Consider the following 72089-nt stretch of genomic DNA (forward strand, 5'->3'; position numbering starts at 1 on the left):
ACTTAAAAATAATACTTCCATAGCATTCCTGAAGTAGAGACAAAGATATCAGAAAATATCACATATATACAGTGGAAGTTTTCTCCAGAGGGGATGTTCCCAATCCTTCTTTATCATAGGAAATATTTCAACTGATCTAGGACACATTCTAAATTACTCCCAAGCTTAGGTAGGATATAAGCCTATATAGGATGTATAGCAATAAGGAAACACTATTGTACAAATTTTTTCCCTTGTGTGTGTGTGTGTGTGTGTACTTAATTCACATTTATTCATTTAGAGATTTTAAACAAAGTATATACTAAATAGATATTCCATTTTAATTAATTAGCATAATGTCTTTTAAACTTATCAATTATTCATTAGAACTTGCCTGCTAATATACATAATAACTGTCTTACAATACATATTTGGATATGATCTCCTGTATACCATTCATGGCAACTATATTACTGATTCATGGAAACCTATGGTCACATTCCTTTCTTTTTCCAACAATAACCATTTAACTTAATCTCTATAAAGATCAAAATGTATTCGTCAGTTGAGAAAGCAATGAGTAAATCTATCTTTATTGCTTCCTGCTATTAAGTTTGAAATGAACACTTTGACCAACAATAACTTCAGTTTCTGTTTCCTTTTGTAATGCTTTAAATACAAAATTGAACACAATATGCTATTTTGATAATACCACTTATGACAGTAAGGTGGCATATTAATAAACAGAAAGCATGGAACTGAAAAGTTTTGTAGGCACGGTCAATATCTTAAAATTCCATCTGATACAGAAGCTCAAGTGCCCCATTTCCGCATGCAGCAATATTATGGCACAAGGAAGCCTTAATGCTGCTTTAACAAGGATTCATTCCAAGATAAGCGACAGGTTACCAAATGCCAATGTAGGCCTGTGGTGATTGAAATTTTGCTTCCTGATTTATTTCTATGTGGCCTTGGGCAGTTATTGGACTATGCTGAGGCTCTTTTCCTTTGAGAAACACAATAGGAGGAAAAAGGAAATCTAAGATGTAAATGCACACAGATTTTATAACAAAGCTAATTTTATATATGGCATACTACTTGTCAGTCACTGTCCTAAGTATTTGACTATATTCATTTATTCAATTCTTACAGCCAACTTTGGAGCATAAAATTAGTCACAAAGGCTTAAGTGACTTGTCCAGTGCCAACAGGTAATAAATGGCAGAGATGATATCCAAAAGTAGGTAGTATAGCTTCAGCAATGTGCAAGTAACTCTACCCTAGAATGTACTTCCTGCCACAGAGCAAAATGCCAGCAAGGATAATGATGACTGAGAATGTAGCAAGAATATCACCAAGAAAAAATAATAATGGCAATGAAAATATATTCTTCCCTTTAAAAACTTTAGAGGAAGATCTTAAGAAATGCCTGATCCTTTCAAAATAAATGGCAACTGAAATGGTTACAGAAAAATAATAGCAAATCTACAATATATGTACAATAGATTATTGTACTTAGAGAACAACAAACAATATTTTCTGCCTAAAGATTCACACTTACTGGTGAGAAGTGGGGGAGGCAGGAAATAATCATGGAATGGGATAGCATAAAAATAACTGTAATGTGGTTGGTTATAACACTCTCCTGAGTGGCTGGACTCTCAACATTGACTCAACAAGCTGCAATCAATACAGAATCTCCCAAGAGTAAGAGATAGTTTCTATTTCCAGTTTTGTTTTTAAAGTAACCACAGCAAAAATTTTAATATGTGGATATTATGGATCTATAGGATCCATAGGAAAGGAAGACTCAACACTCCTAATATTGGTAAACAAAGCCTTATCACATTATAGCATCAACCTTACTGAGTATCTTAAAACGGAGGTTCCAAAACTTGGATGATCAGCACAGTTACATCCGGAACTTTGCAAAACCATGGATTTGCTTGTTTTTTTTATCAAATCGTTTTGTTTAGTAGATCTGGATAGGATCTAAAGAGATCTGTAGCTTTTCAAAATATCCCCAGGTAATTTTGAAAATTGCCCAGGTTTGGTACTTATTATTCACAAAGCTAGTGTGCTCCATGTCTGCATAACAAGTAGAATTAGAGACCAAAACAGTGAGATAAGCTGTCAGCAGCCCACCAATATAAAGGATTTGTTAATAAAAAGATAAAGAGCATCATATTCATACCATCAATGCAACTATAGCTGCTCATTGGAATGACCTGGGAAGTTTCTGAAAATACTGATGCCTCGGTCTGCTTTTAATGATTCTGTTATATTTGGTCTGTGCAACCTAGACATCTGGAGTTTTAAAAGCTCCTGCTGTGATTCTAAATTACAACCAAGGTTGAAAATCACTGTTCTGGAGTAAGTTATTCTCTCCAATATAAAGAAGTCACATACAGAGAAAAAGTCCTTATGCTAAGAAAATACCATTTTGTATCCATAGAAACCTGAAAACAGAAGAACTACTTTTAAATCTGTCTTATCAACCAATGCAATACACTTCAGTGAACACTGAGAGCCTGAAAGCCAACCTATCAATGACAGCCTCATGATTTAAAAGTCAGCCATTTGGAGGAGTCCAGTGCACACATTTTCAAAGCTGCTGCCAGCCTATTCCTACCTGTAACCACACAACCACTAGCCCTCATTCTGTATCTGATCAGCAATTTGCTTTGCTCAGCATAGCTTTCTCTTAAGTAAGCAACATATTCTGCTTCATGGTTTCAATCTATAGCACGGGTTTCATCCTTCAATAGAAGAAAAGGTTGGAAAAAAGAGCATTTCTTTTCTAAGAAATGTTTTTAAGCTTACATGCATTAAATTGGGATTAATCACAGTCTTCCTGGCTCACATGATCACCTTAACTTTTTAATTAATTTTTAAAATAATGAATATCTGTGTATTTGCAAGATGATCCAATGCATATAATGTTAAAAATAGTTTTCATTAATCATATCTTTCCTGAGGTATGATAATTTGAATCCTGAGTTTATCATTTTTTTTGTAACATGTGCTCAATATTTTAAAAATAAATGCTGTTAAATGAATACTTCCAGCTATGAATCTCACAAAACATTTAGAAGTAAACTGAAATTTGCAGCTACTGTGTTGTACAAACAACTCTTAATATTTAGAATGCACAGAAACTTATCTAAATTAGGAAAGAGAACTGGTGGAAGACACTTGTATTTCGGAAATAGCTTCGAAGGTACGCTTCTTGTCATGTGAAATTCGTCAATTGCCTTTCAGTGGTTTATGATTGACATCTTTAGAGATTTTTTGAGTTAACTAAAGAATATTTACTTTGATGATGCATTTATTTACTTTCAAGAGATGGCCAAATACGATTATATATGCCTGCATATTTTAGGCTGATTTACTGTAGAGAAAGAATAAAGTATACTTCAGGCTAGAAAAGAAAATATTGTACCTAACCAGGGCTAAAGATCTAGGACATACCACCCATGTAGTATTGCAATGTATTTTGACAAATTCACCAATGTCACTAGGAAGCTACTTCCAAACATGTTGTGGATCTGGAGGTAAAATGAGTTTGCCTCTCATGCCTTAATTCTGATGTCCACCCTTACCAAACCATCATAAAAAAACAGGGTCCCTCAGGGATTACCTTTGAAGAACCAAAGCAACGTTCTATCTCAATGAAATCTATTTGGATCTGTAACAGCCTTCGCAATGGAGAGCAGAACATTTTCTTCTGCATACCTTGAAGATACTCTGTTATTCTGCCTCCTCACTTACCGTAAGTCTTTGTAGGACTGAGTCTGAGTCTGTCTTTGGCTCTCTACTAATACTTTGGCTTCTCCATGGATTATGTCCAAAATAGTTAATTGAATCACAAGGAAATATTATGTATCAATAACTTAGGGAAAAGCTAGTAAAATATTCATTTATTTATGTTTTATTTTTGCTATCAATCTTCCACTCTCTTTCTAATGGTCTTCTATTTTATTAAAGGCAACAATAACAATAATAATGATAAAAACCTTATTTGCTAATGCACTATAGTATATAAGGATAAAATGGGTTAAATAGTATTTTGGGAAAACATTCTTTATACAGGAGTATAAATACTTATGAATATCATTTAGTAACATTTATATTTTCCTTCTGTAGGTAGCAGTAAAAACAGTGAGCTATGACTAAGGCTAGTAATACTTCTCAAATAATAAAAAGAACCACACATTTTTAATTCCTCCTGGGAAAAGCCGAAGTGTTCTCCTTTTCGTCATTTCAATAAAGGATTTACCATTACTCTTATTCAATCTCCCATCATAATATCATACAGATAGAATGATATTTGCAATATCTTAACAGCCATGGCTTCCAGCAGAACTATGATTCTATTGTCCTAGAGAAAAGAACACTTATTAAGCTATAATTTTAGCATATTCTAAAGAAGGAGATTCCACAAATCCAAATTCATGCCATAAGCCAGTCTGCGTATTGCAATTATCATCACTATACTGTTTTAATGATTCCTGCTATAATCTATGTGGATTTTATTTTAAGCAGAAATGGCAGATGCTTTTACATGATATCAAAACTATCAATTAAAAGAGAGAAGCTCATTCAAATCATGCATTTAAATAAAATAAAAATAAGAGACTTTTGGCAGAGTCCAACTAGGTGTTATGTATGGAGTATGCATATGTGTGTGTATGTATATCTGAATTGATTGTGAATTCAATTCCAACATTGATATAGCTTTTAAAGCGTAGTGAACATCATCATTCCACAAGATTTTGAGTGTTTACTATGAACCAGGTACTCTGCTATCCATACAGACAAAAATTCTGGTCTCATGGAACTTTCACTCTAGTACGGAGAGACCCAACAAATAAACAGTTATAGTATATAAGAAAGTGTTAAGTATTTGGAGAAAAAGAATGTAACAGGACATGGGAATATGGAGGTCTGAGAATGCTAGAGAGCCAGTATTCATTTTCTCTTCTGTGTAATATAATATCACAAACTTAGTGGCTTAAAACTGCATATATTTGTTATCCTCTGGTTTTTGTGAGTGTGGACTCCAAGCATGGCTTAACTGAGTTCTCTGTTTCAGTCTCACAGGGCTGCAATCCATGTTCCACTAAGGCTATGTCTCATCTGGAAGCTCAAATGGGAAAGAATCTGCTTCCAAGAACACTCGCATTATTTGCAGAATTAATTTTATCATGTGTTGTGCAATTCATGACAGCTTTCTTCTTCAAAGTCTGTAATGGAGAGATTCTAGAATTAGTCATCTAACAAGACAGAGTCTCACATAATGTAACATAATCATGACAGTGATATACTGTCATCTTTTCTATAGTCTATTGGTTCAAACAGTCGAAGGAACTATGGGAGGCAGCCATAAGGCTATTTTGGGGAACTTCATCCCGATAAAGGGGAAGCAAGTGCAAACACCCTGAAGTGGGGAATGTGTTAGGCAATTCTGAGAAACAGCAAAGAGAAAGAATGGCTGGAACAGGGCAGTGAGCAAAAGAGAGTCGTAGGAAAAGACAAAAGTCAGAAGATCAGATACTAGGAATGGGATGGGAAGAGAAGAGAGAGTTGGGGAGGATTCCCTTGGGCTTTATAAGCAATTGTAGGAGTTCTACTTTTATTCAAAATTACATGGGAAGCCAATGAAAAGTTTAGAGAAGAGGGGTAAGTTGATCTAACTTATTTAACTACTGGCTGACAATAGGCATGGAGAGACTAGTTAGGAGGCTATTACTATAATCCTAGTACAGAATGCCGTGAAGGTAGTTAAGAATTGGTCAGAATCTGGATAAAATCTAAAGATGGAGCAAACCTTTTCCCTTAAATTTTCTTTCTCCACTCCATAGGCAAAGGAGCCATTTCAGAGTTTGGTACTAACCCTGCACTGTCCTTCTAGTCCCTTCCTCAAGTATTTGGAACTGCATCTAAGACAAGGTTGGTTTATTATCCATGAATAACTGAACTACAGTCTGTAAAACTCAGGAGTTGGTGGTCTCCGTAGTCCACCATGTTGCCTAGAATAAAAGGAAAAAGAACTAAAAAAGAAGGGTGAAGCAGATACATAGAAAAAGTGAACACTGGTTGAGAGTACCCAATGATTATCAGATATTATTTTTGACCCAGTCATGGAAATAAGCACCAATTTACTCACCCAAAAGGAGATAGAAAAATCTATTACTGGGCAAGTTAAGCACAAAGGAAAATTTTTAAAAGATCTTTTCATCTTTTATTCTCAGCAATGTTTTATTTGAAATATTGGCAAGTTTAAGAAAAGGAGTAAAACTTTTGTAAACCAGTAAACATTTTGGTCAAACAGAAGAATTATGACATTTTTATGGTTCTTGTACATTTTTTTAAGCCTTACTAGAAGACTTCAGAATTATGGTAACTCACAGAAAACAACACTTTTATGAAGATCTTTTGTAGGTATATACATTATCTTTTTGTTTTTCAAATCATAGCGGCCAATAAAAAGAGACTAAGTTTTGTTTCCTTCCTGTTATGAAATCCTGAGATGAGGCAATTAAGTTAAGTTCATAACAGTGATTTTATTTCATCTGAATATTTTCACCTGGCTTCTAAATCTCTACAACCTAGAGTCTATTATTTCCAAAGCCTGCTCTACTTTTAAGCAACTGTGATGGTTGTAATTCATTAGGATGGTTTTATTTTAGGTACCTGTTCTCACTGTTAAGCCATTTTCTTAATAGCTAATTGGATGTCATGCAAAACATTAATAAAGGAAAGATTTCATTTCCACAAGGCTATTGCCGTATCAGCTGCTCCTTCTGGGAGTCGTCATGATGTGTATATAAATGTGAAACTGGCTCAAAGAGCACAGTGACTCTTGCCTTGTTATAGTGTGACCATATGGGGCCAATTACACTTCCTCTGTTTATAATAATGTGGTTGTAGATTTACTAGTTTGCATTCTTCTCTCATCATTAATTTTTATAGGCTTCCATCGTTTGAATCATCCTCATGTGCTAGGTTATAGCAGCACTTTCTTGCCACCACATATTTCAAGCTTCTAAACAGAACATAGAATTGTGTTGTTCCCATGGAAACCTTCAAACACTGGAGAACCACAGCTTAGAATCTGCAACTCCTATTGTATGTGAGTTCATGCCCTGCAATAGGATACTGTAATCTCCAATGCCCTAACATGAATATGCAGTTAACCTGGATGCCATTAGAGTTAATTGTTTATTTTATTTTATTTTTTATTTGTTCCTTGCATTCGTTTTGACAATTGTGGTAGAAAAGAACTAGACTAGCTCATCACAGTTAATCAAAACACAGAACCTTTGTGAACCTGAGTATCTGTTATGGAGAAGGAAATAGCAGCTACTGGGACAACTTCTATAATATTCACATATCCATTCATTCATTAGGCTATTATTTGTTGAGTAAATGTGATAAAAGGCACACTATTTTAGGCCTAGGAGTTACAGTCATGAATAAGACAAAGTGACACTAAGATTCTAGTGAGATGAGGTATGGAGTATGAAGATTAGGAAGGAAACAAATATATATACCAAACCAAGCAATGGGATTAAAAGTAGTAGGGATGGTGGTGGTAGGGGTTGTTATTTTAATTAAGGTCATCAAAAGATGCTTCTCTGTGATAGGGACTTTTGAGCAGAGACTTGACTGAAGTAAGTGAATGAGTCAGGTAAATATCTGAGTGAAGTTCTGTCTAGGAAGAGGAAACTGCAAACACAAATACCTGAAAATTGGAATAAGCTTGACATGAAAACACTTGGCATATAGTAAAAGTGCTGGCATCCTTGCACCTAATAACCAAGCAGGGGAGTTAAATAAGTGACATGGAAGTGGAGATAAGAAGATGGATGGGGATTAGAGGAAGAAGTCACGTAATGTTTCATAGGACATTGAATTTTATTTTGAGTATGAAAGGCTTTGAGCAGTCAAGTATTATGATCTAATTTACAGTTTAAAAAAGATCAATCTATCTGTGGTGAGGATAATTAACTGTATCAGTGCAAGAGTAGATGCTGGGATACCAGTTGGGATGCTCTTGCAGTCATTTAGGTGAGAGAAGATAGCATACAAGAAGGCTGAATTTAGGGTATATCTGAAATATGGAGCCAACACAACTTACTGATGTCTTGAGCACAGATTGTCTTGTACAAAGGAATTAAAAGTATAGTATTATCCTGAGTAAATAAGATAGTGATGGTGCCATTTATTGAAATTTGTAAAATTGAGAGAAGACTGGTTTTGTAAGGGTCCAGGGGATAAGAGTTCCAATTTGATCATGTTAAGAGAGCTGTCCAATTAGACATCCAACTGTAGATTTTTGGTGGTTCAATCTCCAAATCTGGACTTCAGAGAGGTTTGTACAGGGGTTATAAGATGTCATTCTGGGAGACATACCTTTAAGGAAATCATGTGTATGAACATATGAATAGCTGAAGCTAGAAATGATGCTGTTGATGATTTGTAAGTATATCACCCTCCTTATACACAAATTGATTTGAGATGTTTTGGTTACAGATTACTACAATAATGCTGCATTAAGAACAACCATAAAATCTCAGTGGCACACAACATTGAACTGATTGCACACATATCTTTGGTGTCTTGGTTGGTTAACTATGGAGTTGGGTTCATTCTCATTTCTGGGGGTTGGCTAAGCTGGAGCAGCCGTGGTGACTCAGCTTTGCTCCACGTGTCTTTCATCCTCCAGCACACTAGCTGGAGCTACTCTCTTGATAGCAGAAGCACAAGAGTAAGCAAGCCCAAATAACAAGCCTGTTATAAGTTCCAGCTTGCATCAGACATATGCTTGAGCATCAAGGAGAAGAGTATGTGACCTTGCCCACAGTGGGAAAACACTGCAAAAAAATATGGAAAAGGGTATAGATATAGGGGGAGGTGAAGAATTTGGGCCATTTCTGCAATTTAGCATGCAGGCTAACTAGACACTCTAATGAACACATGTAGAAAGTGACCTTATAAAAAGTGAAAACATTGTATGAAGAGTCTGTTTCAATTTCAAGAGCACCCTCATCATAGTCTTTTTTTGAAAGTATAAAAAGCACAATTTTGAAAATTACATAGTTCTATGTTCAAATTCCAGCCCCATCTCTTGCATATCCATGATTATTTCAACTAAAAAACAGTGACTGTGATCTCTAATTTGTTAAGGCTGTTATAGGATTAAAAATTATATCTAAAGCTCCTAATGTTTCATAAGCACTTGATAAATGGTAAATGTTATGACTATTATTATTAGAAGAGATATTATTAGTATTAGAAATATAATAGCCAAAGTGGTTTTGTGACCATAAGTATACAATTATGCAATCGTGATAAGATTGAATCTCCAAAATTATTCATGTTTAAAATAAAAAATATTTTCTCTCATGTGTGAAATTACTTGGTAGTCACTAAGGCTTAAACATACCAGTTTATCTTCTCCTTTTTTTTAAAAATTCATCTTTCACATTTATGTCCTCAAGGTTGTGTTAGTGTTTCACTATAAATAGGGATTATACTCTTAGAAACTATCTGGTTTTTTTTCTTTTTTTTTCTTTTTCTTTGGCATTGGGAAGAAAGCATGGAGTGATATTTCTCTTCTAACAGTACACAAAATAGGTCAGGGCTGCTTAGGTTGAGGTAATTAATATCTAAGGTTATTTGCATTAGGTTTTGAGATGCAAGTGATGTGTTGTATTATTTTTCTGATCAATGTGATAACACCAAGTGGCCTGACGTTTGAGAACCCTCAACGAAATAGTTGACATCTGCATGAATCCAAGGGCAGTGTGATCGAACTGATCTACTTTGAAACCAAGTACATGTAAGTCCAGCTACTATACCCAGGTTACCAGTTCTCACCAGATAAGACTGTTCAGCTTGTCAGGTAGCTTTGGTCATGCATACTTGTTAGGAAGAACATGAGGCCATGTGAAATTTCCCCTTGTAGACTGTGTGCTCCAGGGATGCATTAGCTTTGTCTGTTTTATCCTAAGTGCCTGTGCTTTTTATAGACTCAGAATGGTTGGACAGTGATTAATCTGTATTTGTTAACATTTTTTCAAAACGTTTACATGAGTGACTTTTTCCACATGTTTTGTCTAGTTTCTCTAGGGTTAGCCTACATTAAAATAGTTGGGAAATAAACAATACAATTCAAAAATGGAAATTTTTTAAAAGAAATTTATTGCTTAATATGTTTAGTAGTAATTTTACATCCTCTATTGTGTCTGTCAGTAATATATTTTCTCCTGCTGTTATAGTGTTAAGTGCTTTAAGGCTTCCCATTCTTATTAGATAAAGCCCTGCATGATCTGGCTCTTGCCAATCTTTGCCTCTTCATCTTATATCACTTCTCCCTCCTCTCTCTCTCGGTATCCCAGCCACACTGGCCACCTTTCAGTTTTTTGGAGAAACTCCAGTCTCTTCCAGCTCACAGCCTTTCCCCTTTGCCTGGGCTGCTACTGGGACATGCCTGCTCATCCTCTAGATCCTACCTGGGCCTTCCCAGACCAAATCAGTTCTCTAACTCCATGCATTCATAATGTTCAGCATTTCAATTCCTAGCAGTTATCACAGTTTAAGTAATAATATATTTATTTTTGTATGGTTATTTTATTTATGCCCACCTTCCCTTTTACTGTCAGTTCCCATGAGAAAACGTCTGTTTAACTTGCCTCTTTATTTCCAAGGCTTAACACAGTGTCTGGTACAAAACACAAACTCAATAAAATGCCCTTATCCCATACAATAGCTTGCCGTCAGTGTGATTTCTTTAATTTGGAAAATTATTAAGTGATTATAAAACATTCTAGAGGGCTTTTTAGAAAGGAATATATTAGAAGATACTTAGTTGGTTATTTAGAATGCCTTCTTCATACTAGTATATCTATTTTTAGAGTGTCAAAATCATTGTCTCTTTTTTGGATCTTTCCAAAATCATCATTGTATTATATACAGAGATTAAAAAGTGCTACAGAAATATATCACGGGAGTATCTAATTTACTACAGATTATAGAATGAAGTAGCATCTAATCTGAGATATAAAGAATGAGTAGTTAGTTGCATGAGACCAGATGAGAAGTAAATTATTTAAACAGAATGAATATTGACTTCACGTTGAGGTTTTCTCCTCAAATAGACTGGACTAGAAGTCTAATAATTTGTTTCCTACTTGTTATTAGAATCAAACATCTACATATCATCCCAGATGAGATGAGTGAACTAACCAATGGGTTAGAGAGTCTAGAAAGACTGAGTATACTGCTATCAGATACTTTTTAAAAGGTTCTGTATGGCTGGATTATGAAGAGTGAGGCATAGGGTAGTAGAATTTGAAGTTGAATCAGCAGCTATGAGATTAGAGAGGATATTTAGACCTTGCCAAGGAGTCTGACATTATTGTAGAGCATTGAGGAGACAATTGGGGGTTAAAAGCACAAAAGTTAGAGTATTAGAATTGGTCTTTTAGAATTAGCAACATGGCTTTAGTGAGAAGAATAATTGAAAAGAGCAAAAAGAGTAAGCAGAAAGAGGCAGTTATAAACAATGATCTAAGGATGAGATAATGGTGTCCTGGATGGTGTGGATGGAGAGATGTGAACAAATAGATGCATATTTACTTAGGAGAAGGATTTGATATGCATTTAGTTGAATGTGGGGCTGAGAATGAGGGAATAAATGTGGTTTAGGTATTGGGACTTTTGATGCTATTCACTGACACACTCCCATGATATAGATACTCCTTTCTGTATTAGGTCAAAGTAACATAACCCTTATAAGTCAGGCTTCTTAAATTATACAACAGAAGGTCAATTTTGGTTATTGTAAAACACATCAATTCTTCTTTAATCAATTCTTTCTTTATATCTCAGATTTATATCTACTCATTCTTTATATCTCAGATTAGATGCTACTTCATTCTATAATCTGTAGTAAATTAGATACTCCCATGATATATTTCTGTAGCACTTTTTAATCTCTGTATATAATACAAACAGATGAGAAGAATGAATATAGATGAGCTTAGTTTGGTACCCTCTATCTTAGGTTCAAAAGGATATGTATGACAGGGATTTGAATAAACCATGAAAATAAATATGTCAGAGTCATCAGCACAGGGAATAACTGAGATTGTGGAAATCGCTGGGACTATTCTGTAAAAGTATATAGAATGAAAGAAGGAGGGGCTAGAATAAAGTATGAGGCCCACTGATATTTATGGGACATGCAGAGAAATATAGGCTTGCACAGGTGAGTGAGGAAGAGTGGCTAGGCTAGAAAAGAGAAATCAGGAGGATAGGGGTTCAGAAATTCACAGGTAAGAGAGTATTTGAGAAGGAGGGAGTGCCCACAGTATCAAAAAAAGTCTAATTCCTAATTTACGGGGTGGATTGCCATCTGACTAGGTGACAATTGTTCTCTGAAGTGGCCATAATGGTTCTACCCAAATAGATCTATATCCATGAAAATAGAGGAAATAGTTCAAAAAGTAGAGATCAGAATTATTGTAGTAGGAAATTACATGTTAACAGGTCTAGAGTTCTAAAGTAAAACACACTAGTTTGAGGTTTGATAGAAATATTTAAGTGAACATAACCAAATAAGCAAACACACCCATTCAGTGACTGAAGAAAAAATTGCAGCCCTCTTGCAGGTGCTGTCACTTCAATAGAGTTCCATTAAAATGTGTTCTTTTGTAGTGGTCGTTTGTTCGAGTCATTTCTTTTTTTTAGCTTAGCACAGACATCTTTAATTAAAATATTTTGGGTTAAAATTCTCATTCCATTTTATATTTACAGGAATAGGAAGTCTCATATTTATTTAGTGAATATCTCTAAAGAGGTTCTACCGCTCTGTTTATCAGGATGTCACCCTCTATCAAGTTTAATTTTCTAATGATTTCATTCATTCAGATGACAAATATTTACTAAGCAATTATAGGTACTGAACATTGAGTTCAGTGAAACAAAACAGACAGGAATTCTTGTCTTTGAGAGGTTTACATTCTGATCTGGGGAAGTGGGCAATAAACAATAAATATAAAATATAAGTACATTACTTAGTAGGTTAGAAGGTGAAACTGTTATTGGGGGAAAATAGGAGTAAAGAGAATTAAGAGTGCCAAGGCCAATATGTGGGTTGAATATCATCCGTGTTCTAGGCACTTGCGAGAGGCTATTGATTCAGACATTTCTTACCTTCAGGAGTCTGGGAGGAAGATGCATAAGCAAGATCACTGTAATTTGTTGTGACATCCATTCTGTACTACAAAAGCATAAAATAGGAGGGCCTAACCCAAACTAGAGACAAATTTTGACATCTAACCCAAGCTAGGGAGTAAAATTCATCTAGAGAGTACAACTTAGAATTTCAGAAAAAAACGTGGGCCCTCATTTCTGGCACCTCTCCTTTCTATATTAGGTCAAAGTAACATAATCCTTATAAATCAGGCTTCTTAAATTATACAACAGAAGGTCAATTTTGGTTATTGTAAAACACATCAATTCTTCTTTAATCAACAAATGAGATTATCTCCTCTCCTGGCCAAGAATTGATTACAGTGAAGCAGCTGGTAAAAAGTCTCTGAAAACATCAAATTTTGTGCCTAATGAGTATGTCATATATCCATACCTCTGAATTGAATCTGCACAAAGGGAGGTGTCTAGACCATGTTATCATAGCTTCCCTAAGAGATGTGTACTAGTATTAGATTTGGATAGTGTTTTAATATTAGGAAATTTGTTTGAGCAAAATATATTATCTCTTGCAAACCAGTTTCAGACATTGTCTATTTTATTGCTTGATACTTCTTAAACAGGAATGTAACACAATAAATTGTTTCAGCATTCCACTGACAGAAAGGTGAAATATCAAATTAGCCTTTATAATGTATTTGCTTATAAGCACTTAATATCTACTCAATCTTCAATTTCTGACAATTTTACTTTTCCCTCCTCTCCATTCCCACGCTCTCTGGTCTAGATTGAATCTTAATCTTTTTCTCCTAGTCTACTGAAGTAGTCTCTTTACTGGGTTCTCTGCTCCCACTCTAGCTCGTTCACATTAATTTTCCTTTCTGCTACCGCAGGGATATGTTTAAAATCAAATTCAGACTATTCCACTCTGCTTAAAAGCTTGCAGTGGCTCCCCACTGTAGGATAGTTTGAATTCATTGCATGCCAGAGGAGACAGTCTGTGATCTATCATTTTCTGTCTCCCCAGACTCATCTGTACCTCTCAGCTGCCCCAAACTTACCCTCTATTAAGTCTTCCACTAGGGTCTGCAGCAATACCCAATGTGGAATTTAAACACTCACACCCACAAAGACACACACACACACACACACACACACACACACACCTCCACAGAAACATAATCAATGGGATTGGGTCCAGGCACAAGTATTTCTTTAAAATTTCACAATTTCACTGCACTGGTTTCTTAACGATTCTAGAAATAGCATGCTGACTGAAGGCCCTAACACACCCCTGGCTCACTGACACTTCAGAGTTTTTGGTATCTTTCTTTTGGCCTCAAATGCCATTCCTTACACTATTCTCTTTCTATAATGCCCATTCCTCATTCTTTGAGTGTAAGATTAAGCATTATTTTGTAGAATAAACATTTCTTCTCTATCCCCTCTCCTTCATGCTGTCAAGTACCCCTTTTCATGTGCCCTCAAAGCATTCTAATTAGTTCTATGCTATCATTTCTGCCATTCATTGCAGTGATTAAAATGATCAGTCTTATCTATCAGACTATAAATTCTGCTACTTCAGGGATTGAGTGTTGTTTTGTCCTGTTTTCCTATCTTTTTATCTGTTTTGTTTCCTAATCTTTCCTATCTTTTTGAAAGGAAGTGATTGTGCTCAAAGGGAGTAATTGGAAGGGATGGATTTTTCAGATGCATTAACTGGATTTTAGAAAAAAATTGTATGTATTTCTTAATCACTGAGTTTTCATCTTTGCAGATGTATACATCACTGTTTTATATATATATATATGCTTATATGTGTATCTGTTATATATATGCTTATTATATATACTGTTACATGTACACATACACATGTGCACCCATTCAGTTGATAAAATGTTGAGTGCCTTTTATGTATCAGGCATTGCACTAAAAACATTACACTATTATCTCACATGTCTCTTACCAATTCTACTATAGTAATTCGTTCTTGTCTACCATTCATACACAGATGGGATTACTGAAGCTTAGAGGTTGAGAGATTTGCTTAGTACAAAAACTTGACCCATTTTGTCTGACTCCAAAATCACTGTGGAATACAAATGAATAGTTTCCCTGTTTACAGATCAAAAACATTTGCCTGATTATTTTTTGTTAATCATGAACCTTTTTTCACACTCCAGTGTTAAGTCAACCCATGAGAAGAGTGTCTTTTGAGATAAAGTAAATAAAAATCATTACTTCATCTTTACTCAAAATTGTTTCCATATGAATGAGACTTTCCTGAAAATGTTTAAATGTTAAAAATAATGCCATGACAATAGGATAAAAACATGAGTAAATACGTATCAGAAGCTAAATTGTTGTAAAATCAAATTATTTTATTTAACTTATTCAATTTTTCAATTATAGATATTATGCTTTTCATTCTAAGTAAACCAATTTTTAAAAAGATACAATTTAGCCAATAATTAGTGGCAAAAAATGTAGGTCTCATTGGTGAAAACTGGTAAAAAAAATTAGTAAAATTAGCATAATTTGTACTTTATTTAGTGATGTCTGGTGGTAGATATTCAAATTATTTTTTTGATTAAACCAAATTTAGAAACATCTTTTACCACAGTGCACTGAATTGCTGTGATTATATCGTTCCATCCCATTTGACTAGCGGTTCCTTGGAATCATATGTCATAATGTATTTATCTTCATTTCCTTAAAATGAAGCCCAGTGAATAGAAGGTATTTAACATATGCTGATCAATGTAGCAATTCTCAAGTTTTTTGGTTTCAACATTCCATTGCACTCTTAAGAAGTACACTTTGAGTGCCCTAAAAAGCATTTGCTATGTTGGTTATATACCGTATTAGAAATCAAAATTGAGAAAACATTTAATATATTGATCAATGATTTAAAATGCTATTAATAGACTCATTACATGCTACCATAAATTGCATAGTATTATGAAAAATAACTCTACTTTCTAAAACAAAACAACTTAATGAGAAAAGGGTCATTGTGTTCAGTTTGCAAATCTTTGCAATATCTGACTTACTAGACATAAAATAAATATAATAATCTGGAATGTTTTTATCTGTTTCTGCATTAAATCTATTTTGATACATTGTTTGAGTTGAAGGATATGAAGAAAATCAAGCTCCATAGAGATATGGAGTTGGAAAAAGGAAAAATATTTTTACAGACTTTTGAGAAACCTGTGGCTATTTTATGCTACATCAAAACTTGACAAATTTAGTTTCTTAATGGTCTATTACAGTATGAATTTAAGTCCATATCAGTAAATTTTTGTACTCTTCTTACATTAAAATCCATTATTATATGTAGCATATTGAAAAGATCTTCTATCCATGCATGATTTTTCATCAATGATTTTAAAAACTTTAGTCCACTTAATAATGGAGACCTTCCAAAAGTTGATATATTTCATCATACAATATAAAACTATCACAATTGTTAATTTCACTAATGGTTTCAACAAAAAATCTTTAAGTATTGGGAAGATGTCAAAGTATGGTTGTAGATACAAATTTTCCAAAGGTAAGAAACACTATCTGTTGTCTTCCTTTAAGTGAAGTTTCACTTTATTCATTGCTGGCAAATACTAAAGTCTATATAATTATGGTTTGGTTGTTAAACATTCTTTATATAAAAGTAGTGTTCCACAGTAAAGACATCTTGTTCAGGTAGCAATTCAAACAATCACACAAATACTTTACAACTAGACAACATCAAACTTCATTATGCAGAAGAAATTATTTTTTTTGCATACTCCCTGTTTTATCATAGAGAATATAAAAAGTGTGAATGCAAGATAGAAATCTAATACAGTTATTAATTTGCTACTTTGTCAAAGATATTTTTAAGTGAAACTCTAATTTTTTTTTAATTGTGAGCATTTGATGATAAAGAATACAATGACTACAAGTACATTTTGGTGTCACTACATTGATTTGAGCTAAGGCCTGGTTATTTTATCTACTATTAAGATGAAAATAACTTTTTCTATGTGGATCCCCTGAAAAAATCCTCAAGGATTAATAAAACCATAAAAATGGCTTTTCTTTTATATAATTGCTAGAGGAACTCAACTCTAATTTCAATTTATGCTACCTTGTATAAAGGTCGTTGAAAAAGTTCACTTTTTTAATTTCAGAGCTAAAATCTGTGATCTTCATGTATTTTCACATAAGCCAAGTGAAAGTGCTGTTAATATACTGTTATTCCAGTTAAGCTCAAATCTTTAAGCAGTTAGCAAGTTCTGTTTATTCTACTTCAAAAACAGATCTGATACATCCATATACTGTCACCCCATTTTCTCTCTAGTCACCTTAACCAAGCCACAACGTCTATCTCCTGAACCGCTTCCTAAATATTTTCTGTTCCCACATTTGTTCTTATAAAATGTATTCTCCATAATAGGCAGAGTGATATCCTAAAAATATAAATCAGATTTAAAAATCCCCTTTCTGAAAACCCTCCAGTGCCTTTCCATTGTCAGTGGAGTAAAACCCAAGTTTCTCATCATATTCTACATAATTAGACCAGCACCTCACTCTCTAGCCTCATTGTGTAATCTTGTCCTCACTCACTATATGCCAGGCAGCTTTACTCGGCTTTCTGTGCCTCAGACTGACTCTGACTCCATGTCATCTAGAAGAATGTTCAGTACATATAAGACGTCCAGTAACTACTGGTTGAAATAATAAATGTTATTTTGCAGAATTTTACGAAGGCAGAGCCTTAATGCTATATGACCTCACATTAGCAGTCTTGTTGTCTGGAACCAAGGACAGTGTCAAAAAGGAATTTTTATTTTTAAATAGTCTCTTCATTCCTATGATGTCATTTATATACAATACTATTAGCATTACACTGTCGTGTTTGGGCTGTTTAGACACCAAAATTATAAATCTCTTTACCTGTACACATCAGTGAAAATCTAATAAAATCTCTTCTAAGTCCTCCCTTAAAATAAAGCATATATGCAAAACATTTGAAATATAGTTTCAAGGAATTTACAGCCACCTTATAACTATCCACTGAATACAGAGAAAGTACGTGGACCTCAGGATGTCCTAAAGCAACATAGTAATGGGAAGACAAATTGTACAACAGGTAAAGTATTGATGAATATCTTGGGACTTAAAAAAATTGCAAATACTTCAGTTGAGAACTAGAGAAAAATCAAGATCTGATTTGAGATTATAAAATGTCAAACTTTAGCGGTTAAATTCAGGTCCAAACCATTTCATTCTTGACATGAGAAATATGGAAAGGACTATGAATTTTTAAGTGATTTACTGCAAGCTGCAGCATGTTCATGGCAGAGCTGTGACAAGGTTCTAGATCCCTTGCCATACATACCTCTTGCTTTACTACTACATGACATTTTGTTTGTGTTGGGGAGTTCTGATGGAAAATGAGGTAAAACTGGGAGCTGGAATTACTCATACAATTGCAGTATCATCTCCAGAAGACTTGGCCTCACATGGAGCTCACTTGCAGGATTTCTCTTGACCTTTGACCCAAATCTATTAGGAGTCACAAAATAATTCTATATTTACACGTGAATATATACATACATACACACACACACATATATATATATACACACACATGATGTCACAGAGTAAAGAGAAATACTACAAAAACCTAGAAAAATGATATGTCTACGTATATACTACTACAACATATCTTAAATATATGTCTTAAAGATTATATGTGCTGGTGTACACACACACACACACACACACATATATGATGCTACAGAGTAAAGAGAAATACTACAAAAATCTAGAAAAATGACATATCTATGTATATACTACTACAACATATCTCAAATATGTCTTAAAGATTATATGTATATACACACACACACACACATCCCTGATTTAAAAATAGTCTTAAAGAGTATAACACTTCATCCTTTCACCACTGATATTGCAAAATTACATAATTGTTTTTCAGTGGAATGCATAAAAATGAAGACTAAGTAATAGAAAGACATTTCTATCAATTACCTATTATGTGGAGAAGAATTTCCGGCATTCTGCCATCAGTTATAGAAACACAGCAGCCAAGGACATTTCTTGTAGAGAAAGCATTTATCATGAGTCTGTATCGTTAGAGTGCTTTGCTTTGGAACATAGTGTTCAAAGTACATTTTTCTTCTGTCTTTCAGATGATTGCAATTTAAAGAATAATGCAACTGGACTTCCTGGGGAAATAATCAAAATAAAATAACAGTTAGAAAGCAGTGCTTGTATTGGCTGTTTGATTATTATCTCAAAGCATCTTTGAAAAATCAGCATTTGATAAAGACACAGAGTAATAATATCATCCTAACTGAGTAGTTTACAAAGTGCCTTTACCTGAATCTTTTCGTTTGACCCTCGCAACAGACGTATATGGTAGGTGGTCATTATTTGTTCTTAATTTAAAGATGAATAAAAGTTGTTATAATTGAGTGATTACTTATCAGGAGAATGTTACCAAAAGGTACAATGACCACAGCTAAGATGGTAAGACTAGTAAGCAAAACATCTGGATACAAGAAATATGTAAATGCTAAATGTACATCACAAGTATAGATCTTTTTTACACATTAATGAAATGTATTAAATGTCTAGGAGTGCCTTTCTTGGAACCTGATTTTTCTCTTCTTTCTCCTCATGTTCCTACCCATGGGTACTTTGTTTCTTTAGATTTGGATAGATTTAGAGTAAGAGGCAGATGGATGGGAAAAAAACAACATCCCCCCACCTCCACCACAAAAATTAACCATGAGGTTATAATGATATTTCTCCCATTCTTTCCTCCAAATGATTACCTCCCATCTTTGAAGAAAAAAAAATTTCCCCTTTCAATAGGGCTTATGCTTTGATAAAGAATTAAAGAAAAGTAAATATTCTTAGCTCTTCAATTTCTGATCTTTAAAGTCAGAGGACAATTTCCAAGGAATTATTTTGGAAAATATCAGTTCAATTAATAGCCTTTAGTGGAAGTCACGTGGTTGAAATTTTAGCCAATACTTGCTCTAATTTGAGACTATTTAAAAACAACAATAATAGCAAATGATAGATTATAATTTATTTTGGGATTTAGTTTATTTCCATTCCAAGGATTTACTATATTCCATACAAAGTACTTCTTTTTATTAAAAATAAATACCTCTTGGGTGACTTTAGAAATTATCCAATGACCCTATGAATATATCCTAGATTATATAATTTAAAATAAAACAAAATTCTCCCTTACAGTACTGATAAGAGCAGAAAGCTAAATTTGTTTAAAATAAACCTCCACAAAAAGTAACATTACATAACCATTATATGAGATCCTCTGTATTTTTATAATAGAAGTAAATTACACAATAACTATTCTAGGTTAGGTTCACAAAGTACCATTTACTAAAAATGAATGCCACATTCATGTGTGTTATATTCATTGATAGAATGTTCCTGGTTCTAAAAATCAGGCAGACCTTGACTTAGTTTGGATTTTATTTTATTCTAAGGGCAATGTGAAGCCACTTGGGACATTTAAACAGAGGAGTGATATAATCTGATTTCTGCTTTGAAAGATCATTCAAACAATGCTAATAACTGGAGGATGGATTATGAGAGAAGAGTGGCAGCAAGAATAAAAACATGAGTGGATCAGCCTTGGCTTGGACAACTTAAAATTGACACAGTTTGAATAATTGGGAGACAACAGTGAATGTCTGGGAATGTGGCAAACTGCTAAATTTAAAGACATGGCATTTAACCAGCTCCAGCCAGCTGTCGTAACAGGAATCTAGATCTTATCACCAGGGTTGCCATTTTTTCTTTTTAATTTAAAGAGAAAGATGTAATAACTTTTTATTGTCAAATGCTGGCAGTCATTTAAAAATCACTTTAAGAGCTAAACAGGACATACCACTAGGGTGGATTCAACCAAAAGGGTCACTCGTTTGCAACCTCAGGGTTGAATTAACATTTTGGGAATCTGTTCCTTTTCTTTAGCCAAAGGAAGATTGAAACCCATTTTCTGGAATTTTTTCAGGGACTGTTTTGTTCTGCTACTGGGGTACACATTGTTTCAGATTACTGTTGTTCTCTGTGTTCTGTATTACCTGCTTTTCCGTACTTTGTAGCATATTTTCTACATATACATAATACTTCCACCTAGTGGACAGGTACATGCTGAATATTACAGACATAGAACAGAATATAGATAAATTTTTATCTTCATTATATTCCATTCATTCCTACCAGGTTGGGGTTTAGGCATTGGAGTGTAAAAAATAATAATTTATATCAATAAGCTGTAAGTAGAACAGTTCATGAATATGTCTATGTTGGATTTCCATTCAAAGTCAAATAATTCTTTGCATGGGTTCTTGCTATTGAAAGAGAAGTCCAGAAAATAAGTGGTCAGTTAAGACTTAGGGAAGTTACATTAAAAGACCAAAGCAATATTAATTTTATTTCTGGCTTTTCTGTAAACCAGAGCCAAAGATTTCAGTCTTCTGAAAGACATGACAGTCTAGAACTACATAACAAATTATGTATGAATTGAGGTAAGCTATGCCACATTTATCTATCAACACCTCACATAGTACTTGATTTGACAATTCAGTTTCTCAAGAATGTGTACTGACAAGTCATATTTTCCAAGCAACTCAATTACTAGCTGATGTTGACTGAATTTCTTTCAATGGCAAATTTCTACTTTTGAGATCACTATTTCCTTATATTTTTAGTCACAGTCTTTTCATCTATTTTATCAGGCTAAGCACCTGAAACCACACTTGGTCTTTTCGTACTATCTCATAACCTACTTGCAGTTATTAAGAAAATCCTATCAGTACAAATTTCCATGTATTTACCTTGGGTCTGCTTCTTATCATTCTCTGTCCTGGTTACTCAGCCAATACAAGCCACCCTGTCTTGTCTAGGACAATGCAATAGATTACCACTTGGTCTCCTGGATACCACTTTTCCTGTAGTCTGTTTTCCATACAGAATTTAGAATGATCTATTTAAAATTATAAACCATATCATAACATTCTTCTGGTTAAAACAAGCAACAGTTTCATATCACAAATTAGGCAAAACCCAAATTCCTAAACACTTTATGCAAGGCTCTTATGTGACTAAGTCCTTACTAAACACTCCGACCTCGTTTGCTATCATCTCTCTTGGTCACAGTGGTCTGGCAATTAGCCACCTTTCTATTTCTCAAATATGCCAAACTCGTCGCTGGCTCTGAACTTGACGTTTACTGTTCTCTTGAGCAGACCACTCTTCCTCAAAGACATTTTTATGTCTCACTCCACTCCACTCAAATGGCTTCTCCAGTAGTATTTCCTGCAAGGAGCCTTTCTTGACCTCTCCATCTGCTGATCTACACTGATTTTTCCCATCATTTTATTTGTTTCTTTCCTGGTACACATCAGAGTCAGAAATGATATTTTGTTTGTTCGTTTACTCATCTTTCTCCTAATTGGTATGTAAGTGCCTTGAATATATAAGGATCTCATGTATCTTGACCCTTGATGTACCAGGTATGCAGTACATTCTGATAAAGATATGTTGAATTGAATTATTAACTGCAATTTTCTTGGATAAGATTCATAACTAGTAAAACTCAAATTGTTTTCAGCAGTCAATAGTATTTATTTAGCATCTACTATACTTGGAGAGTTACAATGACAATTTTGAAAGATGAAAGAGAAATGCAAAACACCCTAATGTCCTTATAATTCTCTCGCAATTTCTACATCTAATACCATAAAACACTTGATCTTATGTAAAGCATGCAAAAATAGAATAGGCAAAGGCAAGCAGGTAGAATTATCTGTAAGACAAAAGAAAAAGTGAGATACCTAGTTTTATTCAAGCTTCTTTGGTACTGGGGGTGGAATATTTCCTTATGCCATAAAAAAGAATCTTTGAGACTAATTCTCAACCAGTTGGAAATTTTTGTTGAAATGCTTTCAATGAAGAGATCAGTTTTTTTCCATTTCTCTTTCAGATGAATAATATAATGTTACAACATTTTCTTTTGTTTCCCTCCCTCAAAAATCAATCCTTATGTTCTTTTTTTTTCTACTCTAAATAAACGTGTCAATATTCGGCCACCAACCCATGAGACAGCTGTACATAGGATGGGTTAGACTTTGTGGTGGCCCTCTAGTTGCCTATGAGAAATGCTTACTTGGGTCAGAGCTATGTTTTCATTATAAGTCTTCCGAAATCTGCCCCTGATGATACATAATTTTAAGTTGCTAATCTAAAAAGATCACTTGTATGGTATTTCATTCATATTTTCTTAACTCTCACTCTTCTTCTCTATTGCCCACATTTTTTCAAGTCAAGCTGGTTAGAAATAACGTTAAGCCATCAAAAAGCACTAAAAAATATTTTCAGAATGTATTTATTATTGAAGACTATTGATAATTCAAATTCTTAATAAAGCAACTTTAATTTAATACTTCTTTGTGAATGTTTTTTTCCAGCTTAAAAATCTGATTTTTGTGGGAGTGCCGAAGAGAGATATATTATCAGATAGATTTTCTTATAGCAAAAAACTTACCTGGATTTTTCATATTGCTTATAAATTAATTATTAGGCTAAATAATAGAAGAGGAGGCAGAGGCAAGAGAGAAAGAAGAGGAGGCAAGAACACTAATGTTTCAAATTATGTTTTATTTTGATACTATATTCTCTGAATATACCATGTAATGTATTTCTACCTCATTTTCTCAAAAATTTCCATGTCAAAAATTATTTATTATTATTATTTTTTCATTGAGACATGTCTGTTCACTCTATAACTCTTTCACTACAATGTGTCTCATATCTTCTTTTGCCTCCTTACCTGCCATGGGCCAATACGATCATTACAAAAATACCGTGTTTATGTGCTTTTTGCTTCCTCCATTGTGAAAGCATGTGAAAAAAGGCCCAAAATATGTTCAACCCCAATTATCTAAGTACTACTTGCACAAATTATAGCAAATTTAACCATTACTGAAGAAATTTTCACATCTGTGCTGATAATTGTAGTTTAAAATTCTGATCCCAGAACTCAATGAAGCATATCACATTTATTGAATTTTCTAAATCTCCACAATGAACATTTTACACTTCCTTGCTCTGAGATGCTTTTCCTCCTCCTTCCTTTCAGTTAATCCCTTAGCCTAATATCTCATTATATTAGAAATAGCATGGTTAAAAAATAATTAGAAGATATCAGTCAGAAAATTTCTCATCTTTGTATCAGCAAATCTACCAACCAACGTGAGTCCGAATCCATATTTTTTGCCTTCCTTCCTATTAAAGTGGAAGAAGTACTTGCTTCTGTGACAGGCTGGCCACACCTTTTTTCATTGCCTTCAATAAATACTCAATGCCATCTTAGCCATCTGGCATCTCTACAATTACTACGTCCTCCTTGATTGTAAACTTATTTTTCTCTATTGACTTATGCAAATGTACATAAAAGCATGATCTCACATTTTAAAAACCATACCACCTATACTCTGACTTCTACCTGTAACTTGATTAGCCCAAACCCTCCCACAGTACAAATCTCCAAAGTGTTGCCCGGGGTCACTGTTTCCATTACTCATTTTTTTTTTCAATCCAAATGATCTCTCATACTCAACTTCTTTGTCAAAGTCACGACTGACCTTTTTGCTGAAAACAATGGCCTATTTGTCATTCACAGTAACATTCAGTACAATTGAACACTCTGACATCATGAAACACTGTGTTTTTTTAATATCATCAATTTATTAATACATAATCTATAATCTATATACCATACAATTTATCCACTTCAAATATATAGTTTGTGAATAATATTCTTGTCTAGATATAACACATTTATTAATCCATTCATTGGTGTATATGTGAGTCGTTTCCAGTTTTAAGCTATTATAAGTAATGCTGCTAAAAACAGTCATGTTCAGGTTTTCATAAGGGCGTATGTTTTCATTTCTCTTGGGTCTGTAGGAGAGGAATTGCTTAGGCACATAGTAACTCTATGTTTAACATTTGGAAAGCTGCCAGGCTCATTTCCAAAGTGGCTGCAGCGTTTTGCATTCTCACAAGTAATTTATGAGGGTTCCAATTTCTCCACATCCTCCTCAGCACTTGTTATTATTTCTCTGTTTGATTATAGTCATCCTAGTGGGTGTGAAGTGGTATCATTGTAGTTTTGATATGTATTTTCCTGACAGCCAATCTACTGTTTCTGTGACAGAAAATACATCTAATTATCTTCCTACCTTGCCTTATGCTCTTTCGCAGACTCACCAATGGTTCCTTTTCCACCCAAACTCTAAATGTTAGAAGGTCATGGTTCTATCTATATTTTCTCCCAGGCGTGATTACCTCTAGTCCATTTATATGCCGATTACTTCCACATTTTTATTTTTAACATTGACCTTTTCCATATTCTTGACTTTTTTCATTCAATTTGTACTCTACATCTATTATTTCCAAAATAGAATTCTTTACATTGTCATCTTCCAAATCTAATTATTTCCACCCTCCCTGATATTTTCCATTTAATTAAACTATGCCATCATCCGTTCAGCCATTCAGGATCCAAACCTAGAAGCCATCCATAATTTCTCTTTTCCTTGTCACCCATGACCTATCTGTCAACTTCACATGCAAACTACCATCCAGATGTGTCCACTTCTTTGCTACCATCCTATTTCACTTCACAACACACTAAGGCAAGTAGACATCTAACTTACATCCATATCTCTACTCTTGCCATGCCTATAATTTATCTTCTACACAGAAGTTACTATAAGCTTTTTAAAATTTAAATTGAATCTTATCACATTCAAGCAGGAAGTGATCTTGTACTTAGTTTTTATTGGGTTCTTGAACAAGGAAATGGGAATGTGGAATATATGTGGAAACTGACCTTGGTTTATCCAGAATCCTGAAGATACCTAAATCCTGAATCAATTTTGGTAACATAAGAGAAAGTCGAAACTATTTATAATATTGGATTGTGTATTCTTGGGGGACAGATTGGAGAGAGTGTGATTGTTTTGCAATCATCATATACTTCTATTCCTTGGGAGGGTCAAAGTACAAATATTATATCTTAAAGTAAGTTACTCATTATGCTCCTCTGTGGTATTAATTTAATACATTATTAGATCATATGCTAATGGCAGAAGTTACAGAATTGCATGAAGAGAATAATTAAATAAATGACTCAGTTTATCAATTTCAGTAAGTTGCTAGCCACCTGGGCTGTAGGTGACTATCCTTGGAAACCAGAAAGCTGGATCAGGTAATTTCTGGAGTCACGTTCAACTCTAATATTATAAGTTGTCTCCAGTGATGTGTAATTACTCTAAAAACCAAGTTATATAAGACCTTTACTGGAATTATTTGACTTCCACTGCCAGGAAATCTTTGGCACTTTAAATGTAACTATTTTTTGGTTCTTAGGAAAGCTGCCAAGGAATGAATAAACATTAAGTATGAAAACTTTCTGTTTACTACCAGAGTAAAAACAAGAAGTAACTTTTATCCTTCATAACAATTAACTAATTAATTAACTGGCTTTGTCTCACAGAAAGTGATAATCATATAGACAAATGATCTGTTCAGTTTTTGTACAGTTTGATCAGTAGTTCAAGATAAATTTTCCCATTACCCCAAGTCTGTGCTAATTAAGTGAAGCTTCAAATACAAGGAGCTGAGTTGATACCAGATACTGCATTCATGTAATAACTCACTGGCTTTCAGTATCTATTTTCAAGTTTAATCTAACTTATGTGGAAGGAGGAGAGCAGGAGCATTATGCTAAAAGAGCTGTAGAAAAATAGAATAAAAAAGAAAAACTGAAAAATATCTGTTGACATAGGGATAATAGTCTTGAATCATTTATCTGTTAAAGCAAATGGACATTATTGGTAATTTTGAGTACAGCACATGAAAAAATGTTGGTAATTGTAGAGCACAGTCCGAATAGTTTTGATGGCAGTTACTGCTATGGTGGTGTTAGTTAGTTTCATTCCTACAGGCCAGTGTGTTTGCCGGTCTTAGCATGTTCATGTCTGTAGGCATCAAAGAAAAAAATAATGGATTTCTGGGTATAGAATTTTATGGAGTGTTCATAAGTAAAGTGATTTATAGAGGTGTTTTATATCCTTTTGATTACCACTGCCTACCAATGGAAAGTGCTTTCTCCATCTGCAAGTGTTTAGAGTTGCAAAATATTATGCCACACTGAGCTTTGCAGATTTCTGGAAGGCAATGGAATAAATATTGTTGTGTCACAGTTTCCTACTAAAAGGAATAATTTTCCTCCCCCCCATTTGTTTTTATAACTTTATTGAGATATGATAAAGTATAACATACCATCCATATTTAAAGTGCACAACTTAATGTTTTCGTATATGTATAAGCTATCATCATAATCAAGATAATGAGCATTTCTATCACCTTCAGATTTCCTAGTGTACTTTTATAATCCATTCTTTTCCCCATCCCCAAACCCAGACAACCACTATTATGCTTTCTGTCACTGTAGATTAGTTTTTTCTCAAATTTTATATAAATGACACCATGTATTATGTATCCTTCTGCCTAGATTTTTTCACTTATTAAAATGAATTTGAGAATTATTTGTCATTTTGTGTGTTGATAATTGGTTTTCTTTTTATTGATGAGTACCATTATATTGTATGAATATACCACAATTTGTTTCTCCACTTACCTGTTAATGAATATCTGGTTTCTTTCTAGTTGTGGTTTATTATAAATAAAGTTTCTATGAACTTTTATGTACCAGGCTTTGTGGTCACATATATGTTTATTTCTCCTAGGTAAATACCCAAGAGTGGGATAAAGGAGTCTTATAGTAAATATATGTTTAATTTTATAGAAAACTGTTACACTGTTATCCACAGTATGTGTACCATTTTTCATTCTCACCAGTAAGCTATGAGAGTGACAGTTATCCTGCATCCTTGCTAACACTCAATATTGCCATGATTTTATTATTATTCTAACAATTCTGTAGTTATGTAGTAGTATCTCATTGTAGTTTTAATTTGCATAACCCTGATGACTTCTTTTGTTGAGAGTCTTTTCTTATTTTTATTAGTCATTTACATATATTTTGTACAATGCCTGTTCAAGTCTTCTCCCCACTTTTTTTATTAGGTTATCTTTTTATTTAAGTTGTAAGAGTTCTTTGTATTTCTAGATAAAGTCTTTTATCCGGTATATGTTTTACAGATACTTTCTTCCATTTTGTGGTGACTAAATGTATTTTAACTGGTTGAAGACCAGTTCTTCAATTTGTTATTCCTTCATTTTGTGTATTTTGTTTTGTTTTGTTTTTCTATATAAGAAAAATGTGCCCACTCCCAAATTGCAAATATTTCCTTCTGTTTTCCTCTAGCTTACACTTTAATTTTACTTTTAGATATGTGATCCACATAGACTTAATATTTGTATGTGGTGTGAGGTAAGGACTGACGTTCATTTTTTTATAGTACATAGTACCTTTGCTGAAAATCAATTGAACATATATGTGTGGGTTTACTTCTAGACTAACTATTCTGTTCCATTGAGTTAGATATCTACCTTTTCACTAGTACCAAAGTCTCTTACTATAGCTTTATAATAAATCCATTGCCACTCTTATTTTTTAGATTGCTTTTGTTATTCTAGTTTGTTTGCATTTCCATATGCATTTTGGAATCAGCTTGTTAAATTGATACAAAAATAGAATTGCACTTAATTTGTAAATCAGTTTGGAGAGAATTATAATTTCACCAACATTGAGTTTTCTAGTCTGTAAACATGGTATCTCTGTTAATTTACTTGAGTTTTCTTTTTTTTTTTTATTAAGGTATCATTGATATACACTCTTATGAAGGTTTCATATGAAAAACAATGTGGTTACTACCTACACCCATATTATCAAGTCCCACTACATAGCCCATTGTAGTCACTGTCCATCAATATAGTAAGATGCCACAGAGTCACTACTTGTTTTCTCTGCTACACTGTCTTCTCTGTGATCCTCCCCACACCATGTGTACTAATCATAATACCCCTCAATCCCCTTCTCCCTCCCTCCCCACTTACCCTCCCACACCCCTCCCCTTTGGTAAATGCTAGTCCCTTCTTGGAGTTTCTGAGTCTGCTGTTGTTTTGTTCCTTCAGTTTTGCTTTGTTGTTACACTCCACAAATGAGGGAAATCATTTGGTACTAGTCTTTCTCCGCCTGGCTTATTTCACTGAGCATAATACCCTTTAGCTCTATCTATGTTGTTGCAAATGGTATTTCTTTCTTTCTTATGGCTAAATACTATTCCATTGTGTATATGTACCACAACTTCTTTATTCATTCATCTACTGATAGACACTTAGGTTGCTTCCATATCTTGGCTCTTGTAAATAGTGCTGTAATAAACATAGGGTTGCATATGTCTTTTTGAATCTGAGAACTTGTATTCTTTGGGTAAATTCCTAGGAGTGGGCTTCCCAGGTCAAATGGTATTTCTATTTTTAGTTTTTTGAGGAACCTCCATATTGCTTTCCACAATGGTTGAACTAGTTTGCATTCTCACCAGCAGTGTAGGAGGATTCTCCTTTCTCTGCATCCTTGCCAGCATTTGTTGTTCCTAGTCTTTTTGATGTTGGCCTTCCTAACTGGTGTGAGGTGATATCTCACTGTGGTTTTAATTTGCATTTCCCTGATAATTAGCAATGTGGAGCATCTTTACATGGGCCTGTTGGCCATCTGAGTTTCTTCTTTGGAGAATTGTCTTGAGTTTTCTTTAGTTTTAATCAACAATGTAGTTTTAATGTAGTAGTCTTGCATGTTTTTGTTACATTTTATTCATAGGTATTTTAAGTTTTTGAGGCTATGATAAATGGAGACTTTGAAATTTCATTTTTCAATTTTGCTGCTATCATGTGAGGATCCAACTGAATTTTCATATTAACATTATGTCCTACAACCTTGCTAAACCAATTAATTGGTTCCAATAGCAGTTTTGTAGACTCCATGGGTATTTTAATTAAACAATCATATCATCTGTGAATAGGACAGTTTTACTTTTATTTGATATTTCTGCCTTTATTTTTTTCTTTCTGGCCTGATTGCAACGGCCTACACCTCTACCACAAGGTTGTATAGAAGTGATGAAAGTGGAGATCTTTGACTTATTCATGATTTCAGGGAGGAAAAAATTCAGTATTTCACTATAAAGATGATATTACATGGTCTAAGGTAATATTCAAATTTAATAGAGTTAGAACTATTCATATTTTCTTTGTCTTTTTGCATGAAATTTCAAGATATCCATCCATTTCATACAAATATTGTTCAAGTTTTGTCAAGTTATTCATAGTATTCTCTTATCTTTTTGATGGTTTTAAGAACTTTGGTGATAAGACCATTCTCACTCCTGGCATTGGCAACTTTTATTCTTTCTTACTTTCTTGTTTTCCTTTTTTCATTTACCTATTCAAAAACTAGAATTTGACTTTGTTAATTTTATGTTATCTATCTATATTCTACTTCATGATTCTGTTCTTATCTTTCTAATTTTCTACTTTTCTACTTATTTTAATTTATATGTATCTTTCTCTAGTATCTTAAAAGTGAACATTAGATAGTTGATTTTAGGTCTTTCTTTTCTAATATAAGCATTTAAGATGCTGTATGTTTTCCTGTTGGCACTTAACTGTACCCAAAAGATTTTTGATATGTTCTTTCTTTAGTGTCATTATCTCAGAATATTTTCAAATTTCTTCTGTGGTGTGATCTTTGATTCACTGGCTATTTAGAAGTGTTTTCAAATTTCAAGACAATTCAGATTTTCCTAGATAATCTTATTGTTATTGGTTTCTTTAACTCTATTGTAGTCAAAGTATATGTTCTGTATGATTTTTATCCTTTTGAATTTTTTAACACTAGTTTATTGGTCTAACATACCGACATAAAGTCTCTCGGTGAATTTCTGCATGCATTTGAAAAGGATTATGCATTGTATAATTGCTGGACTTACTGAAAGCTTATTATGTGCCAGTTATTTTGGTGACTTGTTGTCTCCATTATCTAAGACCTACCCCACACAATTTGACATTTAAAGAGGTCTGATATGTAAATTATCTTACACAATTCTGATGTATTATTATGTGCTGATTGCATTTTTAATTTTCTGCCTCCCCCTTCACTCACCACATGCTTGGACATTTTGTGCCATTGACTGATTAATTCACACATTTAATCCATTTATACTCAACGAAAAGCATTTTACTCTGCATTGCTATGAATGTCTGCATTTCAGTTTCCTCACTTGAAAACAGGGATTAATTATGTCTACCAGGAGACATTAAATGTCATGTGCCCACAACCCTACCTGGCACTTAATAAGCATTCAATCACTGATTCATTTCCTTTTCTCCTTAAAAACTTGCTCACAAACTTAATATTAACAATGGCTTTATATGCTAACTCTATTGTGTAGTAAGAAGTCATGTTATACAGAGACATTTCTGAATAGTGATTTAGTTACATCAGGCCTCAAAAAGTCATAGTACAGAGTTGACTCTACTATTCTGTAGTGGCAACATTTTTCAAAAAGCATGTGTAAGTTCTGATTCTATACAGATGATCCTCTAAGAAACTTTTCAGAAAAATAATCCTCCAAACAATCATTTGTTAATAAGGATCCTGAATTTCAATATTTAGGTTACATTGTCTAAAAATGCTTCTTATTGGAAAGATGAAAATAAATCACATTTGATTTTATTTCCAGTTTAGATTGTAATAGTACTAAATAAGCAATATATGTTTATGTGCAGACCATTTGAAGGGACAGAAGGATACTGTACTTCTGTTTTGGCCTTAGGCTAATCCATTTTTATTCTAATCAGAATGTGAAATTTTACCATACATGTAAGATGCTTCTGGTAGCCAGTTATGACTTTTTAGCTATGCTTTGTGTGAAGAATAGGGAGTTATTTTCTTTCAGTTATTCTTAATTTAAATGGGAAATATTAACATGTATATTGTCCTTTTCATGATCTAGACATGCAATAAGGTATTTTCTTTAGTAAAAAATGCAAAAGAGAATTCTGATTTCATTTAGTAACTCAAGTAATCAATTTTTGTACATTGAGGACTTCTAAATGTATGACAATGACCAAGATGGAGAGAAAAGAAGGCCAGCATATTAAGGCATGAACATTTTCTGGCAGAAAACCTGCCATGGACAAATTGTCTGAAAAGAGTGTTTTCAAATGTGTACCCAGGGCATAAGATATATGCCTTTGTCTTCATGTGTCTCTGTAATCCTTTGAGCATCTGTTTATTTCTTCATATGTGATGAAGGGAATGATAACTGGTAAGTTCTTAATCAGAATGACATTGGTAGACCTTTATTGTATTTGTTACCTGGCATTTGTGCACACAACCCTCAGACTGGATTTTGGTTGCAGGTAATGAGCCCTCCCCCATTATCACCTCAAATGTTTCCAATGAATTTGACTCTGTTTCAGAGATTGGCATAGACTGATTGGTTTTGTAAGTAAGAGGGTCACAAGCCCTAGGTTATGTAGTTGTTTCAAAAATGAGCATGTGACCTAATTAGATCCAAAGAGATAAAATGAGACTTTTACTGAAATTTTTCATAAATTCAATCTCATTCTTCCCTACTGGATGCAAAAACTAAGAGAATGTAAGTATTAAAGGTGCCTGCCACTGCCATTTTCTAGCACAACTAGCTCAATATTGCTGATGGCAAAATATAGATAGGAATATTGACTGAGTTCCAAATTCACCTTTTCATGGCCCACCCTGTAAAGTTTCTGATGTACGAAATAATCCACATAAAACCTTACTACTTAAGCCTACTTAGGTTGGGAACTGTTACTTGCAACCTTGTTGTTTCAAAGAAGAGGCAGTGTAGGAATGCTGTACTTGCCACACTATTCTGTCCCAAACACAAGCTTCCTGGGATCTGCTTCTGCCCACAACAGGACAATTCTTGGGCTCAATAGTTGCACAGCACAGGAGTTTCAGAGGCTCATTTCCATTGTCAGTGTAGAACTAAACAGATTGAGTTAGAGGGTCAGTAACATTTCTCTAGTGGGTTTTGGCATTTCAAGTGCAGTAAGCTTTAGGAATTATTAATGGAAGAAAAATACATGTTTTCTTATTCTGCCTCTAGTCCTTTGTTTCTATTCCATTCCTCTGAGCAAGTAACTTTACACACACACACACACACACACACACACACACACACACGCACACACACACACACGCACACACACATTCTTCCAAGAGCAAATAAGAATTCTCTGAGATAGCATAGTCCTCGTCCATACCAGGTAAAACACACATTTTTCTAAATGCATCATCATGCACAGAGTTTCTTTGCCAAAATGAAAGGCTTTTTCTATTAGCAGGCAAAGCAATTTAGCTTTGCTTTGTCTCCAACTTTCCTTTCTAGACTGGCTATGTGCTCATTAAATAAACCCAAAGGACCCATTAAAATGCTTTCCCAAACAAATATTTCTTGAAAAATGAATTCTTCTGCCCCACGTGACTGAGAAAACAGTTGCAATTTTCTGTTTTGAATTAGCAACTTTATTTTTAATAGTCTAACCTAACTTAAAAGAGATCTGTCAGTGTTTTGTGAACTAACTATTTTTATATCCTGGGGCCTAGCGATCACATTTAAAGGTAAACATTTCAGGGGAACTCTGACTCAGGATGCTAATTAAGTGAACATGTACAAAGCTGTTCATACAAAGATGTTTCCTAGAAGAGGAAAGAGTAGAAAGCAACCTAGATGGCCATTAATAAGGGAATGAATAAGTAAAATGTGGTGACCTAAGGCATTATGAGACATAATGCAGTAATCATAGAATATGGATAAGTCTCTGAAACATGGTGCTCAATAAAAAAAAGTAAGACACATAACAAGATTTATAGTGTATCAATTCTATAAATTGATCACACACTACTACATATTTTTAAAAAGTGGACACATATTTGGGGATACATTTGGGGTAACATTCAAAGGGGTGAGTAATAGAAGAGGAGAGAAATAGTAGCTGGATTTGGGGAAAAATTAAAAACAGATGATCATTCACTATCAGGTGAAAATATGATTAAATCAAGTCCCTGCTACAGAAATTACATCAAAAATGTAAAAATGGCCCCCATTGATCTTTTGGACTGCATATTTCAAATGTAGTTTTTCTGAGAGAGCTTTATAAAGGTTTACTGTGCCACAGGTAAAATGCTCATGTAATAAGAATATGAGCCGCCTATATTTTCAGAGTTGCCTTGGTTATGGCTAAACAAGGAAACATTAAAAAAATACAGAGTAGGAAGTAATAATACATTTTCTGAAATACTTTAAGAAATCATGTGCTGGGATGAATTACTTTGTAGATATAAAGACTTGCTTATACCATTAGAATTTAAAATTTTACTGGGAACTATACATATATTTATATCTATACATATAGATAGGCATAAATTATTCTTTTTACTTTCTAACCTGTTTTATATGCATTACAAAAATTGAGAAATATTGGATAGTTCTGAGAAAAAAATTAAAATAACCCATATGTGTCCATCAAAAGATAAACAATGTAAAACATTTTTAGTGTATATACATTTGAGGATTTTCTCTTTGTGCATGTGTGTTGTACATGCTCACACATAACTACAGTTTTATACCCAACAAAAGATGAAAAATACTACAATACTAATTTTGCAATTTTTTCACTTTCAATACATTATATAAATTTTCACATTTAATTAAGTACTCTTTAAAGGTATTTGTAATGACTGCTTAGTATCCCATGCATGACTATGACTGAAAATATTTCTTTAATTTTGTATTGAAGTATAGTTGATATAATACCAGTTTCAAGTGTATAACATTATGATTCAACATTTATACACACTATGAAATGCTCATGTGCTAAGTGTAGTTACTACCTGTTTCCATAGAAAATTATTGACTATATTCCCTGTGCTGTGGTTTTCATCCCTGTGACTTATTTACTTTGTAACTGGAGGTTTGCACCTCTTTATCCCTTCACCTATTGAGCCCATTTCCCCCCTGTCTCCTCTCTGGAAACCAGTTTGTTCTCTGTATTCTTTGTATTCATGTTTGTGGTGATTTTATTTTGTTTTGTTTTTGTTCATTTGTTTTGTCCCTTTCGATTCCACATGTAAATGAAACTGAGTAATATTTGTGTTTCTCAGTCTGACTTACTTCACTTAGCATAAGGTTCATCCATGTTCCAACCACAAGATTTCCCTTTTTTTCATGGATGAGTAATATTCCATTGTGCATATATACCACAATTCTTTATCCATTCATCTATAAGTGGACTCTTAGATTGCTTCCATTCGGCTACTGTAAATGATGTTGCATTAAATATAAGGGCACATTTATCTTTTCAAATTAGTATATAACTGAAATTACTTAGTAAATTTCTTACTGTTGGACATTTACATTTTTATAATTATTTGCTGTTGTCAAAAATGCTTTGAATAGCATCACAGAAAGATACAGAATTTTTTTTCTCAAGGCAAATTCCTAGAAGTAGGTTTGCTTCATCAAAGGGCACGTACATATTGGTGGTTTTAGGAGTGAGCCATGAGCTAACAACAGAACCTGAAGCTACCATATGAAAGGCTTAAATGTTTCTAAGAATCTGTAAGTTTAACTTACTTCATATTTAATGGCAAATCTAATGGCATGTTGCCTTGAGAATACTCACAGAAACATATTTCTAAGGATATAATACTTATTATAGAACAATTCTAAGCTAACGATGAATAGGAAGGACACTCTAACCAGAATACCTGGTATGAATTCTGGCTCTGACACTCACCAGCTGCGTACCTGTGAGCACATCTCGTAACTCATTTGTATCTCAGCTACCTTATTGATAAAAGTGAGAAGGCAACAGTACCTGCTTCATTTATTTGTTTTGAGGTTTACATGAGTGTGTGTGCATGTGTGTGTGTGTGTGAACATGCACAGATGCTGAGGTCAAGGGCTGGAATGTATTTATGGCTCTAAAAGTGGTAGCTATTATTGCTATAGTGGTGGTTATTATTATTATTAAGATAATTATTAGACTGAATCCTAAAAACAAAATCAACCCTGTTGTAACTTGGACACTTTTTATTTCTCTGTTCACTGTCTATACAGTTGCTCTGGAGGAGGACTAACTGGAAGACTCATTTCATCTTTAGCAGACAAATGCAGAACATATGCTCACATGGGCACACACACACACACACACACACACACACACACACTGTGGAAAATTTGATTCCTTTGATCCATTTTATACAACTGTACTGTGTTCTAATAGCATGCAATACATTTCTCAAAGCTTCCTTTTCTAAGAATAGCTAATGCCAAAGAGCAATTATGTGACCACAGGTTGTAAGCTCTATTGCTTTTCTATAGCCTCTAAATCTGGATCCTCCTCTGTCATCTAATGAAAACTAATTATAATTGCAAAGATAAAATTTAGTTACTGGAACTTTGTTTTGAATTGTAGCTATTTTAACAAGCTCTGCCTTTTAATTTAGCATCACACCTCAGAGGGTTTAGTTTCCAATATTTGCCTCCAAATTTCTAGCTAAAGATCCCAGTTCCAGAGATTTTTTTTTTTTTTTGGCTATTTAGGGTGTTTGCTGTCCAATGTGTTCACCTTTTTCTTTTTCTTTTTCTTTTTGTCTCAGTTCTTTCATGTTTCTTAAATGGGTATCATATGTTAAAGGCCATTTCATTAAAAATGAGTAATTTGGTTTCATGGGGGTTGAGAAACAGTGTGCCTTAGCTTAGTACAACCACTCTGTTCAATGTACTGTACTTACTAGACATTGTGAGGAATTCATGTAAGTCTAAATTAGGGCCGCTGACTTTAGATAAGTCACAATATAAAGTAGGGTTTACAAAAAGTAAAAGTTGTAGGTGGTATTTAAAAGTTAAGGACAGGAAGAAGATCAATGATATGTCTTTTCCTACTGGTTTTGAGAACAGCTGATTGACAAACATACTGAACAAGAGGAGATCATCATTATCTGCTTTATTACTGATAAATCATCCTAGAGGGTGTAGCTTTACACTGCAGGCAAATGAAGTTCTCTAATCCTGCCGGTTGTACTGGTCACAGGCAGCACCACCCTTGCGGAGCCCAAAGCAGTGCCGGGACAGACTGCCTTTGACAAGAAACAGGCTGAGGCAACGTCTTTAGCTAAGGGTTTGCCAGTAGCTTCAATGCCAGGAGAGCAAGGGGTGGGGGAGGGGAAGTGATGGGGGAAAGAAGGGAGGCAAGTCAGCATTGTTGAGTGCGTTAGGAACCAGGTCCAAGCATTGCGTAGAATCCTAACTGAGTTCTGCACGCAGGTCACCTTCTGACAAACTTCCTTGAACCACTGATTCTCAGAAAAGTGAGCTGGGTGCAGAGGGAAGGGAATTATTTGCTGGCTCCTTCTTCACTCCTATTTTTCATTGAGCCAAGTTTTCATGTGGTGCGTTAATTCCTTCACACCAGTGAATTGTGTTATCTGACTTTCTGGGCAGCTTCAGAACATTTCTACTCTGCTCCTGGAGTATTCTCCAGAACATTTAGATTCTGGCCTTCCCTTGCTGGGCAGTCTCTCGGAAAGTAACACTGTTAGAATGACCTGAGCCTAACAGTCTCACAGCAGCCTCAACCCTAACATTACAATCTGCTTAATTTTTCTGTGTGCATCAGGCTCGAGGTCCCTTGGATATAGGGAATATATACCAATCCTTTGGGTAATTCCACTGAAGCCCCACTTGCTAGGTTTGGGGTGAAGGGCTATATCCCCTACTTTAGGGAGATATGCTATGTCTTTAATGTTCTGGATTCAACACTAGTCTTTCTCTAAAGACATCCACTTTAACAGGTTTGATATTTAACTACAATAACACATTGTAGTTTTGAATTAAATTTCCCTGATGATTAGTGATGTTAAGCACCTTTTCATGTACCTGTTAGTCATTTGTTCCTTATGTATTTTGGAAATTAACCTCTTATCAGACATAGGCTGTGGAAATAGTTTTTCCATTCAGTAGGTTGCCTTTTCATTCTGTTTCCTTTGCCCTACAGAAGCTTTTTAATTTGATGTAGTCCTACTTGTTTATATATCTTTTTCTTGAGCTTCTGGGGTCATATCCAAAAAAATTATTGCAAGGTCGATGTCAATACTGTATGTTTTCCCTAGGAGTTTTCAGGTCTCATGTTTAATGGTTGTTATAAAAATAGATAACTAGTTTTGGCGAGGATGTGAAGAAAGGTAAAACTTGTATGCAATTGGTAGGAATGTGATTTGGTACAGCCATTGTAGAAAACAGTATGAGGATTCCTCAAAATACCAAAAGTAGAACTACCACATGATCCGGCAATCTCTATTCAGGGTATGTACACAAAATAAATGAAAAGAGCACCTTCAAGAGATTACCTGCACTCCCATATTTATTGAAGCATTATTCACAGTAGCCAAGATATGGAAACAACTGAGGTTTTCATTGATTAATGAATGGATTAAAAAGCTGTGGTATATATGTATGCAGTGGAACATTATTTAACCTTAAAAGAGAAGGAGATCCTGCCATTTGCAGCAAAATGGATGAACCTGGAAGACATTATGTTAAGTGAAATAAGCTAGACACAGGAAGAAAAAAACTGCATGATTTCATTTATATATATATTTTAAAAATGTCAAATACATAGAAGCAGAGAGTGGAATGATAGTTAACAGGGGCGAGTAGGTTGGGAAATGGGGATGTTGGTCGAAAGGTACAAAGCTGCAGTTATGTAGGATAAATAAGTCTAGAGATCAAATGTGTGACGTGATGATTATAGTTAATAATACTATATTGAATATTAGAAGTTTGCTTAGGCAGTAGATAACAGGTGTTTTCAACACAAACACAAAAAAAATAACTATGGGAGAAGATAATATGGAGAATAGTTTGTAGTAATCATTTCACTGTGTATATCAAATTTTATCAGGTGTAAATATATAACATTTTAATTAAATTTTTTATATGAAAATGAAAGATAAAAGAAATCCACCTTAGGAAACTTCTTTCTCATTTGCAACTCTGTTGACTGTTTTATATACTCCTTGTGATAAATCATTTTAGGATAGTGAAACCAGTTCTCTGATATTTCCTTTGAAAGGCTACATTTTGGTCTGCCAGGAATCTCACTTTGGAATTTCATATCTTTTTAAATTTTGTGCCCAGTCAAATATTCAAATCTGACCTTCTGTTAAATAGGAATACAGTACTTTAGAGCATGAACCCTGGAGCCAACTGGCTGCATCTTCTAGCTGTGTAACTTCAGGCGAATAACTTACCATGTCTATGCCTCAAATTTATCATTTGTAAAATATAAGTAATATCATAGTACATGACATTACTTGTGAATCAACTAGAAGTTTGACTTTAAAAATATCCCTACTAATTGATTGATGTTCTCTGAAATATTATTTCCCATAGTAAAAGTTCCAGAAAGAAATTATATTCTAGAAATGAAATTCCCCCTCCTTTTATAAAATAAAAGTCAAATAAACATGAATTTATCAGTCTTTTATTCTTATACTTTTATGTCTCAGTCATAGCCAGGTGAATTTCTCCAGAATGTTTGGATAGACTAAATAGCTGCCACCAAGCAGCCCTTAACTGGAAGGTATGTAGCTCCTTAGCATCTTGAAAGTTGATACAATTCAGTCTACCATGTGTCAAAATACTACAAAACTTGGTAAACTTCTCTATAGCTTTTCCTAAAGAGAATCAGTATTTCTACATTCCTACTGTTCTAGAGAAGATCACAAACAACTCACCAGTGTGACAACCCAGTGGTCAATCCCCAGGGCTCTCCTTACCTTAATTATTGGGAGCGCTCATGGAGATCTCGCTCAGACTTTTGGCTATTTACAATCATTTTGCTAACAACTTTCAAATGTGTATGTCTGGCTCATACCTCCTTCTGGAGATCCAGATTTATACTTCCAACCACATGCTCAACAGCACCAGTGGACTGTCAAATCCACATCTGAAATTGAATTTGTCCAAATCCTTACACCATCCCTTCCCTCCACTGCCCACCATCCTTCCACAAAAACCTGGCTTCATCTACCATGTCTTGATCTCAGTTGATAGCAGATATGTCCTTCCAATTACTTAGGCAAAATCCTTGGGGTCATAGACCCTGTAAGATCTCTTTTCTCTGACAATCTATGTTCAATTAATTCAGAAGTCCTATTGTCCCTACTTTCAAAATACATCCAGAATCAGATCACTTCTTATATCTACCACTATCATCATCTCCAAGATTCCTGCAGTCACCTCCTAATCAGTCTCCCTGTTTCCACCTTCATCTCCTTACATTCTATTTTCAATTCAGCAACTGAAGTGATCATTTTCGGTATCAGATTGTGTGATTCCTCAGCTTCAAGTCTCCAATAATATTGTACATACACCTACCATATGCCCCAAAAATTCCACTCCTAGGTACATTGCCAAGAAAAATGTATACACATGACAATGAGAAAAGGTTTATGCAAAAATATTCATAGTAGCTTTATTAATAATAGCTCAAAACTGGAAACATAAACTGAAGAATGGATTTGTAAAAATTATGATATATTTATACAGTGGAATAATATACCACAAAATAATAATAATAATAGTAACAACCTAAAATACATGGAATAACAAAAATAGAAGTAAAAAGTATTGTGCTGAGCCAAAAAAGCCAGACACAAAATATTACATATTGTATAATCCCATGTTTATGAATTATAAGAACACACAGAACCTTGTATGGTGATAGAAATCAGAACAGCTGTTGCCTATTTGGGAGGTGTAGAGGTTAGAGGGGGAGGTTAGACTAGGAGGAACAGAGAAAACTTTCTTTCTATGTCTAGATCTGGGTGGTATTTTACAAGTATATACATATGGGAAAAAATTCATTGAACTTAAGATTTTTGCATTTGACTGTATATAATTTGAATCTCAATAATTTTTTAAAGGAATTTAATTTTCCTCTCAGATGCCTCTGAAAAGTGGACAGGAACCTGAGGCTACCCCTGATGTGTTGTGATGGTGACATTCTCGAAGCCTGTGCCCTCAAAGGCCCTCAGAAGCACACTATTCAAGTGCATTTTAAATAACCTGCATTCGGTTATTTTACACAAAACCAATAGTAACGAAAAGCTCTTTTCTCTTTGCAGAAAGACTTACCCTGCCTACTTTTAGCTCCCTTAGCCCAGAAAGTAAAAGGATAAAAGGAAAATAAGAGGTCAAAATTCATTTGATTTTTTTTTCTACTGTTCCTTAGCATTCAAGTATTTCTCACACTTGAGATCCCTCAGATGTGCTTGAGAGATGACTGTACTTAATGGAGTTTGCTTGACAAAACTTTGTTCTCTGTGGGAAGCTGCCCAAGTGAAGTGACAGTGTCTGTAAGTTAAGACTGATGATAAAACCTCTTTCTCAAAAGGAGAAATCTCTGTCCCCACCTTACACCAGATTCCTGTTTTACATCCTGTTCAGGTTTACCATGAGCCCACATAGATCACTGCCTGCTAAACTCATCTGCAATGATCTGTAATAACTCATACCATCAGGTGCAGACGTGTCTGCAAAACAGTAAGAGCTTTAGTACACGGTGTTTACTCCTTATTTGACCCTCACGGGGCCCTCATGAAAAGAAGCCTTAGGATGGGTGGGGGTGGAAGACCCCCTTCTCTGTGTGTTCCTGTGAAGTAACTCTGTATACAAGGAAAAACAAATAGCCAAGTGGAAAAGTACCACATTATTAGTGTCCTGGTAGCACATGATAGCACTGCACCAAACATGGTAATGTTCCCCATTATTGTGGATTGTTGATACTAATATTATTGAGCACTTGCTAAGTGCCACACAAATTGAGGTATTCTCAGCATAGATAATTGCCACATTTCTATAAGCTGGGCTTTGTCATTATCCCTATTTTGTAAAAGGGAAAAGTGAAGCTTAGAGCAATAAAGAAACTCGTTCTGATATCATTTGGCAAATAAGTACTCCAACATGTGCTCTCAACTATAGCCATTAGTTTGAAACACAGCCCCACCAACAGAGTCTCACTTTTTGGAGTCTGACAATTTGAAAGTCCGTTTGACTTGGGTTTCCTGACATATAAGCTCTTCCACCCCGGTAATTTTGGAAGGCTTAAGTGAACAATACAGGTCAAGGGTCAAGCACTGCCCTGAAACTGACATGTAGTTGATGCTCAGGTAACATTAATTGCTGTGCTTTCCTGTTGTTGGTTCTTGAAAAGCAGTACATATTCATGTGTAAGAACTTCTAGCATGTGTCTTCACTTATTTATTTCAAACCAATGATTACATTATGAGACACATAATGAGAACCATATGAATGAACCAGTACTGGGTTTGTCACTGGCTCTACAGTGAGCTCATAATCTATTGTGTATAATCACCTTCTCCCCCTGAAGGGCTCCCACACATAAGATGGCGAACTTCCTGCTTCTCTTCCGGGTCCTCGGTTCCCACCGGCGCCACCTGAAGCCCAATCACCCCTCACCCCCCTAATCCCAACACCTGGCCAATAGCCACCAGCCCCGTAGAAGTGACTCCTCAATCAGCTCATGCCCTTTCCTATATAACCCAGCACCTTTCCCTAATAAAGCGGAATTATCCTGTGAATTGCTGCTGTGTGTCGCTCCCTTCCTTTCATTGGTGCCAAAACCCGGGAGACGGGACACCCCAACTGGGCCCCGTCTTCCCCCCGACACCAGCAGCAGCTTGCCCTCGTCCTCTTTTTCCGGCGCTGGCTCCTCACACTCACCACTCCTCTCTGGCCTTTGGGTAAGTTTTCCCCTGGAGCGGGCCGCTCTTCCCCGAGCTATCGCAGCGCCATTGACCGTGATCGTCCGGCAAGGCCCTGACGCTCGGGGACGAGGAGGGAACTCTCCCCGCCTCAGGCCTTCACGGCTGCGGCAGACCCTCAGGCCCCCCTCCAACAGCCATAAACGAGGTGACTCCTTTGCGGATGAGAACGCTCCCTTCCCCCCCTCCTCCTTCCGTTCCTTCCGCCAAAAATTCCGTTCCTTCCGCCAAAATTCCTAGTACTAGGTTCCTCGTGACTCCGGCACTCTGCCTTCTTAGAGAAGTCTGGGTGACGACCCACACCTCCTAAGAAACCGACTCGTATACGAGTTTCCGCAGACCCCCAAGGATCATCGGGGACGCCCTTTGTCTCCTTGCGGTCTGCTCCCACTCCGAGGATCTCCGTTCATCTTCCCCTGTTTGTCTCCTTCTCTGTCCTTTAGTCATGGGAGCCTCCTCATCCCTCCCTGAAAGCTCACCTCTTGAATGCCTGCTCAAGCATCTAGCCACCCTCTCCCTGACGCCTGATATAAAACCAAAACTTCTCCGCAAATACTGCTCCCAAGATTGGCCGACATGCCCCCTAGACAATCACAACCAATGGCCCGCAGGGGGAGCTCTTGATCCTAACATCACTCGCGATCTCTTTAAGTACTGCCAGCGCCTGAGAAAATGTAAGGAGATTCCCTATATGGAGGCTTTTCGCCTCCTCCTCCCGCCTCCCCCCAAGTTCTCCTAGCCTGCAAGCCGTCTCCCCCGCAGAAGCCTCCCGTTCACTCCCTTCCCCCTCCTCTCCTACAACAGCCCCTCCCCCTTCCTCCACCACCATCTCCTCCCCCACCTCACCCCCCTGCAGGTCAAGCCTGAGCCTTTCAGCCCCCCTCTAACTAAGTCCCAGGAGCCTCCTCTGTCTTTGCCCCCATCACCTGTTTCTCCCCCACAGACTGAGCCAGAACCCTTCAGTCCTCCACTGCCGTGGGTCTCCGCTCTCAAGATATCTTTGCCTGCTGCTTAATAGCAGGTCTGAAAAAGGCAGCTCGTAAAGTAGTCAATTTTCAAAAGCTCCAAGACATAATTCAAAGGAGGGAGGAGACACCCTCCGAGTTCTTAGACAGACTCACTCAAGCCCTATTACAGTTACCAGCCTGGACCCAGAAACGCCTGACGGGAGACATGTCCTTATGACATACTTCCTGGCTCAAAGCTACCCCGACATTAAAGCTAAACTCAAAAAGTTAGAACAGGGCCCTGCTACCCCACAGACTGAGATCCTAATAGTGGCCTTTAAAGTCTTCCAACTGGGAGGAGGAGAAAGAACGCCGTAAACAAAAGGCTGATCAGGCCAGTTTCCAAATGTGGGCCCAGCTGATAAAACCACAACCTGGGTGCCTTTCTACAAACAAGCCCCCCCAGGAGCTTGTTTCAAGTGCAGAAAAGAGGGACATTGGTCAAGGGCATGCCCCTCCCCCAGATCTCCTACCACCCCATGCCCCAGATGCCACAAAAAGGGCCACTGGGGGTCTGATTGCCCAGCCACCCAAAGGGGAGGCTGGACGAACAACCCCCATCCTAAGCCCGCCGTAGTGGGGCTGGCAGAAGAAGATTGACGGGACCCGGGGGCTTCTCGCCCGACCATTTCCATCACCAAAGAGGAGCCCAGGGTTACTTTAATAGTAGACGGTCACCCCATCTCCTTCCTCCTAGATACAGGAGCCACCTTCTCAGTCTTGCAGGAATACCGGGGTCCTACCACGCCTGCCATTACTCCTATAGTTGGGGTAGGAGGTAAACAGATTTTCCCCATTAAACCCCCCCCTTTTATGCACAATCCAAGACAATCCCATACCTTTCTCCCACTCCTTCCTGGTTATGCCCCAGTGTCCCATCCCCTTACTAGGACGGGACATCCTTTCTCTCCTCCATGTTTCCATAACTATATCCACTCCCACAGCCCCCAGTACTCCCTTTCTAATGGCCCTCATAGCCGACGACCCCCCTCTACCCAATGAAAGCTCCAGTTCCGCCCTCATACACCCTGTAAATCCCAAAGTTTGGGACATTACAAGCCCCTCAGTGGCTCTATGTCCTTCTGCCTCTATCAAATTACATGACCCCTCTCAGTATATCTGTCAGACCCAATACCCCCTAACCACTTCAGCCCTCATAGGCCTTCAACCCATCATTCAAGATCTTTTAAACAAAAATTACCTCAGACCCACTCACTCCCCATTTAATACCCCCATATTAGCTGTTAAAAAAACCAACAGATCTTTCCGCCTCATCCAAGACCTTTGCCTCATCAACATGGTCATTGTTCCTATCCATCCCTTAGTCCCAAATCCATACACCCTTTTATCGCAGATCCCTGCCTCAGCCTCCCACTTCTCAGTCCTAGATCTCAAGGACACATTTTTTTCTATCCCTCTGGACCCCTCTTCCCAAGATTTTTTCTCCTTCACCTGGATGGACCCATACACAAGACATTCTGAACAACTCACTTGGACAGTTTTGCCACAAGGCTTCCGAGATAGTCCCCATATTTTTGCACAGGTCCTAGCTCAGGACCTCAAACAGTTTCATCATGATCACTCCAAGTCCACCTTATTACAATACGTGGACGATCTTCTACTCTGCAGTCCCTCGTGGGAACAGTCTCAACTTGACACTGCCTCCCTACTTAACCTTCTAGCTTCCAGAGGTTACCAGGTAGCCCCCGCCAAAGCTCAAATCTCTTCCCCTTCTGTCACTTACCTCCATTCTTCTATCTCAACAAAGAAAATCCGTTACCTTAGACAGAAAACGGCTCCTCTCTGACCTGCTCGTTCCCCAAACCAAGACAGAAATCCTTTCCTTTCTAGGCCAGGCTGGGTATTTTAGAGCGTGGATCCCTAACTTCTCCCTGTTGGCAAGACCCCTATATGACCTCAGCAAGGGCCCCCCTGAAGAACCATTATCCTCCTCACCCCGACAGTCCTTCATTAAGCTCCGTCGAGCCCTTGTGGAAGCCCCAGCTCTCCATCTTCCCGATTTGTCGAAGCCCTTCTCATTATACATTCATGAGAGGTCCAGTCAAGCTCTAGGAGTCCTAGGCCAACATTATGGCCCATCCTTTGCCCCAGTAGCTTATCTTTCCAAGCAATTAGACCCCACAGTTCGGGGATGGGCCCCCTGCCTACGGGCATTAGCCGCTGGACAGCTCTTGCAGAAGGAAGCTCATAAACTGACATTCGGGGTGCCCCTTACCATTCTGTCCCCACATCACCTAAAAGACCTCTTAACCTACAAAAGTTTACAGACTCTCCCTCCCTCCAGACTCCTGACCTTACTGTCCTCTTTCCTCCAAAATCCCGTTCACCCCCTTTGCCATCCATACCCGAATCATGACTTTTTCCTCCTTTACTGCTCCCTCGCTCTCTCTCGCTTTTTTTCCTCATTCCTATTGTCTTCCCCACCACCCCAGCCTCCTTTGTATGGCGATTCAAAGTCAGACAGACTTACACACAGAATCAAACAAAAATTACTGCCCTCATTGCCACATCAGACTGCCCTCTGAAAGGCTGCTCCGAGCCTTTATACCTCCACTTTCCTCCCTCCACCAAAGTGTTCACTAGCAGCTACCTTTATTCTCCCTACCTCTGCTTCCTCTATGACCAAAAACAAGCCTGTTGCAGGTGATGGCCAGACACCTACGGGGATGTCCCTACTGGTCTTGCGCCATTCACTACATGGGTAACTCCCGGTACCCACAGTATTACTCCTCCAACCCATTCTCTTCAATACTAACAAACCCCTTCCTTACCTGGCTTTGGCCCATTGCAGGCCCTATAATAATCATTCTCCTCGCCTGTCTCTTCTTGCCTTGTAAAGTTTATCAAATCCCAAGTTGGTAAAATCTCTAATCAAACTTTCAACCAGCTTTTATTCAGGAACTACCAGCTTCTAGCCACAGAAGATCCCTCACCCTCACGTAACCTCCTCACCACACGCTGACATGGACCCCTCTCTCTGCTGGAAACTGTTCCTGGAAACAATGGCCGCAGATGCCTGGCTTCTGGCACCCGTATCTTCCTGGCACCATTAGAATCCTTACTGTGGGGAGTCCTACCAACCCTTTCCCCCAATCCTCAAGCCCTCACTCCCTTCTCCGCCCCCGTTCAGCAGGAAGCAGTCAGAGAGAAAGCAACGTCCACAACCCTATAGAGGAGAAAGGGGGGAATGAAGGGCCCCCACCCATAAGATGGCGAAATTCCTGCTTCTCTTCCGGGTCCTCGGTTCCCGCCGGCGCCACCTGAAGCCCAATCACCCCTCGCCCCCCTAATCCCAGCACCTAGCCAATAGCCACCAGCCCCATAGAAGTGACACCTCAATCACCCCATGCCCCTTCCTATATAACCCAGCACCTTTCCCTAATTAAGCGGAATTCTCCAGTGAATTGCCTGCTGTGTGTCGCTCCTTTCCTTTCACCCACCAAATGGAATACAGCTTGAGGAGTCTTCTAATAGTGGCTGTACAGAATGCTAAACTCTTTCAATAGCTTGGGATATGATTCCATATGAGCCATTGATTATTCAAAGAAAGTGGGTTTTATTATCTTGTATATTTTAAATTTAATTTCCTTTTAGTTATAATTTTTTATTCATTTCTGTTTGAAGACCATTTTCCACAGTAGTGAAAAAAAAAGTAAAATAGTTTTTGATAGTTTACTTTTTCCTGTTATGTTTGGAGTCAGGAAGACCTGGTTTTACTGGCTCATGTACTGGTCACATAGTCTCTACAAACTGCCAGTCTCTGATCTTCAGTTCCCTTTGTGTAAAATGGGAATAATTATAATGTCCTTGCAGTTTTTTGTTTTTTTTTTACTGTCAAGATTATATAAGTTTCTTAGCTAAGTATGAGTATTTCTTAGCTAAGTATGGATATGTAAGAGATATTCCTTCAACACTGCTTCCTTCTCCCAGTTGCAAATACCCAAACGGTATTTTATCCCTTGCTTGTACGTTTTCTTGTTATGACACAGCTAAAATGGCACTTTTCATTTTCTTAATAGCTTTTCTTAAGCTTGAGCTTTAGCTTTTTTGACCTGTTCCTTAGGGTTTGTAATATACTTTTATTTTGCTTTTCTCCTTGGTTGTATGACCATTATTATCTATTCTTGAAATATAATATAAAACAACTCTCTGTGTAGGCATACTGGCTTATTTATTGATCCCTTCTTCTATGTCCTTTGTCATTTCAGTTAAAGCTTACTTTTTTTTTTGGAATAGGGAGTTTTTGAGTCATGTGCAATAGCTTATAGTTTTCATTCCTCTTAGGTTTTGAATTATATGCCCAGAACTAAAGTATGAGCTGTGTCTGAATGTGCCTATTACATGCATTAGTGGCTATTTAGAAATTAACATGACCTGTTACTTTTCCACCAAGGTTTCAACCACATCCAAACCAGCCTTCAGTTCTTTGCTATAATTTAAGATTAAATTCAAAGAAGTCAATCCTTTTTGTTTTCTCTGCTTTTCAGTGAATAAAAGCTTATCAGTAACAAAGAATAATAATTTATCAGGCACTCTTTTGCCAAAACCAGATTTCCAAAAGTTGTTCATACAGTTGAAGTCCCACAACTATGTCTTATGCCTGAAACACTAAAAATAGTTTCTGGGAAGGACCACAGGAGTCTTTCATCTGTCAGGCCCTTAACAAAATTAATTCTAATGGGAAATGGGCTTCTCAGGATACTGATAGGCTTGAGGCAGAGATTTATTCAGTGACAGCTGGGCAGTGAGGAATTCTTTCTCCCCTGGAAAAGGGTATGATTTTGCTAAGGCTGAGTTTGGCTCAAGAACCAGGTAAATATTTTCTTCTAAGGGCCTAAACTATTTGTTTAAATTTTTCTTGAATGAAGATTAAAGTTTTGAATATAAAATGACTGAGATATGATGAAACTAAAGCTTTTCAAATCTAGTAGGTCTTCTGCACAGATTCCAATATCTCAACAGCAACTTGACATTGGGAACTGTAAGTGACAAACCTCGGTAAGTTGATATATACAGTATCTGTTACTGTGATGTGTGTATCCTTCCTTTCTGATATGATGTATTAGAAGTTGTTATTGTTAAACAAAACAGAAACTCTCTCTCATTGTGGTGTGTGTGCATGCACATGTGAGTCTTTTGCTACCAGTAAGTAACTCACCTAAGGTGATTAACAAGAAAAGCCTCTCATCCTCCATCATCATGGTTTACTATTGAAAGATGTTTAGGAAGTTGAAGCAGGAAATAGGGATCTTTGGATGCTAGAGTGGAGATAATATAATCTACAGAATGATATCATTAAGATGATGGAGGAAATTTTTGTGGTGAAGTTTTATCTGCAGAAAGTGTTCACTGCTCCTTCTCTAGTCATGCCCAATTAATGGAGATTCAGTTAAAGGCAAGATTGCCCAAAGCATAGTTCCTCGTATTCTCTTAACCATGCCAGTTAGGGAAGGTGAAAATCAAAATGAAGAGTAGACTGAGGTGGTCCCAGTGTCTAAATGGACTGCCTGAATGCCTGGATGGTGACATAGGGTATGCTACCATGTCCCAAAGACCTCATCCATGTCAGAAGCCCAGTACCTCATTGGATTTTAGTGGAACTGTATCCCGCACTGTTGATTAAAGCCTAGCCCCCAAGTCACCCAGACAATGATAGACTAATTCTCATATCTTTGGTGATTATGGTGGTTTTATAGAATAAAAAGTTCAGATTATTGATATGGTATATTATAACTGACATAAATATTTGCACTCAAGTTCTCTATGGTGATACCTATAAGGAATTCCTGTACTTGCCCTTATAAGAAAACCCCTAAAATATACCATTAACTGGATTGGTACTGGGAGATGGGTGAATGTAATATGAATATGACATTCCAACTGAGCTGTACCATAATTTAATTGCATGTTTGACAGTCATGAGGTTTTCTTGCAAGTCAACATTTTGAACATTACATGGATATATAGAAAGAAGTTTATGTAAATTGTCAGTGTTTGGCTTTTCAAAATGTAATATTAGGCATACTTTTAAAATAAATCTTGATATTTATTTAGGTATAAGTATTGACTTTCAGCTGGCCTTTGAAAGTTTGAAAGGTAAATACTGAGATGAAAAGTATTTATCTAGTTTACCTAAACCATTAAGAAAAGACAATATTAAATATCCTTATGTTAAAACTTAATAATGATGCTATTGCCCAGTTAAAAAAAAGAGCTAAAATGCTTTACCAAATCTTCTTTACTCTTTCATTGTTGTTTATTTTCCCTCATAGTTGCCTGGGATTCTACCTGAAATACAAGGTGTTCTTTTGTTTATGCATCACAATTTGAATTCATATGAAGAGAATTTACTTTTCATTATGCAGTTGGTACTTGGAAGGGTGGCCACATGTTTATGTTTGCCTGGGATAACCTTAGTTTACATCTGTTATCCCAGAATCATTAACAAAGACTTCTTTCACTGTCAGAATGTCTTAACTGAGCAATAAGTTGAATGATGGTCTTGTGCTTCACTCATGCCAGTAAGAAAAATCATCTTGACCTCTATCCTGATCCAGAATGCCTGACTTGAGAGTTGCAAAAAGAAAATAAGAGACACATAAATTTGGAGAAAACATTTAAATTTATCATAGCTTGATCTGAGAATATAGGAAGTTATCCCTCAAATTAGTGGGAAACAGAGAAATGCATTCACATAAATTCATATTTAAAGCTGTGTTAAAAAAAATCTTATAAAAATAGATTAAGTTAAATACCTCAACATGGACACATGCCTATTTTAAAAGAAAATACTTTTCTGCTTTCTCACTAAAGCAACTAGAATTTTCTGTGTCCCCCTGCTTTTCTCCAGCAGTTATGAAAAATCATGTAATGTTTACTCCAGGCATCCATATTTTGGTGTCTAAATCTGTTCTTCAGAGGGCAACACATTACATACCACAAAAAACAATGAAATATTGCCATTTGCAACAGCATGAATGGACTTTGAGGGTATTTTGCTAAGTGAAATAAGTCAAAGACAGATACTATATTCTTTCATTTATATGTGAAATCTAAAAACCAAAACAATTGAACAAACAAAATGAAACAGACAAAACAAAACTCATAGAGAGAGAAAACAGAATCGGAGGTTGGGGAGTGGACAAAACAAGTGAGAGGGCTCAAGAGGTACAAACCTCCAATATAAAATAAGTAAGTCATATGTACAGTTAAATGATCCATCTGTCAGAATGAGAGCACATTTTGAGGGTACCAGGGTTTCCTGTATTAGCTTTTAAAAAACATTCAATTTTCATTTCAATTAAGTACATTATAATTTTTTTGCACATTATTTTTTCCCATGTAGTGAGATGGGGGCCCATTCTCTCAATGTTACAGATCTTTTTTGTATAGTTTACAAGACCCTCAAACCTAGGATAGGACCTAGGTTCTAGAGTCTGGCTACTTGATTCTGAAATAAAATTACTCAACCTTATAAAGTTAAGAATATTGGTTGCTGTAATTATCCAACAAGACAAAGGAAAGATATTTTATTAATTTCCAGGTTCAACCATAAATCATCGCTTAAAGAAGTATTTAGAAGGTGAAACAAATTTATCTAATGCCCCATCATGTCATTTTCCATCACACAGATCTTTTCATTTTAATTTCTAAGCAGTTTCTTTCTCCCAAATTAAACTACACCTTTGGACAGATGGGTCTTTGCCCTGGGGTACAATTGATCATGGGAAATGCTCAGGAGAAGGAGTACTGTTATAAATCAAAGTGTTTATTATCTTGATCAGATAACCAGGCATGGTACTCTTAACTGAGTTCATGATATTCTTAATTATGTATTCAGTTTCAGACTTCCCCCTTCTGATGAACAGAGATTATTTTACCCTCAATTAGCTATATGATATAATATAAACTTTGCAGATTACTTCAAAACACAAACCTTTTTGCTTTTTAAACATGCTTTATGATGGTCAAGGAAACTTCACAGCTTACTAGAGATGGCCTCGTCACAGCAGTGATATCTGATTATAATAATTTATTTCATTAGAAACTGTTTTATTTTATATGGATATAGATTAACTTTTATCTTATATTCTTGCATGCAGCAAAAATTAATAATTCTATTCCTTTTTTCATTCTGTTTATACATTCATTTTAAAGACCTAAGTATATGTTTAGAAAAGCCTTTCTACCAATATAATTGAAAAGTATATAACTTTGTATTTATAATACCTGTTATAATATAAAAAGAGTTTACAATAATATAAAAAATGAGAGACAGGTGTGTACATTTAGAAGTTACTCTTCTGTGTTGGATCAGCCAAGATAGTTATCTTGACATATGCACAATATCACTATTCAATAAAATTAACTTCTTATTATTTTGCTGTCTTTTTAAAAACGTATGCCTTTTTATCATCAAAGACAAGTATCATGTGTTTTATTTTCCTTTTTCATCTCCTCACAGTGACTAGCATCTATTTCATAAGTCTGACCAATACAAATATGAAGCATAGATGTAAACAGCTATTTAAATTGAAGAGTGTGTCCTTTCAAATTAAACCTAGCTACATTGAAGATGTCTTACTCAGTTCCTTATGTTTGGCACAAATGCACGGAATGAAGACAAATATTCAGGGTACATCCACAGTACACTTGCTCTTAATATCCAGGACTCTGTCATTAAGTAATGAAAGTTTTCTTAAGTCAGATACAGATGTTTCACTTTTAGCTAAGAAGATAAAGTATTCTTATAGTGGCAAAACTAAATGATGTGATCTTCCCAGTCACTGAAATTTTTGGTGGTTATATGTCTAGTCCAAGGACAACCACAAATTTTTTAGTCTATTTAAACTTTTACTTAATTTCAAGAAAAAAACCCATACATTTTTGGAAATATATATATATATATGCACACACATGTATAATGTAAATAAATATTATCCTTGTTCAGTAGATTGCCTTAAAGTTAACAAGTAAAAATGATAACATACCAATAAAAATGGGGAAATGGTAGGAATAGATAATTCACAGAAGATATAAAATTGTCCACAAAATAGATGAGAAAATATTTAATCTGCAAGTATACAAATAAGCAGACATCAAAGGAAGTATGGATAACTTTTGAACAACTAAATCTGTATGGCTTTTTATGTTTTTATCATTTAATTATATTAATCCAGCAAGGTGTGTTCAGACAACCAGAAATCACACCACTGGTGACTATGCAAATGTGTACAAAATTTTGGAGGGAAATTCTTAATTTTATAAAAAAATTTAAAGTCTTATATATGTTTTTTAAAACAATTTTCACATTCAGTAATTTATCCTTAGCATTTAATTAGGAGTATTTGCAAAGTATTACCTATAAAGATATACTTAATATACTGGGATCATTTTAAATAGCCTAAAAGTGGAGATTGGTTAAATAAATTTTTATGTATCTAATATACAGCTAGTGAAATAGTACAATAGAAGCATATATAATACTATGCAAGGATATTCAGAATATAAAATAAAAAATCAAGTTACTAGCCATCATATTATATCATTCAATTTTTATGTAATGTAACCACTGTCTCTTTCTCCCTCTTTAAACACACATGCTCACACACACACACACACACTTGATAGCACTTAATTTAAAATGTTAATGGAGGTAACACTGTTGAGGATGATTATAGTGATTTTAACATTCTTCCTTTGCTCATTTATATTTTCTGAAATCTCTGTATCATTTGTCTATAAAAATAGGACAATATTCTGAGACATTAAGACACTTCCTGCAAAAGTTTCCATGTTAGCATTTACACACCCCATCATTCATATGTCAATGACTTTTTATATATACTCTTAGAGGAGAGCAAATGCATTACAGAAAAAAGCAATGAGTTAACATCTGGAAAGCATTTTTAAAAATTGATAGTAGAAACAACACAGCAAAACATTCATTTTCAAGATCCAGGCTTTGCTGAGAAAGAAAAAAAAAAAACCAGAAAAATAATTTATACATTTTCAAAGACTAGAACCTAGAGGCTTTTGTGGTTAGAGTAATTTGAAAAAAAAAAAGTCTTTCCCTTTGTCCCTGCTGCCTGCACTGAGCCTTTGCATATTGTCCCGTTAAGAGTCTGGTTTCGTGACCTGCTTTGGCCAAGAAAATGCAACAGATGTGGGAATGTGTGAATTCTGAGGCTCGCCTCAAGTGGCCTGAACTCTTAACTCTCTCAGGTTCCTGCCTCTGCCACCACAACAAGCCAGGTTAGCCCCCAGGAGGATGAGAGACCGCAGAGAGTCAGGTTAAGTCATCAAAGACAGCTATCCTGCCACTGACACACAGGTGATGGCCCATACATGAGCAAGCCCGGGCAAAATCAGCTAAGCCAGTGCTGGGGAGTAAAACTAGCTAAGCTGAGCCCTGAATGTCAGAACCCATTAAGAGACCCATAATAAAAATTAAATGTGTTTTGTTTTGTTGTTACTAATGTTTTGTGCTTGTTTGTTGTGTAGCATTATATTGCCAAAATTTAATCAATACGAATTAAGACTATTACATTTATAATATAAATTATACAGTAAGAAAAAGGCAAAACACGGTATGGTATGAGTTTCCAGAGAATTGGGATAATTACATAGTTACTAGGAAAGTCACAGAAGATATTATTAGAGTTTAAATGCTGGCAAGTAACGGGATAGCCAAGAGCAAAGAAGCTAGGTTAAAAAACTCTAGAGAGGCTCAAGGCAGCAACTAAGAGCTGCAGATCTCTTTGGCTTGCCTCCTAGAGAGTCATCCAGCCAGCCTCAGAGCCTGTCATGGAAGCTTCTCATCTAACATGGGCTTTGGGTGAAAAAGTGGCAAAGCCTTCCATAGAGCAGCTTCCATCCTACTCACTCCAGACTAATACAGGACAGCATCCAAAATATTCTCATTGTCCTCTGATATGAGAATATGAGGATACTGATATGGCCAAGACCATGAGCCTAAAGGAACCTACAGGGTGGGCCTCGTAATCAAGGCTGTGTCAGCCAAGTCCAGCTAGGTTATGCTGAGTAAGAAACAATCCCAAACGTTCTGCAGCTTAAGACATTATGAATTTAATTCTCATGAACCATATCTCCTGTAGTTTGAAGAGGGAGTGGGGCCAGGGAGCTTGTTCATTATAGTTATTCAGGGAACAAAAATGATGTTAGCTACCAGATTGACTCCTTCTCAACACATGAATTTATGATTCTGCATCAAGACAGGGAACAGGGATAAAAAAAAGTGCCAACTATTAAATGTTTCTACCCAGAAGGGACACACACCATTCTTTGCCTTGTCTGAATTTGGAGTAAAAGGAAGAGAATGATGGTGAAATATGGCTGAAGAGAGGAAAACCAGAATGTCTGGAAGTAGATAACTAATCTACAATGGCAAGAAGGTGGGAGTCAAATCTGGGTTTCATAGGACCAGATGGTACTAATATAAGTTTAGGGGCTTTCTTTAAAACAGAAAGCATACAGATCTTTTTGTTACTTACCTTCTATACCTCTGTAATCTTTTCCCCTTCATTTTTGGTGACATATGCTAATTTAATGAGAATTTTCTATTTACTATGGGCAAAAATAGAAAAATAATTTAGTCTTAACACATGACTAATTGAAAATTGTTATTAATATCAATAGTTTAGAATCACTGCATTTGGGTTACCAGGTTGTCATTCATGTAACACTGTCATGAAATTTAGGGGAACTGTTGTCAAATACAGGAAAACCTGTATCAAGGTTATTTGATAAACTAATGCCATTTGGCATGAGAAGGAGTATGACAGGGGTGGAGGGAAGGAGTCAGGTAGAATAAGACAGCAATCCTAGCCAATTATGGATAAAATATTTTAATGTTTCAAATTTTGTCAAAATACATGACCATGTTTACACACTGCTAGGGTTTCTTTCAGTCTTGGAAGGGGCCTGTATGAATGAAGGGTGGGCAGAATTCTGAGATTACCACTCCCTGGTACACACATCCTGTATAATCAATCCTCTCCTGGAGACAGACAGAACTTGCAAATATGAATGGACTGCTGACCCACAAACTTGGAAGGGAATATATTTGCTAGCATTGCATTCAGCCATTCCTTTCGATTTTGTGCTTGTTGGTTAGGCTTCACTAGCTTCACAGCCACCACTGCCCTACCAGTGAGAAGTGGTCCTGCGGGACTCAGAAGGCAAGGAGAAGCAGGCATTGGAGACCAGCTGTTATGCTCGTCACAGAGGTCAGGACAGAGATCGTGGTCACCAGCAGCAGACGCCAGAGCAGGGTGCCCGGAGTCAAGCTCAGTGAAGCTGAAGGTCAGTGGGGACAATATGAAGCATTCGAGATCAGAAGGATGAGACACAGATTAGACTACAGCACAGACTCAGTGTCCGCATCCTTTGATTACCTCAAGGAAAGCATAAAAGAAGGGATGGCAAGGTGGGGGTCATCTTGAGTAGTCAAATAAAACCCTCAATTGATTTAAGCCGGATGTGACACATTTAAGCCAGATGTGACTAAGATACTTCAAACTATTAAGTCCAAGGTTCCTATCATTAGTGAAGTGAAGGCTGCCAACCTAAGTTAAATTTAGTTCTGGAGATTTACATGAAGTAATGTTTTTGTACAGTGTTTTGCAAGTTGGTGCCTCAATTTCTAATCTACTATTTTATCAGGTTATCTATCTATTTAGAAAAGACAGACTAAAAACTACGTTTGCTTTGCTATTACTTTGTTTACTAAAGAGACACTAACACAGAAAATATTATAAATATCAAGTGTTTAGATCACCAAAATAGGAAAAGTAAGATTGCAGTATAGCAACAGGCTTTGCAAGTCCAGAGTCCCCACTGCCCTGACCTGTGGATAACACAGGGGGTAGAAAACAGCAGCTGAGAATCATACTTGCTGGGAATTTAGCCCTAGGATTTTTCTGTAGGTTGTTATCTCAGTTATGATAAAGTTAAATAGCTGCTTTTTTATAGCCCTGAGTTCAGGGGCCTGGTTCTCTTTAGAATGCTTACACTCTGAGCTTTCAAACAAGTGCTTTATGACCTTTTTCATAACTGGGCACAGATGAAAACAAGAACATTATATGGAACAGTGAGGGAACATGGAGAAGTATGAGACTTGGCAAAACATTTCTTACAGGTTCTTTATGTCTTATAACTACCAGTAAATGAAATCACAGAATAAGGGAACATATTAAATATTCAATTTGTATGTCTCCAAAAATTATTTTTTTAATTTTAATGAAAAACTTGAACTTCCATCCACAAACAACAGTTCATGAAGGACAACTTTTCATGACAGTCTTTTAAAATGTTTGATAGTCACCATCCATGCCAAACACTGTCTGCATAAATATGTGATAAAAATTCTAAATCGGACTGGGGCGGAAGATGGCGGCGTGAGTAGAGCAGCGGAAATCTCCTCCCAAAACAACATATATCTATGAAAATATAACAAAGACAACCCTTCCTAGAATAAAGACCAGAGGACACAGGACAATATCCAGACCACATCCACACCTGAGAGAACCCAGCGCCTCACGAAGGGGGTAAGATACAAGCCCCGGCCCCGCGGGAGCCGAGCGCCCCTCCCCCCAGCTCCCGGCGGGAGAAGAGCAGGCAGAGTGGGAGGGAGACGGAGCCCAGGACTGCCGAACACCCAGCCCCAGCCATCCGGGCCAGAGTGCAGGGCGCTCGATACTAGGAAAACAGGGCAGCAAGAACAGTGAGCAGGCACTGGAGGCTGGGCGACAGAGGACATAAGAAAAGCGCGCGACCATTTTTTTTTTTTTTTGCTTTTTTGCTGCTTTGTTTTGGCGAGCGCTTTTTGGAAGTCTTAAAGGGACAGGGACCCCAATATTAGGGAAACAGGGCAGAAAGACCGGTGAGCAGAGGCCTGAGGCTGGCACCGGAGAATAAAGAAAAACGAACGACCACCTTTTTTTTTTTAATTAAAATTTTTTTTTTTTTTTAATTAAAAAAATTTTTTTTCTTGTTTTTTTTTGTGGTCGTTGTTTTGTTTTGGCGGGTGCTTTTTGGAAGTCTTAAAGGGGCAGGGCGGGCCACTTAATCCAGAGGTAGGGAATCCGGGATCTCTGGGCACCCTAACCCCTGGGCTGCAGGGAGCAGGGAGGCCCCTTACGGAGATAAATAGCCTCCCAGCAGCTCCTGCTCCAACGCGACTCCACCATTTTGGAGTAGCTGCCCGAGCCAGGCCACGCCCACAGCAACAGCGGAGATTAACTCCATAGCAGCCGGGCAGGAAGCAGAAACCCTGTCTGCGCGCAGCTGCGCAGCACAAGCCACTAGAGGCCGCTGTTCTCCCAGGAGAGGAGGGCCACAAACCAACAAGAAAGGAAGTCCTTCCAGCCGTCACTCGTCCCAGTTCTGCAGACTACTCCTATCACCATGAAAAGGCAAAGCTACAGGCAGACAAAGATCACAGAGACAACACCAGAGAAGGAGACAGACCTAACCAGTCTTCCTGACAGAGAATTCAAAATAAGAATCATAAACATGCTGACAGAGATGCAGAGAAATACGCAAGAGAAATGGGATGAAGTCCGGAAGGAGATCACAGATGCCAGAAAGGAGATCGCAGAAATGAAACAAACTCTGGAAGGGTTTATAAGCAGAATGGATAGAATGCAAGAGGCCATTGATGGAATTGAAATCAGAGAACAGGAACGCATAGAAGCTGACATAGAGAGAGACAAAAGGATCTCCAGGAATGAAACAATATTAAGAGAACTGTGTGACCAATCTAAAAGGAGCAATATCCGTATTATAGGGGTCCCAGAAGAAGAAGAGAGAGGCAAAGAGATGGAAAGTATCTTAGAAGAAATAATTGCTGAAAACTTCCCCACACTGGGGGAGGAAGTAATCAAACAGACCACGGAAATACACAGAACCCCCAACAGAAAGGATCCAAGAAGGGCAACACCAAGACACATAATAATTAAAATGGCAAAGATCAAGGACAAGGAAAGAGTGTTAAAGGCAGCTAGAGAGAAAAAGGTCACCTATAAAGGGAAACCCATCAGGCTAACGTCAGATTTCTCAACAGAAACCCTACAGGCCAGAAGAGAATGGCATGATATATTTAATACAATGAAACAGAAGGGCCTTGAACCAAGGATACTGTATCCAGCACGACTATCATTCAAATATGATGGTGGGATTAAACAATTCCCAGACAAACAAAAGCTGAGGGAATTTGCTTTCCACAAACCACCTCTACAGAACATCTTACAGGGACTGCTCTAGATGGGAGCACTCCTAGAAAGAGCACAGCACAAAACACCCAACATATGAAGAATCGAGGAGGAGGAACAAGAAGGGAGAGAAGAAAAGAATCTCCAGACAGTGTATATAACAGCTCAATAAGCGAGCTAAGTTAGGCAGTAAGATACTAAAGAGGCTAACCTTGAACCTTTGGTAACCACGAATTTAAAGCCTGCAATGGCAATAAGTACATATCTTTCAATAGTCACCCTAAATGTTAATGGGTTGAATGCACCAATCAAAAGACACAGAGTAACAGAATGGATAAAAAAGCAAGACCCATCTATATGCTGCTTACAAGAAACTCACCTCAAACCCAAAGACATGTACAGACTAAAAGTCAAGGGATGGAAAAACATATTTCAAGCAAACAACAGTGAGAAGAAAGCAGGGGTTGCAGTACTAATATCAGACAAAATAGACTTCAAAACAAAGAAAGTAACAAGAGATAAAGAAGGACACTACATAATGATAAAGGGCTCAGTCAAACAAGAGGATATAACCATTCTAAATATATATGCACCCAACACAGGAGCACCAGCATATGTGAAACAAATACTAACAGAACTAAAGGGGGATATAGACTGCAATGCATTCATTCTAGGAGACTTCAACACACCACTCACCCCAAAGGATAGATCCACTGGGCAGAAAATAAGTAAGGACACGGAAGCACTGAACAACACAGTAGAGCAGATGGACCTAATAGACATCTATAGAACTCTACATCCAAAAGCAGCGGGATATACATTCTTCTCAAGTGCACATGGAACATTCTCCAGAATAGACCACATACTAGGCCACAAAAAGAGCCTCAGAAAATTCCAAAAGATTGAAATCCTACCAACCAACTTTTCAGACCACAAAGGCATAAAACTAGAAATAAACTGTACAAAGAAAGCAAAGAGGCTCACGAACACATGGAGGCTTAACAACACGCTCCTAAATAATCAATGGATCAATGACCAAATCAAAATGGAGATCCAGCAATATATGGAAACAAATGACAACAACAACACTAAGCCCCAACTTCTGTGGGACACAGCAAAAGCAGTCTTAAGAGGAAAGTATATAGCAATCCAAGCATATTTAAAAAAGGAAGAGCAATCCCAAATGAATGGTCTAATGTCACAATTATCGAAATTGGAAAAAGAAGAACAGATGAGGCCTAAGGTCAGCAGAAGGAGGGACATAATAAAGATCAGAGAAGAAATAAATAAAATTGAGAAGAATAAAACAATAGCAAAAATCAATGAAACCAAGAGCTGGTTCTTCGAGAAAATAAACAAAATAGATAAGCCTCTAGCCAGACTTATTAAGAAGAAAAGAGAGTCAACACAAATCAACAGTATCAGAAACGAGAAAGGAAAAATCACGACGGACCCCACGGAAATGCAAAGAATTATTGGAGAATACTATGAAAACCTATATGCTAACAAGCTGGGAAACCTAGGAGAAATGGACAACTTCCTAGAAAAATATAACCTTCCAAGATTGACCCAGGAAGAAACAGAAAATCTAAACAGACCAATTACCAGCAACGAAATTGAAGAGGTAATCAAAAAACTACCAAAGAACAAAACCCCCGGGCCAGATGGATTTACCTCGGAATTTTATCAGACATACAGGGAAGACATAATACCCATTCTCCTTAAAGTTTTCCAAAAAATAGAGGAGGAGGGGATACTCCCAAACTCATTCTATGAAGCTAACATCACCCTAATACCAAAACCAGGCAAAGACCCCACCAAAAAAGAAAACTACAGACCAATATCCCTGATGAACGTAGATGCAAAAATACTCAACAAAATATTAGCAAACCGAATTCAAAAATACATCAAAAGGATCATACACCATGACCAAGTGGGATTCATTCCAGGGATGCAAGGATGGTACAACATTCGAAAGTCCATCAACATCATCCACCACATCAACAAAAAGAAAGACAAAAACCACATGATCATCTCCATAGATGCTGAAAAAGCATTTGACAAAGTTCAACATCCATTCATGTTAAAAACTCTCAGCAAAATGGGAATAGAGGGCAAGTACCTCAACATAATAAAGGCCATCTATGATAAACCCACAGCCAACATTATATTGAACAGCGAGAAGCTGAAAGCATTTCCTCTGAGATCGGGAACTAGACAGGGATGCCCACTCTCTCCACTGTTATTTAACATAGTACTGGAGGTCCTAGCCACGGCAATCAGACAAAATAAAGAAATACAAGGAATCCAGATTGGTAAAGAAGAAGTTAAACTGTCACTATTTGCAGATGACATGATACTGTACATAAAAAACCCTAAAGACTCCACCCCAAAACTACTAGAACTGATATCGGAATACAGCAAAGTTGCAGGATACAAAATCAACACACAGAAATCTGTGGCTTTCCTATATACTAACAATGAACCAACAGAGAGAGAAATCAGGAAAACAACTCCATTCACAATTGCATCAAAAAAAATAAAATACCTAGGAATAAACCTAACCAAAGAAGTGAAAGACTTATACTCTGAAAACTACAAGTCACTCTTAAGAGAAATTAAAGGGGACACTAACAGATGGAAACTCATCCCATGCTCGTGGCTAGGAAGAATTAATATCGTCAAAATGGCCATCCTGCCCAAAGCAATATACAGATTTGATGCAATCCCTATGAAACTACCAGCAACATTCTTCAATGAACTGGAACAAATAATTCAAAAATTCATATGGAAACACCAAAGACCCCGAATAGCCAAAGCAATCCTGAGAAAGAAGAAGAAAGTAGGGGGGATCTCACTCCCCAACTTCAAGCTCTACTATAAAGCCATAGTAATCAAGACAATTTGGTACTGGCACAAGAGCAGAGCCACAGACCAATGGAACAGACTAGAGAATCCAGACATTAACCCAGACATATATGGTCAATTAATATTTGATAAAGGAGCCATGGACATACAATGGCGAAATGACAGTCTCTTCAACAGGTGGTGCTGGCAAAACTGGACAGCTACATGTAGGAGAATGAAACTGGACCATTGTCTAACCCCATATACAAAAGTAAACTCAAAATGGATCAAAGACCTGAATGTAAGCCATGAAACCATTAAACTCTTGGAAGAAAACATAGGCGAAAACCTCTTAGACATAAACATGAGTGACCTCTTCTTGAACATATCTCCCCGGGCAAGGAAAACAACAGCAAAAATGAGTAAGTGGGACTATATTAAGCTGAAAAGCTTCTGTACAGCAAAAGACACCATCAATAGAACAAGAAGGATCCCTACAGTATGGGAGAATATATTTGAAAATGACACATCCGATAAAGGCTTGATGTCCAGAATATATAAGGAGCTCTCACGCCTCAACAAACAAAAAACAAATAACCCAATTAAAAAATGGGCAGAGGAACTGAACAGACAGTTCTCCAAAAAAGAAATACAGATGGCCAACAGACACATGAAAAGATGCTCCACATCGCTAATTATCAGAGAAATGCAAATTAAAACTACAATGAGGTATCACCTCACACCAGTAAGGATGGCTGCCATCCAAAAGACAAACAACAACAAATGTTGGCGAGGCTGTGGAGAAAGGGGAACCCTCCTACACTGCTGGTGGGAATGTAAGTTAGTTCAACCATTGTGGAAAGCAGTATGGAGGTACATCAAAATGCTCAAAACAGACTTACCATTTGACCCAGGAATTCCACTCCTAGGAATTTACCCTAAGAATGCAGCAATCAAGTTTGAGAAAGACAGATGCACCCCTATGTTTATTGCAGCACTATTTACAATAGCCAAGAATTGGAAGCAACCTAAATGTCCATCAATAGATGAATGGATAAAGAAGATGTGGTACATATACACAATGGAATACTACTCAGCTATAAGAAAAGGGCAAATCCAATCATTTGCAGCAACATGGATGGAGCTGGAGGGTATTATGCTCAGTGAAACAAGCCAAGCGGAGAAAGAGAAATACCAAATGATTTCACTTATCTGTGGAATATAAGAACAAAGGAAAAACTGAAGGAACAAAACAGCAGCAGAATCACAGAACTCAAGAATGGACTAACAGGTACCAAAGGGAAAGGGACTGGGGAGGATGGGTGGGTAGGGAGGGATAAGGGGGGGAGAAGTAGGGGGGTATTAAGATTAACATGCATGGGGGGGTAGGAGAAAAGGGAGGGCTGTACAACACAGAGAAGGCAAGTAGTGATTCTACAACATTTTGCTATGCTGATGGACAGTGACTGTAAAGGGGTTTATAGGGGAGACCTGGTATAGGGGAGAGCCTAGTAAACATAATATTCGTCATGTAAGTGTAGATTAGTGATACCAAAAACAAAGCAAAAAAAAAAAAAAAAAGGGCAGTTCCTGTGTGGTAACCTCCAACGAGTTCTACACAAGGGTATAAAGGGCATATAAAAGTGTAGGCAAAGGGTCTGTTTGTGTTTATACAGAGGATCAAAGCCTAATTGGGCTACCCCGAAAATGAACTAAGATACGATATGAAAAAGAACTTCCAACATCTGCACCCTCTGGAAGACTCATGCCAGAAGATGATCATCAAAAAACCCCAACAAAGATCCACGCACTGCTACAGCTGTAGATGCACTCATCCCACCAGTTCCTGGACCTGCCATGGGAATGAGGAAGGAGATATCTAAGCTGGCCTGTGCATACAGTAAAACAACAAAATTGGACTGGATCTATACTGTTGGAACTCAACCAAGAATTTGGAGAAGTGCAAATTGTAGCGCTCCAAAGTCTTACAACTACAAACTATTTATTGTTAAAAGAACATATGGCATGTGAACAGTCCCCAGGAATGGGTTGTTTTAATTTGTCTGATTTCTCTCAGACTGTTCAAGTTCAGTTGGACAATATCCACCATATCATAGATAAGTTTTCACAAATGCCTAAGGTGCCTAACTGGTTTTCTTGGTTTCACTGCAGATGGCTGGTAATTACAGATATGCTTTGGTTATGTAACTATACTCCTATTATGTTAATGTGTGTGTGCAATTTAAGTAGTAGCTTAAAACCTATACATGCTGAAGTTACTCTACAAGAAGATATATCAAAGAAATAATCAATCTTCCCATGTTTTCTTCCGCCTGCTACTTCTATAGCTTTTCTTCTTCCTTCCTAATTACAACCCTTAAATAGAATTCGTGCCTCATATCAAATTTACCGAGTATCATAATTCTTCCAAGTGGTAAAGATACCTCAAGACAAATGCTGGGCATAGAAGCCACAGGGCATAAATATGCAAAGAAGTAAAAAGCTAACCTTTTCAAACAATAAGGCTTCTCTCTCACTTACCAACTTCACATTTCCCTGTATGGCCCCGGAAGATGACTGGTTAGCCAGAGACGGGTAAGATTCCTCAAGGGAGGAACAACCTAAGACAGGCACAGTCGCAGGGGGGCCATCAGGTGAGAAATTGGGGATCAACAGAGGTGAGGCTTAGAACCTCACCCCCCCGTTCTGAGAGAAATCTTCTGCATACGTGGATGTTTTATTGCCCTGGTCTAGCTTGGATTAACACATAGTCTACAGGCACACACCTGATCATCTACATGTGCTCTCTTACAACACTAAACTATGTTTTCTACCTTTATCTTGTATCTACCTACCACTTCAGCATTTTATTAAAAATAATAATAATAAAGAGAGAAATGTGGTATCCACATATAAATCAAGTATAAAAACCAAATGAGTATTCATATTTGAACTGACTGTTTATAGTTCATAATGCATGAGCAAAACCGAAAGTTTCTGTGATGACTGCCCTTGTACTGTTCACTATGTAACTTATTCATTATGTAAGAATTTGTTCTACATGTAAAAACTTGTTTGTTATGCCTCAGAAGATTGGAGACTGACAAAAATTAGGCTTGGGGTGGAATAATGATTGTGCATTGAGCATTGACTCCCCTATACAGAATTTTATTGTCGTTAACAATCATTTGATCAATAAATATGAGAGATGCCCTCACAAAAAAAAAAAAAAAAAAAAGGACAGACTTCCAATGGTAAAATAAATTAGTAACCGGGATGTAATGTATAGCATAAGGAATATAGTCAAGATATTGTAACAGCCTGGTAGGGTGATAGCTGGAACCTAGAATTATGTATATAAATGTTCTACCACTGTGTTGTACACTTGAAACTCATGTAATGTAATACTGTGCGTCAACTACCCTTCAATAAAAAATAATTATTAAAAAAATAAAAAATAAAAAAAATAAAAGCAAAAAAAAAAAAAAAAAATTCTAAATCATTTTTTACAACTCTTTAAAACCTCATTTTACTATGGTGCAAATTATATTTAAGATATTTAATATTCTTACATTTTATCACAAAATTTGATAAATGTAATAATGATATTTCTTCTGAACATGTGAACACACTGTCATTCAACTTGAACTTTTCATATTAGTATTTCAAAACAAAGATGAGACCATAAATTCCACAAAGTGCTCACCATTTTAGAGCAGTCACTGTACAACTAGAAAGTGCCCCTCAAAAAGGGCACCTAAGCCCCAACAGGGGGATCAGATACTGAAAAGATGGCGAGTCCAGTGCCTGCCAGGAAGACCCGCCCTTCCTTCGTACCCCATCTCCTGCCCCAACCTCCCCTTACTGGCCACACCGGTGTGCTCCTCTCACAGCTCCGTGTGCCCTGCCTGCCTACTGAGGCTGCTAGCCAGACTGTGAAGTACCTCCGGGGTAGGACTGAGTGCAGTGTGGAGCAGCGCTGGGCTGGGGGTCTTGCTGCAGTTACTGATGCAGGAACCCAGGAAACACCTCCAGACCCTTTCCCAGTCAGGCAGCCTGCTGGGGCTCCAGGCAGCCAGTCTTGGGAGGAGAAGAGAGGAGGCTTTCTTCTGCATCTGCTGAGTGTCTTCAACTACCCATTCGTTTGTTCTGTTTCATATTACCTGTCTGTTTCTATCTCTGTCCCTCTGTGTCTCCCTGTTCCTGTCTCTGGCAGCCAGAACCCCACTACCCTGCAAACACTCAATTTAGAATCTGTAAAATGATTCATTGTTATACTTTGTAAAAATAGTTACTGTAAAAATACTCATAACATCATGAAAAGCCAATTATGTATCTCATTCCTGAAAGCATCTGACAATTAAGGTAATTATTTAATTGGTATGTGCACAAGAGTTTTGCTACCTAAAATGTATGCCAAACTCAAAGGAAATGAGAAATGTGAAATACACTATGTTCTCCTGGAATACATCTTTTAAACTGATGGTCCTTCTAAAATCTAATGTAGTCCCCCCTCTCCCCACTTTCGCTCCACTTCACTAGTCAGTATTTCTAGAACACTATGCTAGGCTGAGTGAAGTGTGATGCACAGAAAAGAGAAATATGTGTTTCTATCTTTCAATTATCAAGTAATTAATGAAAGACAACAATGGTGGTAAATAGAGTAGAGGGCAGAAAAGGGGACCTGCTTGAGCGGTGTTACTATCACTGTCCAGCTGCCCCCCACCCCCAGGTTTCTCTCTCTCCATCTCCATCCCCAGGTACAGGTGTGAGCCAGCCCCAGGACAGACCCCACCCACCTAAAGGAACGGTGGACAAACTGAATGAGCTTGACAAAACCATTGCTTTGGGACATCTGTACTCTACCTGAGCACAAAATTCAAAGCATGGTACTGAGACAAAAAATTGAGGGCAGCATAGTAATTTTTTCCAGTATTTAACATGTTCAGAATGAAGCAGGTATTCAGTGATACCTACACAGATGAATCAGGTTTTCTAACAGAAGAAAACTCAAAATCAGAGCATGAAAACATTAAACAACATAAATGTATCTGAAATTGCTAATGCTTGCACTGGGAAGAAAAAAAAAAAGCCAACAGACATTGTTCAAGTAAAGATGACTTGTGTACATATCATAAGACTATATTTCTATCTTCAGTCCACAAATTGCCTATTATATGGAAAACAGAAGCCAGGGTCAGGCAATTTATGGATAAGCATATAATGTAGCATATGAAATGATTGCTTTAAGTGTAAGGTGGCTCTGATCAAGTGTGAAGTGAAGCTTTGTTCTTGCTTTTCTTCCAGCTCTGTTGAGTGTCTACATCTACCTAGTTGTTCTATTCTATTTACTGTCTCTGTCTCTGTCTCTCTCTCTGCTTGTCTCTGTCTCCCTCTCTCTATATATACTATTACCCAAGTGACTTTCAGATAAAATGCTCATGGATTTTATCAGTTCCAGCTTCTCAAACTAATACATCCTTTCCAAGCTTCCTAAAACAAGGGGGCTTACACTGTGGGGAAAAATCCCAAAGGATTCCTGAAAGAAGAGAGACTTGACTGAGCCATTGAGTGGAAGATCTCTTCACTGTTCCATTTCAGTTGTATTCAGATTAATTTTTCCATCAGGCAGTGCAATCTAGATTTGTAAATCAGTATAAAACCTCCCTTAGGAATCTTTGGTGTCATTATAACTGTGTGATAAGAAATACATTGTTTTAAAGATGGAAATTCTCCCCTCACATTAAACCAATCATTCATAAGAATATACTTGATATATTTTATAGTAAATGTTTATGCAACTTTGAGAAATAACAACCAAGTGAGTACCGAAGCTCATATCAGAATAATACTTCAAGAGCATGATGGCTGCAGTATTGGTGTATCTCTCCCACTAAAGCAAGTTAAGGTGCAAGTGCCAGCTTTCTATTTAAAATGTTTGTGTTTTTTTTCCATCATTTTTCACCTGGAAATTATTTTATCAGAAGTATTGTATTTCTTTTGGTTGATTTCATTAAAGTGTATCTTCTTCAGTGCTAAGCAAAGTTTGAGAATAGGAATAATAAGCTCTTTTTCTTGAAAAATGAGAGCCATTTAAAATTAGTGTTTGTCTTCAATATTCTTTTTTTTTAAATATTATATAGAATTATTTCATGCCATGGTTTCTTTATTTGCAAACAGAATGCAGAGTAGTCTGTGTGCTCTACTGGTCACTGGACTTTTGTCCTTAGCTTTTACAAAAATAAGTAATAAACTTTATTTTTTGAGTAGTTTCAGATTTACAGAAAAATTGAGCAGAAAGTAGAGTTCCCATGTAACTGTTCGCTCCCCTCCGATCCCCTAATTTTCCATATTAGCACCTTGCCTGGGTGTGAGCCACTTGTTATAGCTGAGGAGCCAGCACTCAGTGTTATTATTAACTGAAGTTCACAGTTCATGCTGGATTTCAAGCTTTGTGTTTTACATCCTATTGGTTTTGACAAATTTGTAATGACCTGTATCTCCTATTATGGCATCATATAGAATAGTGTCACTGTCCTGTGCGCCACCTGTTCATCCTTCCCATCCCCCCAGTGAACCCCTGGCAACCACTCATCTTTTATTGTCCTCATAATTTTGCTGTTTCAATAATGTCATATGGTTGGAACACTACAATACATAACTTCTTCTTTCCTTTGGTAATATGCATTTAAGGCCTTTCCATGTCTTTTTATAGCTTGACAGCTCATTTCTTTTTGGTGCTGAATAATATTGCATTGTTTGGATATACCACAGTTTGTTCATCCATTCATTTACTGAAGGACATCTCGGTTGCTTCCAAGTTTGGGCAATTATTAATAAACACACACACACAGACACACACATAACATCCATGCGTGGTTTTGTGTGGACGTAACTTTTCTACTTTTTTGCTGAACATGATGACTGGATAAAACACTAGAGTATGCTTAGTTTTGTAAGAAATCATTAAACTGTTTTCTAAAGCGGTTGTAATATTTTGCATTCCCACCAGCAGGGAAAGAATTCCTGTCCTCATCAGGGTTGTCAGTGTTTTTTTTGGTTTTGGCCATTTTAATAGGTGTGTAGTGTGTCTCGTTGTTTTAATTTGCAATTCCTTAATTATATACAATATGGAGCATTTTGCATATGCTTATTTTCCATCTGTATATCTTCTTTGGTGAGATGTTGGTTCAGACCCTTTTTTCCCATTTTGTAACTTATTGTTGAGTTTTCAGAGTTCTTTGAATATTTTGGATAAAAGTTCTTTACTAGATATGTGTTTTACAAATATTTTCTCCCCGTCTGCGGCTTGTCTTTTCATTCTCTTAACAGTGTTTTTTGCAGAGCAAATGTTCTTAATTTTAATAAAGTCCAGCTTCTTAATTTTTCTTCCATGGATTGTGATTTTAGTATTGAATCTAAAAAGTCATTACCAAACTCAATGTCACCTATTTTTTCTCTTACGTTATTGTCTAGGAGTTTTATAGCTTTCCTTTCCATACACTTAGGTGTATGATTCCTTTTGAGTCAATTTTCATGAGGGGTGTGATTTTGTGAAGGGGTGTGTCTGCATTTTTTTTTCTGCATATGGCTGTCCAGGTGTCCCAGAGTCATTTGTTTAAAAAACTATCTTTTCTTGTCATGGAATTGACTTTGCTCCTTTGTCAAAGATCACTTGACTATATTTGTATCTATTTCTGGGCTCTCCATTCTGTTCCACTGACCTATTAGTCTATTCTTTCACCAATACTACAGTGTTTTAATTACATAGCTTTATAGTAAGTCTTGAAGTCAGATAGTGTCATATCCAACTTTGTTCTTCTCCTTCAATATTGAATTAGCTATTCTGGTTCTTTTTCCTTCTCATGTACATGTTAAAATTAGTTTGTTGACACCAAAAAAAATAACTTTCTTGGAATTTGATTGAGATTGCATTGAATCTATAGCTCAAGTTGAGAAGAACTGATGTCTCAATAATATTGAGTCTTACTATTCATATGCATGGAAGGAATATATTTCCATTTATTTAGATCATGGTTTCTTTTATCAGTTCTGTAATTTTCCTCACAAAGATCTTGTACATATTTTGTTAAATTTATACTTAAGTATTTCATTTTTTGCTGCTAATGTAAATGGCATTATGTTTTTAACTTCAAATTCTAATTTTTCTTTACTGGCATATAAGAAAACAGTTGCATGAACTAAGGTTTCCAGCACTATGTTGAATAGGACAGTTGTGAGTGGACATCCTTGCTTTGTTTCTGGTCTTAGCAGGGAAGCATCTAGTTTCTTGCCCTTAGATTTTCAACTGTCCTGCTGAAATCCTGGAGCCACTCAGATGATGCAACCTTATCAACTAAACAAATATGTAGAAGCCTTGCCATTGGTGAGCTGTATTGTTTTATTATATAATGTCTTCGTATATGTGTTCTCTAAGATTTTGATAACTTTTGATGGAAAAAAAACTCTGTGGTCAAGTAAATTTCAGAAACATTGTGTAACAGAAAAGCAAAGCAAGTGTGTTCTCTGGTTCCCACTTTGGGAAACAGTGCTCTTGTCTGATGGTCTTTACCATCCAAAACAAGGATGTATTTTTAGTCTTTTGTATACAAAATCCTAGAACCAATGCTGTCCCTTAGCCTCCTTCTCCCACAAGAGTCCCTCACACAGCCACCAGCAAGAGTCTAGTCGTGATGGCAGGGTGGGAGTCTGGGAATCATACCCTATGTCAAGGCTGGAACTACGCAGCTTGGAAGAATAGATGCCAGTCCTGCATGCAGCTATACATCTGTATTTGCAGGGTTGACTGGCTATACACCTTCATGCAGCAAAATTCTAAAAATAAATAATTACTGTAATCTCCACTAGTCCAGGTTTATATGTTTTCTTTCATAAACAAAGTTATCCAGTGGGGACATGGCTCCTATTTTCTGAGGCTTTAGCGTGACTTTGAAATATGACCTTCCACTAGTCTCAGTTCGCTTAGTAATTACCCACAGGAAAATATTTTCCAACCTATACATTTTAAATGCAACCAACTGGCTTTACTGCAACATAGCTTAGGGTGACAGCCATTGGATGGTGGGTAGTTAGATGTTGTCTGAGTCAGCTCAGGCTGCTCTAACAAATTACAGTAGACTGGGTGGCTTAAACAACAAGCATTTATTGCTTAAAGTTCTAGAAGCCCAAGATCAACATGCAGACATATGCAGTGTCTAGTGAAGGCTTTCTTCCTGGTTTGCAGGTGGCTTTGTACCCTCACATGACAGAGAGCAGTGAGAGAGAGAGACAGACAGAGAGAGAAAGCTCTCTTATATGGACACTAATTCCATCAAGAGGGCTCCACCTCTTGTGTCTCCATGGCCTGGTGCTTCTGAACCTCCCCAGTGCAAGTTGTCCTGAGTTTCAGACCCAGTAGAACGCTTCTTGGGCCATAGTTCAAGCTGGGCAGTATTCTACCTTCCTGCCTGAAGTTCTGAGATCCAACTCTGATCTACATATCATTCAGTTGTGGACCCATTGTATATTCCTTTACACACAGTGCTAACCATTATAATAGGTCAATTTAACTCAAAGAAGTTACATTAGCTTTTGTACATATTAACTCCTACATTATAGATCAGAGGTCCATAAGTCACTTTTTATTTTAAACACTCTGTGAGCTAAGAATGGCTTACACTTTTAAATGGTCACATTTTAAATAGTTATATAGGTACCTACATGATAGCCTCAATTGTGCCTTTTGGCCTGTAAAACCTAAAATATTTACTATATAGCCTAAAGCCAAAGTTT

Source organism: Manis pentadactyla, chromosome 3 (assembly GCF_030020395.1).
Source record: "Manis pentadactyla isolate mManPen7 chromosome 3, mManPen7.hap1, whole genome shotgun sequence".
In the NCBI taxonomy this organism is placed as follows: domain Eukaryota; kingdom Metazoa; phylum Chordata; class Mammalia; order Pholidota; family Manidae; genus Manis; species Manis pentadactyla.